Source organism: Lygodium microphyllum, chromosome 8 (genome assembly GCF_053477565.2).
Source record: "Lygodium microphyllum isolate KBCC chromosome 8, Lygodium_microphyllum_v1.1.10, whole genome shotgun sequence".
Taxonomy (NCBI): domain Eukaryota; kingdom Viridiplantae; phylum Streptophyta; class Polypodiopsida; order Schizaeales; family Lygodiaceae; genus Lygodium; species Lygodium microphyllum.
Genome location: NC_141142.1, coordinates 114749607 through 114821695, shown reverse-complemented (window position 1 = coordinate 114821695; position 72089 = coordinate 114749607). Strand labels below are relative to the sequence as shown.

Below are 72089 nucleotides of genomic sequence, written 5' to 3'. Positions count from 1 at the left end.
TCTTGTAAAGTAATAAACCATTTTCACAATCTAAGTTCTTCTGCCTTCGTATAAAATACTACATTTTCATAGAGAATATAGTGCCTGAACTTTTTGGTCACAAACACCATCCCAAGGCACTATTTCTCCATCTAGGCGTAATTAAATTCAGATATCCCCAATTTATGACTAGCAAATTGTTGAGAGAGATAGAGAGAAGAGTTGGAGCAATAGAGAGGAGCAGTATACTCTCATCTCATTTTCTTCATTATTTCATATCACGCATAATTGAAGTGAATAAAACACTCTAAGGTCTACAGACCATTCACTTGCAGCCTAAAGTCACCTACTTATTTAATGTCCCACACTTGCTAATACAGCTGGAGAGAGACAGAGTGTTGGCTACACACATACTAAAGATAAAAGAGCTTGAAGTCTTAACACCCCCCCTCAAGCTCAAGACAGCCTCTGTATACCAAATAGCTGTCAGAAAACATTGAACTTATCTTTACCCAAAGACTTGATAAAGATATCCGACAGTTTTTTGCAATTAAATGTTTGCGGTAATCACATGTGGGAGCTTTTGCTCAATCGCCAAGACCCATGGACTGCTTATTGCTTCAAGAGTTCCAAGCCGAGCACTAATGGCTACCTCTCACAAAGCCGATGCGCCATCCATATCTATAGGTGTAGTGAGCTTACCTCCATGCCGATTGAGTTACCTCCTCTCCTGCGCACTCCGGTAGCTCCATGATCCAAGTGCAAGCTTCAAACAAGCTCCATCCTCAAGCTCCACGCTCCAAGCTCCATAGCCGTGAGCAAGAGAAGAGAAGAGAAGATAAGAGAAGAGAAGAGAAGAGAAGAGAAGAGAAGAAGAGAGGAGAAGATGGAGAGCTTCTCCTCCCTAGTCCCTCACCCTCACACACTCACTCCCTCACATTCTCACACTCCCTCTCTCAAGCACAAGCTCAAGCAAGCAAGCAAGAAGAAGAAGAAGAAGAAGAAGAAGAAGAAGAAGAAGAAGAAGAAGAAGAAGAGAGCCACTTTTGGCCACACACAAGAATGAGCTTCTCATTTCAACTTTATATACAAAACCCTAAATCCCTTTTGGGTGGTCATCCCCTTATCCCCTTTTTTACATGGCAGACTGTGGCCTAGGCCCTTTTTCTCATTGTCCTCTTATTTTCCTAGCTTCCTTTATACTGCCCGTCTACATTTATAAATTGCATGGTCGAGAGCCCGACACTCCTTAAATTAAATCATGATACGTTTGCACTCTTTTACAAAAGTATCGACTTGCACTTTTCCTTGTGCGCCTTTTTCCCTTATTTAGGACTTTTCTGCAGTTCTTGTGTTTCCAGATTTTTCTTAGCGCGCCTTCGTCTTCCGTTCCACTTTGCTTTGGCCTTTGTCTTCTGATTTAGCTTTTCCAGATTTTCTACCTTGTTCGTCTGATGGTTAATGGTTAACATTACTCCCCTCCTAGACGAGTGCCAGTCCCATGACACTCACCGTCGTAGGTAGCAGGCTTTGGCATGCACTAAAGATGTGGGTGGAAGGGACATCGATGGTTGCCGTGGAGGAGTGTTGGTGGTGATGTGGAGGAAGGTCGTTGGGGGAACATTGGTGGCCTAGGTGGCTGGTGGTAGGGTTGTTGGAGTTAGTGGTAGGGCTGTTCTTTGTTGGGGATTGCACTGATGGCCAGCACAAGTGTTGGTTTGTTGGGGATTCTGCACATGATGATTCTTGGCGGGCTTGCAGGATGATAAAGGATAATAATTCAGAGTTGGGTGTCGATGAAGAGCGAACGACACTTTTATTGGAGTCTTCAATACCTGCAATTGAAAACCTCTAATAGGTGGTCTCTCCCTAGGGGTAGTGCTAGTCTTCTCTATCGTGCACAAGACATAGTTCAATTAGTTTGGGAGACAGGTCGAACTCTAAGCAAGCTGAGAGTATTGTCCTGCACTTGAGGACCCAAACTGTGTATATATTTTGGTGCATATATTATTTGAGTGCTCGTGCATACTTAGATATTACGTAGTTAGAAGACCGCGGGCTGGTTTCTCGTAACAATGTGTGGATGAAGCAAAATTGTCCATGTTGAGAAGAAGTACACGTGAAGGTGTATGAGACATCCTTTGCATTGTGATTGCACGACGTAGCATAATTGAACATAGGGACACCGCACTTTTGGTAGCTGGGAGCTATGGGACTTGCTTGATGAGGACGGTGTACTTTTCATGGCCATTCGTGCGGTGCTTACCACAATTGATTGCAATGGTATTAAGGCAGAGTGCAAGAGGGAATCATGCGAATGAGTTAGGGTGGCAGCTTTAACCATAGGTGAGACAAGCTCCCTAGGTATGTCCTGCCCCTGATGTGCCGTGAACAATTGTGGGTGACACTAAAGGGCTAGGGGACTACGGACGGAGCCAGCCGACCAAGGTCACTGGATGTACCTAATTTGAGGACCCCTAGGTGCTGTGCTGTGATCGTGGATGCTTCGTATCTTTTCATTTTTTTTCCTTTCTTTTCTTTTATTTTTCCATTTTCCGTTTTCTTTTTTGTTTCCTTTTCTTGTTCTTTTTTCTTTCTTTCTTCCCTTTTTTTTTGGACTTGCCTGCGTACAACCATTGCAATATGTTGAGGCTATCAACCTTTCAATGGGTTGGGAAATATCAAGCTTTGAAGGCTCAGGAAATGGATATTACAGTGATGAGTGTGCCCTAGCCTCGTTGTTAGAGAAGCAGTCATTGAGATGGGGAGATACGCTTGAGATATTGCAACCCTCCTTGGAACGTGCGATGTTGGTACAATTGGGGTAACAGTACTGTGAGTGCCCGACACAGAGTGTAACCCAGAAAGAGGAAGTGGTTAAGATCATGCTTTGGGCCATGCGACATGGGCACTCACACGGGTGATTTTTGCTTTCGGCAGCGTGGCTTTGTCGCGGCTCTTTGTGGGGTCGGTGGTCTTGCAGTGACTTGGGCATTGAACACTTTCACACAAAGACCTGCGTCATCCTGCATCCACTTGTCACTTCATGAGAGTACATGGATGGCATATGCCGCAACTATAATAAACCAGTGCAACACAAGGAGACATCACTTATCTAAATTCCATGGTGTTGGCTTAGATACTTATCACCTGCGCTTGATTAGCTTTTTCTTTTGCTAAAGACGTGAAATATATTAAACACAAATATGAAAAGTTTGTACAATTGGGGAACATCAGCAGTTAACTATTTAAAGACAAAAATTCATGGCCAGGTAGCATTCGATAAGCCTTTTATACAACATGGGGCTACTCTATTTGTATGAGACGGGGCGAGTCTAGGTGGTCGGGCGACTGAGGCTGTGCTGGTGAGGGGCTCCTGAGAGGCCGGGCGAGGAAAATGTCGGTCGGGACCTGAATGGTGTAGTCCCTGGCCGCAACTGTTTCCAAAATGCTTTTGAACAATGCATCAAATTCTTGCTTGTCTCGAGTTGCCCTCTCCTCTTTTGAGCACCTGGTGCCCGAGCGTCTGGTGGGGGCCCGCACGACTGGTGTTGCTACTCCCCATGTGCTCCCTTGAGCTTCTATTCCCCTAGCCTGGGGATTTTTCGGCCTACATTCGGGGCGGTGTTGCTTGGGGCCTCGTTTTTTTGCATATCTTTTAAGGGTAGGTACATAGCGTTCCGATGGAGGAGCTTGTGCTGCATGCTCCCTTCGATGGCAAATAACGTCCTTGCAAGCCAGTTGCACTGGGTGCTCCATGTCGGCTACTGTAGGGGGACTTGCAAAATGCAAACCAAGGATTAGGCCTTGAGGCAAGATAAAATTATTCGCATGGAAGGGATTATACAGTGGGCTATCAAGCGCATATGATGAGGAGGGGAGAGGTGAGGCATGCAATGTTTGTTGTAGAGGGATGGCCCTCATGATGATGTTCGTTTTACCTCCAACCATTAGCAGATCTTGGCTTATGCTAAGTTGCGTGGAGTGGTTGTCATGGAGTGGAGTAGGGCTCATCCATGGAAGGATAGACCGAAAAAGGGAAAAGGTGTATAGAAAGGGATGGTGCCCCATATACACCATCATAGAGATGTTGGTCAGAGCTTCGTATGGTGATAATGAGGGTTGTATGCCCTCCTCCTGAAGGCGGGAATGGTCACACGACTTCTAAATGCATGGTGAGAGGAGGACTTGAGGAGCTCAATTTGTCAAACCCAAATCGTCTCCCTACGCTTGACTATCATTTCTTGTGTGTGTTGATCTTATCTATACATGGTCACAAAAGTCATTGTTTATTTATATACATATTTACCAATCCATGTCAATTCACGAGGATAAAAACCAATTGTAGAACTCGGGATTGTACTGGAGTGTGGCACATGCATCCAATACTTGTGGTAGCCTTCTTAATAACATCAGGTATTTTGCAATGTCAAGTATCATGGTACCTTGTCCGAGCCTACTTGCAACATGTAGCTCCTCCTCAGTGAGAACCTTATCAGCCAAAGAGTCCTCTTGGCTAGTTCTAGCTAAGTCCGTACCCCGAATGGCAGTTAGCACTCGAAAGGAAGTTGGCGCCACATAGGTTGGGTCTCTTTGAGACCGCCATTTGGCCAATCGTGCTTCTGAGACTGTCATGATTTGGGCTCCTAGTTCAGCCATTGCAACACGGTTTTCAAACCAACATTTCTCAAATTGACTTTGACCCTCCGATTGTCGCTTTAGTTGCTCTATCTCTAAGAGATTTGGTTGGTAGAGCACATAATTGAATGTTACAGTTAAGCGTAGTTTGTCAGCTTCCTCATCAGAGACAAATCACATGCATTCATGCAGGAGCCTATCATAGTGCTCGTTAAGATGCTCTTGCTCTTCCTAGGATAGGAAAAATGGCAAGTATTCTCCAAGTTGCTCCTTAGGGAATGCGCCTATGTCCGTAAGGACATAGACACATGCGAACACCTTGAGCTTAAATGCAAAGTTCTAGGAGTTTGCCTAGGCTTTAGCATAGTTGGGGGCTCAGGCCTAGATGAGCAGGATTGGTCAACGCTAGGATTGCTTATGCTCTCGGGGATTGTGCATTTTTCATGAGGTTTTGCTGCTATTTTGTCATGGTTCTCCTCGGATGTGGCTGGTATAGATTTGTCTCCCTGTTGTGACTGTGTTATATCCACTCTTGATTGGTCAATGTGAGTTCTGTTGTCGGTGGATTGAGTGTTGCAAGCAACCGTTGATGGTAATGGCTGCTTTGATTTTTCAGAACACACAGATGTGTCTGAGGTTTCACCACTATTAGGAGAGACATCAATGGGTTCATTGGTGGATGGTTTGGATGCTTTATTCCTTAGCTCTCCAGCGCTCTTGGTCTCAATGTTCTTGGGGTCCACAGTCACCTGTAACTACTATTGTTTTCGTTGTTTTCTCCTCTCTTTCTTGGTCAGTGAAGGTGCATAACTTAATGACTCAGAACCCTGAACTAGGTCAGCCGTTGATGTGCTTGGTTGGGCCTCAAATTTCCCCTTCTCTGGTGTGTTCTCATGATGGGACATAGCTACACCCTGCTGGACAGCCTTGCTAGGTTGATTGGTCAGATGCGCCATCTCCTTGGCCACATCTTTGAGAAGTTTCTCCTCAAGCCTAAGATTTAGGTGCTTTGGAAGTGCTAGAGTTGTCAAGGATGCTGGTTGCGGCACCTCCTCCCCAAGGGGACTACTAAGGACATGTTCCACAAGGGGCGTTGTCATGTCCAAGGGCTGTGACTGCTGTGATCCCTGGTTGGAAGTAGTAGTGGCTAGTCTAGTGTGTTGGTTACTCTTGGTGGATTGCGGTGTCAAGTCCCTAGGGTGATCAGAAGTGGTCGTGTCTTTTGTTGCCCTTTGAGCATTCACCTGTGTAGATCGAGCATGAGTTGAGCTAGTCACATTAGGTTGCACAGGCATATCCTTGGGCCGAGAGCATGAGTTGAGCTAGGCACATTAGGTTGCACAGGCATATCATTGGGCCGAGAGCTACGGATGGTGTCATGTCCCACCTCTTGGAAATTTGGAAGCTTAGATGGAGATAGAGATTGGGATTGAGCAGCCGCCCTTGATGACTGCTGTTGTGCTTCCTGTTTTTGTTTGGGAAAAGAGGGAATTTTGGGAATTTTCCATCAATATGGGAAAGCCAAATCAAAATGGATTTCATGAATTTTGGGAATTTCATTAATTTGGAACTTGGTGCAATTAAATATATTATTGCTTATGGTTGTTTCCAAGAGATTGAAAAAAACTGAAAAAGTTGGTGTTAATAAACACCTTAGTTTTAATATCCTTGAAATATTCAAGGAAAATCTTCAGTCGATGGATTCTTGTAGACTTTCTTTAGCCTTCAATACAACCTTTGGGGGAATTTTAAAATTTTTGGGAGAATTTCTACATTTCTTCATCCAAGTGAAGACAATGCTATCTATTGTTTCCCATCATTCAGGATCTTTTTTGTTGCACATCCAATATTTATCCCAACAATTAAAATACACCTTTGCATCTATAGCATTTTGACGACTACAAACTGGTGCCCAATATTGTATACGTACCTTGTTGAAGTTTTTGGAATGTCTATTTGTATCGACCTCACTTTGTGCAACACCAAGCCATATTGGATATACTAGATCTGAAGGTCTAACAAGCACAAAGTCATCTTTCTTAACATCAAGCATTGGTTCAAATGCATGTTTGGGTCATTTGCTCAGAGGACCACAATAGTGATCATTCAACTCTTCCAATCCAATGAAGTCATCTGCATTATCTATATCTATATTGGCTACATCACTTTGTGTTCTTGGCCAAAAATCTATGAAAAATAAATATTCTTGGACATTTGGAGTTTGAAGAACGTAGATCATATGTTTCCAATAATCAATCACTAGTGTTATAAACTTTGTGAACTCTGCTTCAGGTCCTTGTACATTTGACCATCTTTCCCAATACTTCAAATAATCTTTAACTCCACTTACTACTTCTTGATGATCCTTAACGTACTCAAACATGGGCAGTAACATTGGAACACCCTTTGGAAGAGTAGGCTTTCCTGCAAGGTCTCTCTTCCATAATTCAATGCCACCTTCTCTTGGTAACCAGTATGGGGACTTTGGATGCATCTTGTATTGCATGACAGGTGTATCTCCTTGCATATAAAACCAAAATTGAAGAGGTTTTGAGTGACTAACAAGTGCATCTTTCGAATCACACAAGTATCCCTCAATGTGTCTCTTAAAGTCAGGCACATATGTCAATAAGAAGGGTGTAGGACTAGTCATCTGGCATGATTGAAAATGTTGCATAAGATGAGGAAAAGTGAAGGTCATGCTCATCCTTAGCTTCTCTGAAAATTTGCTGAACATTGCATCGATGTCTTCATGTGTATGATCCACCATGAGAAACCCAAGCTGGATCATCTTGAATGTTCCTCGTGCAACGAGAAATGATAGATATGCAAAGAGATAGCGATTTTTGTTTTCTGACCCACAATTATCAAGTTGAAGAAGTAAGCTCTCTAGCAATCGTTTGAAATGATGATGGTCATCCTATGGTGTATTATCTTCCATGCATGATTTATTTTGTGCAACACCTTGATGGTGGTCTAGTGCTTTTTTTGAGTTGAGGGCATTTAGTAGCACAGAGGCTGATCTTAGCATTCCATCTACTTGTAGATCACCATTTGCATGCATGTGTAGTCGCTCCAAGTTCCTAAAGCACAATGACAATGAGGCAATTGTGAAGTTAGGATCATGAGGCCATAGATCGAGTGAGAAATGTCCATATCTACCTTCTCCATGTCCATGTGTAATCATGCTTGTTAAAGAAACTGGTAGTTGAGTAGATCTTTCAGTTTCTTTTGATCAAAGCCTTAACATGGGGATAACTGTCTTTTGCTGGTCCATTTTATCATGTATGATGCACAAGTTTTTACCTGGATCTAATGCTGAGGCCAAGCGCCAATTGTAGTATATGTTCCGACAACTTTGTTGATGTAGCATGTGATATTGACACTTCTTTAGAAGCACATTTCGCTCTTGAAGACACTTTGTTGCTGCAAGTTGCTCTTTGATCTCTGAGCAAATACTACATTTGGAGAACTCACTTGTCTTTGCTAAGGTTACATGCTTGAATTTCGTGTTCCAAATATGATCGAAGGTGGACAAGGACATTTGCTTACATCCAATACCACTCAATGTTGTATTTACTTCTACCCATATATCTACTTGCTTGTAAAAATCTGGGATGACCAATTGTCTCCCTTGATCCATCTTGCATTGTTCTACTCTTGTGTGGCATTTGCTCTGCATTCTTCTTAACAAAGTCTCTAAGGATGGCTCTTCCCATCTCTGTGTGATCCCAAGCTGCTCTTATTACCCCCTTGTTTCCATGCATTGCCCTCCTCACGCCATGCTCAAATTGTGTTTTGTACCTGTAAAAAGATGTATTTGGGATTCCATGAATCTCATACCATGCCCTTCCACACACCACTTGTCCATTGAAGATAAAGCTGTACTTCCTTGTTCCCAAGTAATCAATCTTGCATGATGATTCAAACTTGTCATAAACATAGTTTGTGCAATCTTCAAATTGCAATCCCCAAAAGTATTTACGTAATTGTTGCATTGTTTCTCTATCAGCAAATTGACAAGGCAACAATCAATCATGGAAACCTATGAAATGGAGTCCATAGAAGTCCTCAAGTTTGCACCTTTAGGGGCAATAATTCGAGGCTTTCTATTGACCATACAATATGATCTCTTCTGAACAAAAATTGATTTTTTTGCAGAAACATAATCTTCATTGGTATCTTCCATGTTTTTGGCACCAGCATTTATAGAGACAAATTGCATGTATGATTGTTGCTGTAGTAGTGATGTTCCATTATCAAAGGTGACTTGTTTAATAGGCCATCTTTCCAAAGTGACACAGTGGAGGTTGTCATCTATGTATGTTCTTGTGGTTTGATCAAGGGCTTTATCTACCACCACACCAACATCCTCTTCTCCTAGCAATTCAAAGTTTATCACATCATATGGAAAAGCCAATAATATAACCCTTGTCCCAACACACATAGTGTTGCCTTCTGTCCATAGCATCACTCTACGTTCTCTCCAACTTTCACGAATGCTAAGCACATCAATATCCTTAGAAGGTAAGACATGGACTGATTCGTAATCATCTCCTCTGTCATGAATTGTTATTGAGTTTGAAACAACCACCACATCTTTCTTTCCCCATTTTGCAAAACCACCTACAGCTTCATGAACCTTCATTGCATCAATTGTTGGGAATGGCAAATACGCTGCTACATTTAAACATTTATTAATAGCCACTCAAATATATCCATCTTCAAGTGTTTCTCCATGGCATGTCTCATTTGGATGTATTGCATGCACTCTACCAAGTGCAACAATCTCATGATCAACTAGCAAATTCACAGTTTCTCCAAAATAAAATTCGTTATTCATGATACCTGTACAAGTGAGAAAATGGAGATTTTATCATTTGTATGTTGTCACCTCTCAGAAAGAAGAAAATAGTGATGAAATTGCTAAATAAAATGAAGTATCAAATTTCATTGAAACAAAAAAAGTACTTAAACATTAGATAGAATGAGTCCAACTTCCATAATAGAAAGTATTAATGGAAACATCGTACAGAAAGAAGGGTATTTGACCATATGGCCAAAAACAAACTTTCTCATGAATTGTGCCACCCTAAAGTAAATAAGAAAAGTTTCTTCTATTATTTTTAGTTGCCTTGATTTTACTTTATTTTATTAGCTACTCTTTGAGTAAGCAAAAACTTCCTTGTGTGTTCTCATTGGGAAAAGATATAGCAGATGTTCAAAACTTGTACTATATCTATTCAACACGAGAACAATGATTAAAATTATTTATAATGTGTATAGGAAAAGATTTAGCCACCTGGTCAAAAATCTATTGCATGTATTCCATACCATAGCAAATATAAAAATTATTTGTGATCCCCATAGGGGAAAACATAGTCAAATGATTGAAACCTTTGTTGTATGTATTTCACATGACAAAAAGGATAAAAGCTCATTGTGGTCTCCATAGAAAAATATTTTGCCAAATGGTCAAAACTCAAGCCAAATACATATAACAAGGATAAAAGTTCATTGTGATCTTTATGGAAAAAGATTTAGCTAGATGGTCAAAACCTCTATTGCAACTATTTTACACAAGACTTAGGATTAAAATTCTTTGTGATATCCACAAGAAAAGATTTAGCCATATGGTCAAAACATATATTTAACCTAGATGATAGTAAGAATAATAATTTTTTGTGATGTCCATAGAACAAGATTTAGCCAAATGTTCAAAGCCTTTATTGTACGTCAACAAGAATAAATAATTTCTGTGATCTCCATTGGAAAATATTTGATCAAATGATCAAAACCTTTATTTCATGTATTCCACATGACAACAAGGATAAATATATTTTTGAGAAACTTTGACCTTGTGCTTAAATGTTGAAATCACAATGACCTCTAAAGAATAGGAGATTTAATTCACTATGACACAAAGTTATAAATATTGAGAAAATTTTAGCATCAATTAGAAGCTATTTGAGAAGGAAAGATAATTTTTATCATGGTTAAATATTTATAAATCTTATATTACCTACTTGTTGATAATAGTAAAACATATCATATCACATTTTATTTTTAAGCTATACTATTTTAGTCTAGATCATGTTATATTAGTATATCGTTCTATGTGCATATTATGGAATATATTATCAAAATATATTTTAAAAATATATATTAAATTAATTTATCAATAATTAATGAATATAATTCAAATATATTAAATCATATTTTGTTAGATTATGTATATTAAATGTATCTAATATGTAATGTGTAATATCATTGAGGATTTTGAACCCACCTTAGTGATAGTTCGAGAGTAGAATCTCTAGTAGGGTAGGATAGAGAGTATGTAGGAAAAATCGCTAGATGTGGAAATAGGGGCAATATCCCAATGGTGGGTTCTTAAGGAGGGGCGAGGGGGAAGGAGCTGGTCTAGGAGAAATGCCCCTAGTAAGAGTTTGAGGGGAATGTCTTCCTCGGTGGAGGTTTGGAAGCAATGCCCCCAGTTGGGGTTTCAAGATAGCGCTCATTGTAGGGATTTGGGGGCAAAGCTCCCAATGGGGGGTTTAAGTGGTAGGGCCCTTGGTGGGGGTATGCGGGCAACACCCCTAGTAGGGGGTTGGGGTAATGTCCCTGATGGGGGTTTGGGGGACAATGCCTCTAGTGGGGGTCCGAGGGGAGCGCCCCCGGTGTGGGGGTTTGGGGGCAACGTCCCCAACGAGGAGGGAGGGGTCCTGGGGGTAGTGCCCCCTTGTGGGGGTCTGGGGGCAACACCCCCAGCGGGGGTTTGGGGGCAGCACCCCCGGTGGGGGTTTAGGGGCAACATTCCCAGTGGGGGTTTGGGGGCAACGCCCCCAATGGGGGGTCTGGGGGGCAACGCCCCCCTGTGGGGTTCAGGGGCTGCCGGTAGACCGCGACGGGCCGACGGTATAGCCATTACGTGATTTTTGAAAAAATCGCGACTTGAAATCTTTAATAAAATTAAAAAATGGACACAAATATAAGATCTAAATCTACTCGTATTCCGTAACAAGTTATGGTTATTCGAATAGCTTGATACATTAAATGATTCGTTTCATGAGTCGGTCTTTACAACTAATCATGATATTTTTCAAAATGAGTTTCTCTTCCCCTCCCTCTCTCTTCCATGCAACTCTCTAACCTAAGCATTTTCTCTGTTGCGTTTTTATAGTTGCAGGTTTCGCATCTCTGATCCTCTGCATTTTTATCTCTGCTCTTGTCGCCCGTCTCTCACTACAGGCGTTGCAGCCCTAATCTTTGGTGGTTCTATCCCCCTCCTCTTCTTTGACTACTCTCCACTGTTTCATTTTCTCAAACCAAAACAGATTGTGCAATGTAATTTCTGGTTCGAATCAGGATATTATGACCAAAACTATGTGCATCTTCAAATCACAAATCTTGCTCCAAGGCTTCAGCAATTCAACAAGGTAGTGAATGATCGCCAGTCCACACCGTGCTTGCTTCTACTTCACAGGTGATTTCTGTTATGTTGGCACACATTACTGACCTACTAATTACAACTGGTTTTCAACTTTTCCCTACTTCATTTCCGATTTTGAGTTAAACTACATTGATTATGACCATTTCAATCCATACAATTACTACAAATCACACTACTACTCTTTTGTATGATTAGTATTGAATAATATTAAGATCAAACACCAAAAGCATTTTCTAAATAAGAATCATGTATGAAAAATAAATGCAATATGTATTTCTGTAGCAATGAGATTAGGCACTCACTCTTGAGAATTCAATGTCTTCTTCTTCTTCTCGATTGCTTGATTGATCTCTTGGAGCGCTTGTGTTTTTTATTGTCCAACCACTACCTTGGAAGTGATAGCTTCACTCTACGCCAATATTGAAAACATGACTTTTTGCACTGTTGAAAATACTCTTTTTGTTATGAATATGAATTATATGATTTGTGTAATGTTGAAAAAAGTCTCTTAGATGTGAATATGGAATAAATGGTTTGTGCAATGCTTTTATCAATGATGAGTGCTTTCAAAATACTAGCCTTTCTTTCTATTCTGTGATGCTATATACCTCAAGATTTTGCCTCAAGGCTAAACCTAGCCTCATATTTGTTGTATCATTCCGTAATATTAGATCATTTTATCAAGTTCTTATACATTGTATTATACTTTACTATATAGAACTTTCCATTATACTGTATTTTCATAGTAAAAGCATTACCATCAGATTTTATGGTTACACTCTTTATAATTTTGCAATAAGCATATGGCTATACAATACTTACAAATACTCAATATGATTTTGCCATAGGATGTAATTTGATTTTCTAACAACACATATCATGATCTTTCATCAATTTAGATTAGACCATATGGTCAAAAAATTTCTTGCAATATAAGAAGTAATTTTTGTTATTTTATTCAATACAATTTGAGATTTGGCCATGAGGTTAAATATTTTCTTATAATCTAAGAAGTAATTTATGTTCTTTTTTGCAATATACTGTGAGGTTTTGCCGTGTGGCCAAATCTTCTCCTTAAGCTATCTCTTGGCCAAACTAAGGACTCTTGTAGTATCACAATATCTTGCAACCAATCAAGCACTTTGTTCATTTTACTACAAGAATGACATTTTGCCATTTGGTCAAATGCTTTCTTATATTATCAACCCTTGCTTACTTCCAAAAGGAAAGGCTAGTTTCTACTTAGAATTCCTTACTTTCTATAATTTGGCCATGTGGTCAAATCTTGTCTTGCAACAAACAAACCACTTTTTTGGAATTTGATCCTAAAAAATTAAGACTAAATCTATGGTGGGTTCAATCACACAAATTTTGGGTATGCTAGATTTGGTTGTATGAAAAAATGTTCTAAGAAAAACATCTTCTATATTATCTCCAAAAAAGGAAGACCATGTTCTACTTGGAACTCCTTGATTACCTACGTACTATATTTATAGGAAGTCTCGCCATGTGATCAAAACTTGTTGTGCAACAAACAAACCACTTTGTTTCCATAAACCATTTCTTTCATTTCAATTTTTCATAACTTCCTATAAATATCATATCATTTTGCCACAAATTAGCCACTTTTTCCATTCCACTACAAAATAAAAATTGGCCATATGGTCAAATCTTTCATTTTGTTATCAATGATAGCATCCAAGAATCCCCCATTCTTGTTTTGTTCAGCCATATGATCAAATCTAATCTCATAAGTCTTGCAAACCATGAGACCACTTTTTCATTCCATTATAAAACAATATTTGGCTATATAGTCAAATCCAATTTCACAACATGTTACAACAAATGAATCACTTTCTTCATATGGTTATGAAACTGGATTTGGCCATATGGTTAAAATCAGTTTTATAGAAATCGTCTTATCTTGTAGGTTTTGCCATGAGGTCAAATCTCCACCTTTCAAGTGTTTTTCACTTTATCTTATATTGATATCTATGGGATTTGCTACATAGCTATATTTGTTTATATGTGAATCTCATATCACAATAAACTGCATCCTCTCTTTAACTAGCCTTTAAGAACCCTATGGTAAAAAACCATGGCAAAGTTTCTAATTTGATAGATAAGTCTTATGACTAAATATGATTTGACCACATGGCTAAAACCAATGACAATGTTTCTACAATATAGCTCATTTCAAGGGAAACTTACATGTGCAGTAATTAAAATGTTAACTTTGGGCCAAATGGAATTGTGAGATTGCTACATAACCACATTGATATATAGGTGGATCTGATATTGGACTAAATCTCATTCTTTGATTAAATAGGATTTGACCACATGGCCAAAAATCTTAGCAAAGTTCCTAGAGTATGATCCTTGCATAGGAAACTTACATGGAGATGAAATCCAATATTAACTTAGGGACAAAATCATCCATGACATTTTCTACATAACCACAATGATTTTTCACTATATCTCATACCACACTCACACTCAACATTTCATTATCACTTGACCATTTGGTTAAGCCCATGGTCAAGTCTCACTATTAATAGAATTTGATATTCTCACCGAAGTCCATGGCAAAGTTTTTACTATATGATTCTTGCAAGAGAAACATAATTATGCTAACTTAGGGCCATGATAATCCATGAGATTTGATACATAAGCACACATATTTATGGTTGGATCTCATACCACACTTAATCTCAAATTTTAATATTTCATTTTATGGAAGAGTCCCTTTGGAGTACATTTTTCTTGTATTTCGTAAAATCTTGTGTTGTTGTGTTTTCAATTTTCAACTTAGAAATCTTATACATTTATTTGGGTTTTGTGAATTTTGAATATTTTTAAATCCACTTTTGTCTAACAACTTTTTCTCTTTGTAGAACTATTCAATGGCAAAGAAAGATAGCACATCCAAAAAGGAGACCCAAACCATTGATGGAGTTAGTGGTGGTTTTGTGTATCCATGGTATGTGGATGTTTATGATAGTCAAGGAAAAAGGGCTGACAATGTTCTCTTATTCACTTTGAAGAGTGATATTGCATTTTTTCAACAAGATGGTGTCATAGAGAAGATAACAGATGGATGTGCTGGGAAAGAGGGAATACCATGTAATCTTGTTAAGATCAAGGGGAAAAATGTAGTATACAAACTTGATCCTTTGTCATTTCACTTTGCCCGGATTAAAGAGGATGAAAAATACTCTTTGAAAACAATGGGATGGACCTTATTTGAGGAGGTAAAGGGCATAGAAGACATTATATAAGCATTCCAAGTTGTTCAAAATAGTGAGCTACTTTCCCTATCAAGAAAATGTGATCGCCCCAACAAAAGAATGAAGCTCCAAGATAAACAAATAGACTTGAGATCTTCACCTTCTCCTCAAGAAGGAAATAATTCATGGAATCCCACAAGCTCAAAGTCAAAATCACCTCAACAAAGTTCCTTGTCACAAGCTCTTATTGTTAGTATGGTTGCTAACACTACTAAGAATGATGCCACTTTACCTTCCATGTTAGAAGTTACACCTGCAAAGCCAATAATTTCTCTTGAGGTCAAGGGAGTAGAAAGAACATTCGATTTTTCTGAAATAGTTAAGAATAAGGGAAAAAACGAAGAATAAGGATTTCACATGTTTGAAAAACACCATTTGGTCCAACAACACAATTTCCTATTCTCGTTGATAGGTGTTATGAGGCACCTCCTTTGTATGCTTATAGGTCACTATGTTGGGATTATGTAGAGAAGCTAACCACATCTTTCATAAAGACTCCCATGAACCCAGCAACAACAGCATATCTTATGCCTTTTGTACAAGACAACAATCAAAAGAGACCCATGCATCGTGATGAGGTGGATGCTAATAAGTTGGACACTTATAGTTATTGGATTATATCAGGGCTTCACTCAATTCATGTAGAAAAGATATATATTCAGAGTAATACTACATGTTGTCTAGCAACCAAGCATTTATACACCACAAGAAATGCTAGAATATTAGTTGATTGTCCTGCGGAAATGTGCATTGAGCTTTCATGAATGACAAATATGGAATCACATAATGTTATGAAGAATGCCCCTTATGTTGAGCAACTTCAACAATTAAGAGATCAGTGGCTAGCATTTGGTTCTCCACCAAAACCCCAACAAGTGCTTTCTAAGACACGCTCTCAAAGAGTACCATGGTAGGTAATCACATATAAGCTTACCTTCTGTTTTTGTGAAGATTAGTGTGATGCTCTTTCTTTTGTTCTATGCTCACTATTTTGATCTTTTTTTTGCAGAGATTTGTGGCATACATTGGAGAAAATTGTGCATCTAGAGATTGCCATATGATTGTTAGCTCCCAAGAAATATTTGATAGTTGGATCAAAATCACGAAGAGATACTCTAGAGGTGAACTTATATCCCAAGAGGAGAGTTCGAGAAAAAAGGGAAGGCAACCTTCTCCTGCTGCATTTCGTTGCCTTATGGGTTTAAAGGATGGAGACATCCTTACACTACAAGAGGAGATCAATGAAGGTCATATCCTTTTTCTTAGAAACAAATGGGATAAGGAAGATATGATTGACATGGAAACAAGGGCTAAGAAAATCAAGCAAGATAGGGTCCTAAAGGAGGAATTAGTCACTCTTTTCAATGCTTCAGTTCCAGAAAGTAGCGCTGTGATGAAGACTTGGGAAGAGATTGTTGATGATTATGATATCAATGATGAAGTCTACACAAAGATTTTAGGCATTTGCAATGATTGGGTATCAAAGAAGCTCACACGTGGAGCTGGTGCAGGGTCCCTACCAAATGCAGTAAAAGATATTGTGAGCTTCCTAATTGGGAAAAAGTAAAATCCTCTTCAATCCTCCACTACTTCCCCTTGGCGTGTATATGTTGTCGGATGCAATCTAGAAACCTTTGATCTTATACATAATGTTTATAGAGATCCAATTACCATTGGGGTTGTTGTTCTAGATGCAGCACATGGGGTTGAGGGAATGAAATGGGACTCTATAAATTTTAGAAAGGTTGTATCCACTCTACTACAAATGACATGTGAACCTAAAAAATTCATGTTGTTATCATTTCTTGATCGAAAGAAAATGGCAGCTTTGGAAAATGCTCTTGAAAGCATTTCTTGCAAGTATCGCATGCTAGTTGGTAGTGTTGACTTCCTATCAATGGATAGAACGTTTGCTTTTGGATCTATAGATTCTTTTGTGGTTTTGACATTAGTGACCATGGAGAAAAGCTTCATCAATTTTGAGCGATATATAAACAATGTCAACAAGCCTTCCATTTTGGACTTTGAAGGCTTGGACAAGGAGTGAAATGATGAATATCTTGAAGAAGAACAAAGGATTGCAAAGGACATTTTGAGAAAGAAAATGAAAGTTATGGAAACTACAATCAAAGCATTCAATGATGCTCATGAGGTTGTATTTGATGTATATGCAAGTGGACTTGCATCTAAGGTGGCATTGATAAATCATATGAAGACTATTGCAGTGGTTTGCAACATTCAAGAGCAAAGAGAGGTTGAAGCACAATTGTGGAGGGTCCATGAGAGTGCCAAACAAAATTCAAACTCCTAAGAGGTTACTTCTACTAAAGTCCAAGTTCTTGAAGTACCACCCGAGGGCATAGAAGAATCAAGCCAAGATATAGCAAGTCTAATTATGAAAGAGAAATTAAGGGCTACTCCAGGTGTTTAAACTCCGTTCCTTCTCCTTTCATCAAGAAAGACACATTGATGTAATTTTGATTTTTTTCTTGAGAAGTTACTTCCATTAGCATTTGCAATATTTTCTTTCTTTGATGATATTAATTAAAGAAACTATGTCTTTGGTTTTTAAATTTTTTATAAAAGGTACCAAGTATGTTTGGTTTAAAAAATGTATTTAAGTAAATATTTTACCAAATCAGTATTAAAGAGCTCATTAAAATTTATCATCCTTTGCAAGGATAACTATTTAATTGTAATCTAGTGTGTAAGAATACTTATCATAATGAAAAGTTTGAGCTAGCTATGCAAAATTTACTTAAGTCTATTTTAGATCTTATTTCAATTAAACTCTTATATGTGTTGTGTTATGATCTTGTCATGTTAATTTTGGTTAGATTTGTCCACATGGTCAAATCTCTTATCTCTTATAGCCTCTTTCACTACATCACTAGTGTATGTCTATGCATGTACCTTAGGATAAGAAAGCCAACAATATATTGCACACCCCAAAAAAGATCCATTGCACCTCCCAAAGGAGTTTTACCTCAGTAATAAATATTGCAACAAATAAATCTCTCCAATGTATCTTTTGAGATGTGTATATGGAATATTAAGGTAAAATCCTTGTTACAATTCGTGAGTTTAAATATCTATGGGATATAACTAGTTCAAAAATAGAATGGTTAGTCCTTAAGAAGAAACTATGAAAACTTATTCAAATAGAGTATAACTTATCTCAATTAAATTGTCATGTGTCACTTATATGTGACATAGTTTTGGTCACATGGTCAAAAGTATCATGTTTAAATTTTCTTTTAATAATTAGGACTAATAAACATCTTCTTTGTACATTCCATTTTGAAGGTCTTTTTAAAAACTGAGTATGTTAAATATTATAATGATAATATAATTTGTGCAACTAATTACAAGAATCTCAAGTATACTTATAACTAGCGATAAAAAGTAGGTATGGAAAAATAACTTTATTAGAATAGATTTTGCTTCAAAAAAATCGTCATATATATTTTTTTCACCTCATGATATTACTTTTGATTAGATTTGGCCACATGGTCAAATGTCTCTTTTCTTAAGACATCATTTTTTAAGTAGTACCTATTTATGTATTTATCAATGTGAAGTTAAATTGCTTTAGTGTTCTATGCCAGTTTATAGCTCAAACATTAGGTAGAATGATGAGGAAGTAAATTAATCTAATGTGCTTCTTTTTCTTCTTTGTAACTTCAACTAAGAAATCTATGGTTGGATATCTAACAGATTCAACAATAGTAGAGCACGATGATGTGATTGATGTTTTCTTGATAAGAAATGCAACACAATTATGCGTAATACTTGATATCAATGGTCTTCTTTTACAACGATGCTTTGCTAAGTCTAAAAGGTTTCAAAGCTTTCAAATGGGAAAGCAATGGCTTGTTCTTCGACCAGGATGTATGGAGTTTCTTGAAGCCTTATTGGCAAGATTCCAAGTGGGAGTTTGGTCAACAGCTTTACATAAGAATGTCATGGCAGTTATTAAGTGCTTGGAGATCCATGCAAAAAGGAAGTATCCTTTCTTCATGATTTGGGGCCAAGAACAATGTCATACACATCGACTCAAATTCATATATAGGCCAAATAAGATGGGAGTAGAAGCAATGTTCAAGCCTTTGAAGTATGTATGGGATCAATATGGAGATGTTTGTTCCAGCTTGCATTATGGCGAGTTCATCCACTGATCATGCTATTTTCAACATCACTAAGCTTGATGGTACGAATTACTCTTACTGGAAGAGCCAGATTTGGCAGGTGTTGGTGCTGAAATCGCAGATCAAACCATTGAAGTTCAGCGGGCATTTGCTGCAACTATGCCAGATGAGGAATGGTTTGAACTTGATGAGTTATGCAAGTCCACTATTGTATTATCTCTCACAAAACATGTTCATTACAATGTATTTGAGGAAGAATAGAGTGCATGGAAGTTGTGGGATAAAATCAAGAATATCTATGACAAGAAAAGTCCAGCGAGTCAGATGTATTGGCTGAAGCAGCTTATGGATCTGTACATGAAGGAGAATGCGACTATGTCTACTCACTTGAGCCAGTTCCATGCTATACTCAAGAAATTGACTTCGCAGGACATCACTTTTGCAGAGGATGTCATTCCTCTTTTCTTGCTTGGTACTCTTAATGAGTCATGGGATGTATTCTGCACTGCATTATGTGCCTCTGTTGCTACCTTGAAATTATCTGATGTTGAGAGTGCTCTTTTGTAGGAAGAGGTTAACCATAAGAATTTGGATGCCTCTCGTGTGTTACATGCTATGACAGTTAGAGGCAGGAATGATGGATATAGAAAGCATGGCAGTGGCAGTGGCCGTGGACGGGATTCTCAAAAATCTCAGTCCAAGTCTCGTGGAGTCACGTAGCAAATCCCGTGGCAGGAATGCAAATGTTACTTGTCACCATTGTGGGAAAAAGGGCCATATTAGGCCACAATGCCATGAATTGTACAATGAAAGGCACAAAGATAAGGGGAAAGACAAAGTGCAGGATAAGTCTTCTAATCGCAGCATAGTGCCTGTAAAGTCCAGTGCTAAAATTGAAGAGATCAATGTTATGCAGCCTAAGGATGTTGATGATGATTATATCCTTGCAGGTTCTTCTAGTACTTCGCAGATGACAAAGATACACTCTATGTATGCACAGTGTTGGCTCTTGGACTCAGGTGCATCCTTTCATGTGATACCTTGCTGAGAGTGGTTTCATTCATACCGTACTGTTTCGGGCTTTGTGCGCTTGGGTGATGATAGATCTCTTGATATTGTGGGCGTTGGTGATGTTAGGCTGGAATTTCCTTCTGGCAGCAGTTTTGTTATGCAGGATGTACATCATGTACATGCTTTGACATGTAGTCTCATATCAGCTGGACAGCTTGATGACGCAGGTTATCATGTATCTTTTGGAGACTTTGCATGGAAGATCACTCGAGGCAGACTTGTGATTGCGAGAGGTGCCAAGGCTGGTAGCCTCTATCCCTTGATTGTATCCGCTTCTTTCCTTGATCATGTTTTGTTTGTGGGTTCTATCCCACATGTATCTCTTTGGCATGCCCGTTTGGGCCATATGTCTTTGAAGGAAATGAAAATGCTTTTTGGTTTGCAGTACTTACTACCCCTTGATTATGCATGTTTTGATTCATGTGAGCATTGTCTTTATGGCAAGCAGACTAGGTCTACGCATAAGAAGTCAGGTAGGTCATGCATGAGTGAGCCCTTGGCATTGGTACATTCGGATGTTTGTGGGCATGCCTTGTCAATCTATGGGTGGTGCAAAGTATGTTGCTACTTTCATAGATGATTTTTCACGGAAATTTTGGGCTTATCCCATTAAGCTAAAATTCAATGTCTTGGCTGCGTTTTAGAGATGGCTTGCACTGGTTGAAAACCAGTCTAGGTATAGGCTAAAATGCCTAAGGACAGATAATGGGGGTGAGTATGTCTCACGTGCTTTTGAGCAGTTATGTGATGAGAGGGGTATTAAGCGTCAATTGACTGCCCCCTACACCCCCCCAGAATTGTTTGGCTAAGCGGATGAATAGAACCATCCATGAGTGTGTATGCAGTATGCTTAGTCATGCAGGCCTACCATAGAGCTTTTGGACTGAAGCAATTAGTACAGCTGTGCATAACATAAATAGATCACCTTCTAGTGGTTTGGATTTCCAGGTTGCAGAGGAGGTATGGACTGGAAAACCTTCCTCTTATGCGCATCTCCGTGTCTTTGGATGTGAGGCATTTTGCCATGTGCCCAGGGACAAGAGAAGTAAGCTGGATCCTAAGAGTGCCAAATGCATTTTCCTTGGTTATGGGGATGCATGCGAGATGGGTTATCATCTTTGGGATCCGCAGGTGTGGAAAGTCATCCGCAGTCATGATGTAGTCTTCCATGAAGACAAGATGCATCGGCAGCCTGAGGGAGTTGTTGAGATCCATAGGGTCATATTTCAAGAGGAGCTGAGAGCTCCCGCACAGCCAGTTGGACAACCTACAACTGTAGTAGATGCTCATGGCAAGGGTGTTGAATAGGCAGCTGGGCAGGCAGCAGAGCCTGCCATGTGACAGTCTGCTAGAGACAAACATCCACCTGATAGATTTCAACCCTCGATGCATTATGTCTTGGTTACAGATGCACGAGAGCCTTTCACTTATGATGAGGCTATGCGCAGGGGTGACAGTCACTCCTGGGGGAGGGCTATGTAGTTTGAGATAGACTCTTTGCATAAGAATGAGACTTGGGATTTGGTTTCCTTGCCTAAGGGCAAGAAGGCTTTGCCATGCAAGTGGGTGTACAAGCTGAAAAGTACCCCTGGACACCCCAAGACGGTATACAAGGCTAGATTGGTAGCAAAGGGTTTCAAGCAGGAGCATGGTGTGGACTTTGATGAGGTCTTTTCTCCTTTGGTTAAGATGACCACCCTATGCTTAGTATTGGCTTTGGTTGCTCAGCTTAACTCCAGATTTCTTATATGGGGACTTGCATGATGAGATTTATATGGAGTAGCCTAAGGTCTTTGCAGAACTTGGAAGGGAGCATCTAGTGTGCAAATTGAAGAAAAGTATTTATGGCTTGAAGCAGGGCTTGAAGCAAGCACCTAGGGAGCGATATCATAAGTTTGATGCCTTTATGCAGTCACAGGGCTACAGCAGGAGTGCTATGGATTCGTGTCTTTACACGAAGAAAGCCCGTGATGGTTCTTTATTAATTTTGGTACTCTATGCGGATGATATGTTGATAGTAGGGAAAGCTCATGGGTGATGAGCTAGATGCTCTTAAGGCTTAGCTCAAGAAGAGCTTTGAGATGAAAGATTTGGGATAGGCCTCTCCCATACTCGGTATGCGCATTAGATGCGACATGCATCAGGGACTCCTCTACTTGTCACAGAGGGAGTACATTCATAAAGTCGAGCGCTTCCGCATGCAGGACGTAAAGCCTATTGGCTGTCCATTGCCTTCTTATGTGAAGGTATCATAGGCTGATTGTTCGTAGACAGATGAGCAGAGGGCCGAGATGGCCAAGCTTTCCTATGCATCCGTAGTGGGTAGTCTTATGTATGCCATGATAGCCACTTGTCCATATATTGCCTTTGTAGTTGGTGTTGTGGCACGCTATATGGCTACACCTGGCAAGAAGCATTGGGATGCCGTGAAGGGTATCATGAGGTACCTGAAGGGCACTCCAGATATGTGCATATGCTATGGCAACCAAGATACAGGAGTCGTGGGGTACACTGACTCTGATTATGCAGGACATGCAGATAGTAGGAAGTCCACTTCTGGCTATATATTCAGTTATGCTGGAGGTGCTATTTCTTGGATGTCTAGGGTGCAAAAATGCACAACCCTTTCTACTATAGAGACTGAGTATGTTGCAGCTACCACTGAGGCTTGCAAGGAGGACATTTGGTTGGGTCGTTTGGTTGCTGACCTTGGTGTTGATGCTATCCCTACACTGCATTCGGATTCTATGAGTGCTATTCAATTAGCCAAGAATCCGGTCTTCCATGCGAAGACGAAACACATTGAGGTGAGGTATCACTTCATACATGGGGTTGTTGAGGACAAGTCTGTTGACCTTGTCAAGATCTCAACTAACCAGAATCCTACAGATCTGCTCATGAAAAGCCTCTCTACAGAGCACTTTGCCTTTCTCATGAGGTTGATGGGTGTGGGATGAGATGATGTCTTTTCTCATCCTGTTGTACATGTTGTACTGTCTTTTTTCTTTTTTCTTTTCACTCCTCACTAGGGCAGATTCACCTTTAAGTGGGAGGTTGTTGGGGGTAAAGGTGCCTCTGCCTAGCTGCTCGTGCATTACTACACTGACAGTCACCGCCATTGCACACTACAGGTGGCGGGCGCCCATCACCGTCACTTTATTCTTTATTCTTTTAGTGACATTTTGAATAAAGGAAGGCCCGTTCACACATTGTGACTGTTGGAGTTCCCATTTCTTGCCTCTCTCTTTTTTTTGCTCTTGCTTTCCCGCCATAGCTCTCGTGTGCAAGCTTCGATCCTTCTCACCTTTCACTCCTCTCTTCTAGACTGAGCATAGCCCTTAATTTAATAGGTCATGGATCATTCAATGTTCTAAGATTGAGTTTAATCACATCTGTGTCTCTTATTCTATCTTGAGCTTCAATTGGTTCATTTTGAGTCACCTGCTGGTATACATCCTCTCTGTAGTGGACCTCTCTTTTGTTTCATCACTTGATGAAGTCTCACTACTGTCGGATGGTTTCTCTAATGCATCTAATTTTGACAAGGATAAAGGAGCTCTCTCACTTTGAGGAGACTCAGGATATGCACCTACTAGCACACGACTGGCACCTTTGCCAAAAATCAAACGACTAGCAAGTATATCCACTTGACAGTCGAATCACAAGATCCATGCATATCCATTCCAAAGAAAATCGATTAATGTTGCACATTTTTAAAAAAATTATGAAATTGGCTCTACTTATGAAGAGAATTATTATTATTAACGAGGTACTATATGCCAGTTCATGGAAGAGAGACTTAGGAAACCCTCCCAAGACTAGCTTATTAAAACTATGTTTCTAGTATAGAACAACAAAAAGAACTAGCCTAGTGGATAGTCATTGGCACTTAAGTGCACTTGGGTGATAACACTATCGCGATTGGTAACCTCCTGAGAAGATTTTCCTACAAGCTAGTGGGAGCTTCGTACACGCAGCCAATGGCACCAATGAAGCCTTCGTAGCCCATTGCCAAGTATGCCAAGGCCAAGATGCCAAGGTCTATGCCTTGGTCGTTGGCTTAGTTGCGCGCCTTGGAGTGATGGCCACGCGATGCGCAGTTCGTCTGTCACACAGTGCGTCCTCGCCCATGTATTCGTCAATTTTTATCTTCATGCTACAAAAATCGGGCCCCTCCTTGGTGTCATCAATGACTCTTAAAAAATGCTAAAAGAAAGTGTTCTCTCTTTGTTGTCGATGACATCATAAAAAATGCCAAAAAGTAGGCACCTTCTCTTTTACCCCCCCACCCATTACTTTATAAATAGGGGTAGAGCGTCACGTCAAAGAGACAACGATCTATGCAAAAGTCTCTCTACTGCTATTAATGCAATGAAGCTCTCTCGCAATTAGCCAAGCCTCTCTTTCTCTCTCTCTCTCTCCACTCTTACACGGAAGCGCTGTCCGAACCCATCAAGCTTCTTCCATGGCTCCCAAGAGATGTCGAGATGCTGGGCCAGATCATGCTCAGAGAGCTCCCCAACGCAAGGAAGTCGTTGCTGCTGCTGAGGAAACTCAACACAATGTTGAAGCACAAGTGGATGTTAACTCTGAACCCATTCAAACCAAAGAACCATCCATCCCACAACAAATCAAGGTTGTGGCCATAATGCGTAATCACGATGGATGACTGAATGAAGATAATTAGGTTTAGTGCATTGAAAAAAGGATTACTTTTCAAGCTATTAATTCTACAATTTTCTAATGGGGGATAAGTTAGTTTGTTACATAGATTATGATAAGTTAGAATGTACTTAAACTTACAAAAACATGTTAGTATTATCAATTGCTTTTTAGGAAGGAACACAAAAATTGATGAAGGGGATAGATTCTATGCATCGCATTGACAAATGTGTTAAAAATGTTTTATGGTTATGACTGCTTTTGGATTTGTGAATGATGAGTTATGGCTCTTATGATTACGGGCTTGCATAGCTAGATGAGTTGTGGATTGTGGTGGTTTGGGACATTGGGATTCCCAGCCCAATGCTCCCTGACCCTCTATGGAGTGTGGAAAAACTCACCTGTGGTGGGTGGGGGTCCTACACTCCCCAAGGAGGTAGGTATTTTTGGTTTTTGATCACTCGAGCTCTTGAGAGGGCAAAGGGTTGAGTGGTAAGTGCCCTGTTATGTAGGACGGCTTTGGAGGTTGAGGGAAGCTTAGAGGAGCTCTGCGCCAGTAAATTCCTTGTTGACCACGAATGGAGTGCGATCACATACTGCCCAATCCCGAGGGATTGGAAGGTCCTATCCTAGGCTGGACGGTGTCTTTCTACGGAAATACGGTCTTGTATCACTCTACAGAGTGATGGTGAAATAAAGTATCTAATTTTTGAATTGTTTGTTATGTGCCAAAGATCAAGTTTAACAGACCCACTTTAATGGAGTAATAAAAGGAAGTTGATTTTATATGTCCAAACAGTGTGGTAGTATGATTTGCTAATTAGAAAACTAAGCAAACCCCATTGAGGAAAGTGGGATGCTTCGATCTTGACAATTGGACGCCTATGGTTGGGTGGACGTGATAAGTCACGTAACTTTTCAACATTAGATAGAGCTGATTAAATCATGACCCTCCCAATATCAATAGGATTAGTTACTAGGTTTAATATTGTTTTAGGGGGTCGGAGCTGAGATTTTACCTTATGAGTAGGGGGATCAAGTTACACTCTCCCCCTTTTCTCACTCTCTTTGAACCAAGCACGGTGTTAACCTCACTTTTGCCTTTTATTGATTACAAAGTGGTCTTTCTTAAGTGGGCATTAGATTGTTATTAGGAGTGAATTGTCCACGCTTCCCCTGTGAAGTAGAACTAAGATTCCCATGTTCAACTAAGTTCAAGGTCTCCCATGGGGAGATAGGATGGTGATGTGCATGGATATGAATTTCAGTCGACTACTAAAGGACTCCTCCAGGTTTGTTGGAGGAGGCATCTAACGACCGGCTGACACAAATAGTACGTATGTCTCAAACTCCACTCTTGTTTTCAAACGTTCCAGGAGAGAGATATATATATTCTGCACTAAATAGTCCCCAAGGAAACCAATAATCTAAACTTATAGCTTAGCATGAATACAATTGCAATGCATCTAATAATGACACCATGAGCTACGTGCAATGCAATTGTGTACGAACCATAGTGATCAATCATTTTGTCATTAGAAATCAGCATTGTGAGGTGCAAAGACATTTCTTTTAATGATTTTAATCTACATGTAATGCTGCATTCCTGCTGAGGGGGGTCAGCACCGAGCATTATTGTGCCGCTAGAAACTTAAGCCATAAACATTCTATATGCTATGCATAAGAAAAAGATCAGAATTTAGAATCTTACCAGCAATTAGCCACCCTAAAAGCCTCTCCTTCGCCCTATTGCTTAGGTTATGCACGTGTTGATAGGTGTAGGAAGCATTTTTTATGTGTTTTGCTTCATAAAAGCAATAAAGACTCCACTTGAACACAAATATAATGCTCATCCCTCATTCTCTAGCCATGTCACAAATCCACACACATAAATCTTATTTTTTGAATACAAAAGCTTATTTTTTATTTTTCTTATTTATTTATGCATAAAATATGATATTTTTTGATTTGAAATTATCGTGTACTGAGAATTAATTTATATCATTTTTTATTCCACACGAACCTCATAAACACCACAAAAACTTGAAAATTGACAATTTTTCTTAAAGCCACGTAATCACAGCTTTATGTATAAATCATTATGTAATTGAATTTTCTTATTTTCTTTAGCATCTTTGATAGATTACACCTTTAACAACCAAAGATCACCATTTTCAAACAAATTCAACCAAAATCTATAATAAAAAAACATGCTTTTTGAGACTCGTATTTCAAGGTTGGGAGGTCATTAACGCTCTTTCTTGGCTGTTGTTGACGCTCTTCCATAGCCCGATCTATGATCCTTTGCGCTCCAACACTATCACTCCATCAGTATCTTTCATCAAATCCCACCCCCTTTTCTCATAGAATCAAGCATATGAACGGGCAATAAGAGGGGATAGGAGAGAGAAGAGAGAATTTAGAATTTCATTTCCTTGATCATATTTCACATGCTTACAGTCAAAATCTTGCTCTTGGCATGTATATCATGCTTCTCTCTCTCTCTCTCTCTCTCTCTCTCTCTCTCTCTCTCTCTCTCTCTCTCTCTCTCTCTCTCTCGATCAGGGTGTATTGAAGAGACACAAATCCATCCAAAAATGGGGCACAAAATAAAAATGCCCCTCCCGTCGGGCAATAATTTGCATGTTTTTTTTTTCATTTTATGTAATTTATTAAATGTCCACTTTGAAAAAACCACTTTCACACTACTTCGTGAGGGTTTTCAACCTGTTTGGAGGGGCAAACAAACTTAGAATTGCAATCCGATTGGATGAATGGCTCTGTGATGTCGAAATCTATAAACCTTGACCTCGTCGTGCACTTTTTGCCTCCCGACTCACATAGTTGCTTTAGAGTGCTAAACCTTTTGAGGATTAAATGGGGGGGTCAAACGGCTTCCGATCAACAAACGAAGACTTGCATTGGATTCCTGGCATCAAAATCCACTTAGGAAAACTCTAGCTTGACCATCCACCAGCATTCAATTTTGCATGAAAATTTGGTCCTTGATGCCTCATGGCCACTTTTCCGCTCCAAGAATGGATTCAAACACTTCAAAAACAAGTCCCAAAATCCAGTTCTGAAGGGCTAAAGTGCTTTTGAAGGCTTAGAGAGGATATTTACAAGGATTTATTTATTTCTATTGATGTGTCTTATCTACAGTGGTGCCACTTATCATGTTCCATCTCGGTAGATTGATGTATGCATGAGATTTTGAGGTGTTACCTACAAGTTTTGGATTATATTGAGTAGAGATTGTTCATATATTAGTGTGCATACTAAGCCATAGTCTCATGGTTTGTGTTGGGCTATCATTCCAAGTGTATACATGTGTCTTTCTCTTGGGCATATTTATAAGATCTATTAGATATATTGCAAATTGACTGCTCTATTGAATTGTATGAAATGAAGTCACTCGATTTCATCTCTATTGATCACCATTAAATCTTTCAAATTTTAAACTCTCTTTTTTTAAAATTTTCCATCTCTCAATCTCCCTACACTTCTATCTCTCACCCCTATAATAGACCTTCAATCCTACACGCTCTAACATTAGAGTATCTTATCAAAAGTTATAGTCAAAATAGTGTCAATAGGTCTAGTGGGATTGCACTCTAAAAATGGTAGGGAATAAGGGTAAAGGCAAAGCTAATGATGATTTACAATAGCAAATCAAATATTATAGGTATGCTAATGCTAAAGATATGTTAGATATGATTAATGCCCCACCCTCATTAGGTGCTACCAATGATCCATGGTGCTCAAAGTTGTAAGGCCCCCGATGGTAAAGGGAATATTCCTTGGAATATTCCCTGACCGACTAGTGGAGGCTCATATGGTAGGTCGGTCAGGCCGACCTTACAGCCTTCGAGGGCTATAAAAGCTAAACCCCTTCACAGCCATCTATCACTCATCTTTCACCTAGTCAGAGTTGTTGTTCCAGCTAGCCTTAAGCTCTTCACCTATCTTCTGTCTAGATCGCCATCTAAGCTTCACACAGTGGAAGCGCATGGGTGGACAGAGCCATCTTTGTATCAGTTGTTTGGAGTTAAAGAATTTACTGATTCTCCTCTTATCTGTTGTGCACTCTCTATCTCTTTCTCAGATTCTGTTTGCTGCGCCGTGTAATATTTTACAAGATATTCATTATTGGGACAATTATGAAGAGGATTCATATAAAATGGGAGCCTATAATAGCTTCAACAATATCTTACATAAGCATGAAACAAGACATTCAATTAGACATGGCGAATTATTGGATATTATGAATAAGTTTGAGAATCAAACTTAGTCTTCTCTTCATAAGCTCACTCCTCAAATCACAAGATAAATGGACTTCCAAATGCAAGAGAAGGAGAAAGAGTAGTAAGAGAAAGAGAAAGAGAAGGACTATGCTCAACAAACCCAATTCTCTACTATTAAAAAACTTGATGCTCAAATTATCAAATGGATGGAATTCCAAATAAAAGAAAAGAAGAAGGAAAAGGGGCCACACATTATTGTAGATATGCTCAATATCCCACCCTTGTAAGGTTCCATTGATGATCCATGGTGATCTAAGCTGTAAGGCCCGAATTAGGGGGAGAAGCCATGTGTGAGTATAGATAGACATTGGTTGGGACTTGACTTGTAGACCCGGGGAAGTTAGTCATACATGTATGTATCACATGGGTTCAACATAAGGGATTTTTAAAATGCCATTTGTATACATTTTTTACATATAGAAGGATTCTATATAAAAGGGTTACTTACAGATTTGAATAGAAAAGGGTTATGCTTTATTAAGGGAAAATTCTTAGATAATGATATTTATAAATAGACCTTGAATGCTTGTGATATAGAGAATATACATATAGTGAATTTTCTTGGGCTTGTATATTAGATGAGGTCTATGTGATTGAATGGAAAAAAGATGCCCTTTGTGGATCTAGCCTTTGGATTAGATAGAGTAGTTATGCTAATAGCAACTTGAGGCACAATACATGGACTTGTGGGATGTGAGAAAATGAATATTCCCTATAATATTCCTTGGTCGACTAGGGAATGCTCATAATATAGTCAAATAGGCCGACTAGACTACCTTCTTGGGCTATTAAAAGAAAGATCTCTCTCAAGCTATTGACAATTTATATTTTACCTAGTTAGAGTTCTTCTAGTTAGCCTTAAGCTCTTTGCCTATCATCTATTTGGATCACCATCCAAGCTTCACTGTGGAAGCGTATGGATGGACATAGCTATCTTTATACCGGTTCATTTGAAATTTAAAGTAGTTTCTATTCTTCTAATATTTGTTGTGTATTGTCTACTCTTTACTCAGATCTTGTTCACTGCACTATGTAATTTCTTCGTGGTTTTAGAGCTTAGGGGCTTTGAGGGGTAAAGATTATGCAAGAGGTAAGGGCTTCAACAGTGAAGAGGAGAAATGTCATTTGCTACACTAATTAGGTGGTAGTGCATTAGGTGGTGGTGGTGTTGTATTGACAATTCAAATATTGAGAATTCATCCACCAATCTTTAGCAAAGGAAAGTCATATGGCACAAAACTACACTTTGTGGAAGTTTAAAGTTGTAACTATCCTTGATTATCTTGTGAGCTTTTGGAGACATTGTTGGAAATAGACCCAAAACTAAGACCCAAAACTACAACCCATCCATGACCTATCAAATTTGATTGTTATAATTCCTCCAAATGCAAATCTTCTACGAGCTTGGAGACAAAGGAATGTAGATGCATTGGGTGCCTTAGTTACAAGCTATTCTGACAAATTTTTGACCTTGATTCAGTATACAACCAAGGTATCAAAGGCTTGGAATGTTCTAAGGAGTAAGTACAAAGCACAAAATCAAACAAGGATTCAGAACTTGGAGAATCAACCAGTAGCAGATAAGTTTGCTAAAGGAGAGAAAACTGAAGCATTCATCACTCGGAGGATCAAGAATCTACAAATTTGTCCACCAAAAGACTAGTGGTGTTGGGAAGCAAAAGACTAGTGAGGAGCTAGCTTAGAGGTGTTTTCAAATTTGTCCACCAAATTTTGATCGACTATTAACTTCCCTAAATACTCAAGTGAGATCCAAGCTTTGACATTTGAGGAATTTTGTGCCCTCTTAATGGAGAAGAAGTCACGGCTTAAAGCTAGAGAAGGTAGCAACTTTGTGGAGATGTAATGCAAAAGACAAAGATGGTTCTTCTACCAATGGTGATAAAAAGTAGAAGGGTGTAATAAAAAGTTTCAAGGATAGTGCTTCTGCTATAAGAAAAAAGGATATGCAATTATAGATTGTTGTGTCAAGAAGGTAGGAAAAGAATGGCACCGCCAAGACTAAAGGGAAGGAGATAGTCAATACAGCTAAGGTAGACTTGGAGTTATCCATGGTGATCATTGAGGAAGTATGTTTCTTGGTGTAAGAAATATCTACTATTGACTCATGGGTATTGGATAGTGGCACCCCCTATTACATGGCTAACAAGAAGGTCTATATAGTTCTATGAGGCCTTTGCAAGAATCCATCATTGTGATGATTGGAAATGATGCAAAATTCTTTGTTGAGGGCACACGTACTATTTCCCTTGTTTCTGCAAATGGTTAAATATTTCAATTGTGTTGTATGTTCTAGAGATTTAGAGAAATTCATTATCAATTAGTTCTATACCTGATCTTGGCCATGAGGTGAGGTTCACTAAGACAAGCATAAACTTTATTGATAGTATTGGAAAAGCTGTCAGTAAAGGAGAAAGGTGGAATGACATATATGAGCTAAACACTTTTACAACCCTACTGCTGGTGTGGGCATAAGTAAAGTTTGGCATGAAATATTTGGTCACATTACTTTTGTAGTGTTAAAGGAGATGCATAAGCAAGGAATGGTTGCCCATCTACTTACAATTACTAAAATGAAAAAACCATGTGAAGGTTGTATGATGGGCAAGAAATAGAGAAAGGCATTTTTATAAGAAAGAAAGAACATAGAAAAGGCTCCTTTAGAGTTAGTGCATGCTAACTTGTGCAATAAAATACCTACACAAACCTTGGGGGAATCTTCTTATTTGATTTGGCTAAAACTTGTTGAGAATGAAACATAGTAAAATGTGAAGAAATTCAGAATAGATGGAGGTGGTGAGTTCAACTCAAAGGAGTATAAAGAATTTTGGAAGAGCAAAGGGATTAAGCATCAATTGATGATGCCTAATACAACTCATTAGAATGGTGTTGTTGAATGTTGAAATCACACCATTGTGAAAATGGCAAGGTGTATGGGCAAGGGATTGCCTAACTATTTTTTGATAGAAGCTATTAATTCTATAGTTTATATTCTCAATCAGAGTTAGATAAAGACCCTTAAGGGTAAAAATTTTCATGAGGCCTATTTTGCTAAGAAACTATCAGTCTCACACTTTATGTGAGGTGCCCGCCCATCGGCTTTCTAGGCACTCTTTTAGCGGTCTATCGAGAAACAATCTAAGCATCGCTGCCCGGCACTCCCAGGGAATGTTCCGAGTTTTGTCGCCTAGGGTTTCCCGAATCCACCTCGCAACGGAACGTTCACGACTGAACCCACTAGGATCGACCTGAAGTTCGGGTTCCTAGTTGTCAAGGTCTCCTATTAGCATTCTAGCGTCGGGTTTTGGACATCCTACTTTACGCAGAGATACCCAATCCGAAGCAGACCCATGCCGCATTTGGTTCAAAGAGAATGGGAAACGAGAGGGATGCGCTGCTCGACCTCTCTGCCCATAGGGCATAGTACCATTCCGATCCCCTAAAACGGCATGAATCGGGTTCTAACCTAACAATACCTAAAGGTCAAATGACGATAAAACTTGTGAGAAGCCTCCCAGTTCTTTGGGACCACCCTGCCATAGGACGGACCCGTTGGGGGTTTCGCCCACCCGCTTCCCTTAATAGCTTTAGTTTTCTAATTAGGTCCTACCACATTTATGTGTGACACTTAAAGTCACCTTCATTAATTAAGCCTTTTAGGGAACAGGGTTCATTCGCATAACTTATAGCACAAACACGAAAACATAGCAAAGCAATCTATTGACAAACAAGTTCAAACAAGTTCCTTAACTTATCTTCAAGTTAATCTTTGTCTCCCGTCCATACAGGAGAAATTATGTATTGCTTCTGTCCAACAGAAGTATCCATTGTGCCCTGCAGAAGTAATTGGTCCAATTCACATGGCACCACAAACTCAATCCTTTATCTAGAATAAGATCTCCCAACATGCCCAGATGTTGCGGGCCACGGAGGTCTTCAACTCCATTCTAGACCTAGCAAGGGGTGTCCAGAGCTCCAATTGACCCGCAAGCTGTCTAGGAGCGAAACATCATTCCCGTGGTTGGCCTTTTCACCACTCGACCTTCAGCCCATGAATCGAGCAATGCCCTCTCGGGTTAATACGCGGTGCGACCATGGAGGTGGTCCACCCATGCAATATAGCCTTCCTTAATTAAATCCTTTAAGAATCAAGCACAAACAAGGCATTCAGCCCTAATATCATTTTCCAAGAAAACATTCCTTTATTCCCATGGTGACTTGTCATCACAGATCCTCGCCATGCATTTACCATAAATCACAAGCACTTGGAATAATCATCCAAACAACAACTAACAACCCGTTGAATGTAAAAGCATTTAGGATATTGTTCGATCAACCAACAAAACCAATTGCATTCTTTCCAACCAATGCAAGAATAGACGATATAACATTTCCATCGCATATTTGCTCTCCCCCTTGGGATCTAAGAGCAATACTATGCAAACATGTTCTTAACACTTCCTTCCTTCGGCTAGGGCGTATGTTAAGGGTTCAAACACTATTCATGATGTAAGTTCTATAGGTCACTTACCTTGATTGGTAACCCAACCCTAGATTTGGATTGGCAAAAGTCATCCTTATCCAATGGATCTCAAGACATCCTAGTTTTAATCCTTATGATCAATTTCTTGTACTAACTCTTAGTCAAGTCATGAGGCAACTAGAAAATTATCCTCATATATCAAACACGTTATAGGCATAATGTGTGAATACTTAATAAGATAAGTGCGAGATGATCTCAAGTAACTAGATTCCAATAGGCCTTGCATTGAGCTAGAATCTAGTTTTTCTTAATATTTGAGCTCTTAGGCTAAGTACTTTTGAAGTATCTAAACTTTAAACTAGTACTTTCTATTCATGATTCTCAATGTCAAATTCTTTTAGTAATTATGCCATTTGTAACCCTTGACTATACTTTAATCTAGCACTTATATGCCCAATCTTTTAATGTCGTTCTTTTGATGACTATGCCATTCATAACTCTTGACTAATTATTCCTTGTAATTTCTCTATTAGTAAATAAGTCATATGTAACTAGGTGCAATTATCTTCCCTTGATATATGCAATTCACAAACTCCATCTTCCGAGTAGGTGAAATGAAATTGATCCTTTCCCATGACCTATACTCGTGCATCATAGTATGGGGCCTAACGTATCTCATATGAGAATCAAAGCAAGCATTTATCAATTTGAAAATACATTACTTACGACCAGAACCGCAGTTGGATTGACAGTGATGCCTTTGCCCGAATCCTTGTTACTAGTTGCAAGACTGTCATCCGCATGTGACATTCTTCGCTTGGAAGCTATCATCCGCAAGTAGACTCAAGAGATTAAGAAGGTAGAATAGATTCAAGATGGGAGAGCGTAAGAGAAGATGGTTAAGTCGAGGATCGAGATAGAGGGAATTGAGCTAATTCTCTTCCTTGCAGCCTCTCGGGGTGACTCTTCTCTCTCTCTCTCTCTCTCTCTCTCTCAAGCTCTCACTCACAATCTCTTGGAGGGGTATACTCTCTCTCTCCCTCTCTCTTGCAGCCTTTCAGGGTCTCCTTATGCTTTTTAATGCCTCTCCCATGCCTCATATTTATAGTGAATTAGAGAAGAGGGCTTGTGGTTGAGAAGTGGAGCTCTTTGTGGAGGGGGATCTTGGAAAGATCAGTGATCTGATGCTTAGATCATAAATCTGATGGTTCCATTGGCTCCGAAAGGGGGTAAAACTCCAAGACACTTGCTTAGAAAACTCTTAGTTCACTCCTTCTTTTCTCTGTTCAAAGTGCTGTCCACTGCTTCTGTACTGCGATCGCGGCGCGCGCGATTTTGCAAATCCTCTCTTTATTTTTTTCTTTTTATAAAATCTCCAAACTAACTAAAATATCACTTGTCTTTTTCTTTTAAATGACATCCAGTTCTAAAAATCTCCATATATTTTTAAGGATAATATCTAAAGTATCTAAAATATACTAGTTTTGCCCAAAATCTAATATTTTTGGACCATCCCAAACTATACACATTAACCTAGTGATTAATATAACTCATAAGTCTCGTTCACGTTGTAATTTACGTGAAGGGTGGCTACGGTCCTTGCCAATCCGAGAAAGATATCGAATTTACGACTCTTGATTTTTCTAAATAAAATATTTTAAATTAAATAAAAATGATTAATAATTAATGTTAGTTAGTTTTTACCTTAGTTAGTCTTTAGTTAGTAATCTTACTAACTTATTAATTGACTAACTAAATTTTAAACTAACCAATTAACTTTTATTGTGTGGAGATATTTCACTTTAGAACTTTGGATGTGAATGTTATGTACATATTCCAAAGGATAATAGAAACAATTTAAAATAAAAAAGCACAAAAAATGTATATTCTTATGTTATAGTGATAAGCAAAAGGCTTACAAATTGTATAATCAAGAGGCAAATAAGATCATGATGAGTAGTGATGTGGTGTTCAAGGAGTAGCCAAATATAGTGGAGGAGGAGAATATGAGTTCTTCCACTTTATCATTCTATGAAGAAGTAGTCCACTATGAACCTATCCCAAGATCTGTCCCTACCCTCAATGAGGAGGAAGCATTATCTTTGAATGATGATGAAAAATTTCACTAACCTACTATTATGCCATCGGAAAAGCCATTGCCACAATGGGTGAAGCAACTCTATGATTGTAGTAATCCTATGCCTAACACTCTTGAGAAAAAGGTAGATGGACCAAGGAGATTGTTGAGAATAGAGGACTGAAGAAATGCTTTTGCTCAAATAGTCAGTATAGCCTTGATGGGGTTTAGATTATGAGAGAAGTAAGGGGACCAGTAGACTTGGAAAAAGCCCTTGCTGATCTAGCATGGAGAGTAGCTATGCAAGAGGAGTATGATAGTATAATGAAGAATGATACTTGGGAGTTAGTGGATCAGCCAAAAAAGAGAAAGACTATTGGCACAAAGTAGGTCTAGAAGGTAAAGTACAAGGCTAATGGAAGCTTAGAAAGTACAAAGCCAGATTACATGCATAGGGAATTTCACAAGTTGAAGGATTTGATTTCAAGAATCATTTGCTTTAACTTTTAGAATAACTACTATTCACACAATACTTGCAGTGGCCGCTCATAAGAATCATTTAATCCAACTTCTATAATAATTACCACTCACACAGTACTTGCAGTGGTTGCTCATTATAAGAAGTGGCAAGTTTACCAAATGGATGTTAAATCAGTGTTCTTGAATGGTGACCTCAAGGAGGAGGTGTATGTGGCTTAGCCACCAAGGTTTGAGGCTCCCCTTTGCAAGAACCATTTTTGTAAGCTAAAGAAGCCGTTCATGCACCTCAGATGTTAAATTTCATGTTTACAAGGATGGTGAAAGTCTAAAGTAATCGTCTTATATGTGGACGACCTTCTTATTACAAGTGACTATGAAGATATGATCCATCAAACTTGAAAGGCTTTGAGCTTTGAGTTTGAAATAATAGACTTGGGCTTGTTGCACTATAATTTGGGGTAGCCAAATCTTCATCTCTCAAAAGAAGTATGCATGGGAGATCTTAAAAGAATTTGGCATGACCAAGTGTAAGGAGATAGTTACATCTATGGAGCTCAATGTGAATTATCCATTGAGGATCCAACATCACTAGCAAAAATTGGAACATATAAGAGTTTGGTTCATAGTCTCATCTACTTGTGCAACACTAGGCTAGATATCAATTTTGATGTTGATGTTTTGAGTAGGTTCTAAAATAAATCATGAAAAAGTCATTGGAAAGTTGGGATGTGGGTGCTTGGATACTTGAACGGAACTCTTGACTATGGTGTCACATACAGTTCTAGAAGTGCTCTTGTAGGGAATTGTGACTCAGATTAGGTAGGTAACAATGATTTTAGGAAATCAATTTCTGGATATTATTTCTCTTTAGGTTTAGGAATCTTCTCTTGGATTAGTAAGAAGCAACCAACTATGGCATTGTCTTCTATTGAAGCATAGTACAAGGAATCTTGTTTTGCTATATGTAACATGCTTCTTTCCAAGCACGTTTTAACGGTCCATCGAGAAATGAATGTAAGAGTTGCTGCTCGGCACTCCCATGGAATGTTATGGGGTTGTTGCCTCAGGTTTCCTGAGTCCACCTCGCAATGGAACGTTCGTAGCCAAACCCACTAGGTCCACAACCTGAAATCTGGGTTCCTAGTGGGCAAGGTCTCCTGACAACATTTTGGCATCGGGTCTTGTAACACCTACTTTACGTAGAGATACCCAAGCTGAAGAAGATCCATGCCGCACTTGGTTCAACGAGAATGGGAAATGAGAGGGATGTACCACTCAACCTCTCTACCCGTAGGGCATAGTCCCATTCGGGTCCCCTAAAACGACATGAATCGGGTTCTAACTTAACAATACCTAAAGTCGAATGGTGATAAAACCTTGTGAGAAGCCTCTCAGTTCTCTAGGACCACCCTACCATAGGACAGACCTATCGGGGGTTCCTCCCATCCACTTCCCTTGATAGCTTTAGGTCCTATCACAGTTATGTGTGACAATCAAAATCAGCTTATTTAATTAGGCCTTTTAGGGAATGAGGTTCATTTGCGTAATTTATGGCACAGACAAAATACAAAGCAAGCAATCCTTTGAAAAACAAGTTCAAACAAATTCATCAATTTATCTTCACGTTAATCTTTATCTCTTGCCCATATAGGAGAAATGATGTATTCTTTATGTCCAAATGAACTGCCTGGTCCAAATCACATGGCACCATAATTTCCATCCTTTATCTAGAATATGATCTTCCAACGCCCTAGACATTGGCCTCACGGCAGCCTACAACTCCGTTCTGGTCTAGGCAAGGGGTGTCCAAAGCTCCACTGACCCCAAGTGACCTAGGAGTGAGATACAACTTCTGTGGTTGGCCTTTTCACCACTCGACCTTTGGCCCATGAATCGAGCAGTGCCCTCTCGAGGTAATCCGCGGTGCGATCTTGTAGATGATCCACTCATGCAAAATATCCTTCCTTAATTAATCCAATTAAGAATTAGCATAATCAAGGCAACGAGCCCTAATATATATTCTAGGAAAAACATTTCTTTATTCCCATAGCAACTTGTCATTATAGACCCTTGCCATGCATTTATCATCAAACACAAGCACTTGAAATAATCATCCAAACCACAATCCAACAATTATTTGATTGTAAAAGCATTTAGCATGTTGTTCGATTAACCAACAAAACAATGGTATTCTTTTCTAAGCATTGCGAGAAAAGCTGCAATAGTATTTCCATTGCACATTTGCTCCCCCCCTTGGGACCAAAGAGTAAAATTTACTTAATATTCCCTTCTTTCGGCTAAGGCATATGCTAAGGGTTTAAATACTGTACAGGATATAAGTCCTATAATTTCAATGCGAGTTAATCAATCTAGCAAGAGCATTTATGCCTCTTCTCTAAGTGACTTATCTTTTAACCTTTCCCTACTATGTAGCATTTTATCTTGACTTTATCTTCCTTTCTTCTAAGGCAACAAGTCGTGTGTCATTGATGTTAAGTTCACATAATCTCTCCCATGTATGTACAGTCTATGTGCATCTACAAACCTTAAATAGTATTGTCCTAGATAAAGATTAATCAAAGACTCATCGATATTTAATAATTTAGAGTCCCATATGTTGCTTATACTATGCATGGATTCATTGCATATCAACTAGGTGCAATTAACTTCCCTTGACACAAGCACTTCGCAACTTCATCTTTGAATATTTGGTATGTGATTTATCATTTTCAATGACCTATTTTATCATGGAAAATATGGAGCCTAACGTATCTCATGTGAGAATCAAAGCAAGCATCTATCAATTTGTAAAAATATATTACTTACGATCGGTACCATAGTTGGATTGACAGTGATGCCTTTGCCCAAAGCTTCGTTGTTGGTTGTACGATTGCCATCTGCACGTGGCATTCTTCACTTGGGGGCCATCCTCCGCAAGTAGATTCAAGAGATAATGAAGGAATGGATTCTGAGATGGAAGAGTGTAAAAGAAGATGGCGTATATTTATAGTGAATTATAGAAGAGGGGTTATGGCTGAGAAAAAGAGCTCTTGGTGGAGAGGATCTTGGAAAAATTAGGGATTTGATGCTTAAATCATAAATCTAATGGTTCCATTGGCTCCAAATGGGGGTTAAAACCCCCAGACACTTGAGTAGAAATCTTTTAGATCACTCCTTCTTTCTCTCCGTGTTTGAAGTATTGTTATTGCCTGCAAACTGCGATTGCGGCGCGCACGATTTTGAAAATCCCTCTTTTTTGTAGTAAATCCCCAAAACTAGCTAGAAAATCACTTGTTTTTTTTCATGACATACTGTTCTTAAAATTTTCATATCTTTTTAGGATATTTACAATAAATAATATCTAAAATATGCTAGTTTTGCCCAAAAATCTAATATTTTTGGACCATCCATACTATACACATGAACACTAGTGATTAATATGACTCATAACTCTTGTTCACGTTGTAACTTCCGTGAAGGGTGGCTATAGTCCTTGTTAATCCAAGAAAAAAAAATGGATTTACGGCTCTCGATTTGGTTAAAAATATATATTTTTAACTACATAAAAATTGGTAATTCTTAACCATTAGTTAGTTTTTACTTTAGTTAGTAATCTTACTAACTTATTAATTGACTATTTTGAACTAACTAACTAATTTTAAATTGTGTGAAAATATTACATCCTTCTCCCCTTAGAAAAATCGAGATGTCCTCATCTCTAGAGAAACTGGGGGTTTCATTCTGGAACCTGTGGGATAAGACCCATCGTGCATTCGTTGCGACACTCTGACCACTCATAAGCATGAGGTCTTTTAAAACAACAACTTATTGTATTTGATATATCCGAGTCTGGATTACAAGAGAAAAGTTTATTATAGTTACATCTCATAAATATCTTCTAGGTTTTTCTTAAGTATATGGTATATTTTGGATCACTAGAGCTTGTACAATTTCATTCTTTGTAAGTTCAAGTTCTCTTCAATTCTTATTGGGACAAATGACGTGGGTATGTTCAATGTTGTGAAACTTGGAGCATTGGTGTTTAGGGTTCTTTGGACATTCCCTTTTGAAATGACCTAACTCCTTGTAATAAAAACAATGCAGAGATTTATCACCTGCGGTCACAAGATTCCTGGTCGTCCTTGGTAGAATTTTCTTCATTAGACCAAAATTCCTTAGGATTCTTTTAGCGGATCAACGTGGTTCTTTATTTCAAAAAATTTGCTCCCAGATTGTCCTTTCCTTAGTTCAGCATTGAGCTCCATGGACAATTGACTTTGCTTGTAATACTAAAGAGTAGTTCCGAGCTTCAACATTCTGGTAAGACCCAATCTATATTAGTTGAAAAGAAATGACTTAAGAGAAATTCATTGCAAGTTCTAGGCTAAAAATAGATGCAACTCATGTTAGTCAGGTTAATTGTAGTTACAAGAGTAAAGTTTATTCTAATACAAGTTGTATTTCATGTTGACACAATTTCTAGGATTTCTAATCATCCTGAAGAGGTGTTGTAGGTTCTAGGTCTTCATCTACATGTGATTGCTCTATATATCCGAAGACTGCACTTGTGTAGCTTCATTTCCTTGGAGGCTCCATATCTTTTGGACTTAAGTTAGGGTAGTCTACTTGGACGTGCCCTAGCTCATTGCAGTGGAAACATCGCTGATTGGGACATTTCCTATGGATGTGCCCTAACTCTCCACACAAGTGGCATCTCTTGTCATGATCTTAAGAATCATCTTTGCTACAATTGCCTGATTTAAGTTATTGGATGATTGGATTCACTCCGAAGTAATGCATCTTGCAAGTCTATTGGACGCATTGCTTCAAGACGGTGGTTCAGAGGAGTGTTCAAGCCATGAGAAAACTTGGATACTTGCTGCACAATATCCATAGGTGGTGTGTATTTTAGTAGGGTTACAAACTTTGAATAGCAGGCTTCCAAGGTTAATTCCAGTTGCTTGAGCTTGAAGAATTCATTCATATTCAAAGTCTGGTTATCATTCACGTACATCATCTTTCAGCGTAGCCCAAGTGACAGCGGCTTCGAAAACACCTTAATCTTTGCACCATTCACCATATCTGAGCTTGGCCAACTAACTTTAGTTTGCCTATCATTGCTTGATTGGAGAAAGTGGTTCTTGAAACATAGAAATAATCATCTATTGAGTCAATCCATATCTCCACCTCTGTTGCGACATCTATCCTTTCTCCATCAAACTCGGGTGCCTTAATTTGCTTGAGAAGAAATTTCATCTCTTGCATGTCATCATTCGTGGGTGCAAAAGGCGCCTGACAATCGAGCCATACCATTTAGGTTATTCTGTTTAGGATATGCCTATGAACCATATATTAATCAATCTCATATCATTACAAAGTTTCACTTTGATACCTACTGTAACATGCCTGTTCAAGCATGTTTTAGTGGTCCATTGAGAAACGAATCTAAGCGTCGTTGCCCGGCACTCCCATGGAATGTTACGGAGTTTGTCGCTTAGGGTTTTTCAAGTCCGTCTCGCAATGGACATTCTAGCGTCAGGTCCTGGACATCCTACTTTACACATAGATACCCATGCTAAAGAAGATCCATGCCACACTTGGTTCAAAGAGAATGGGAAATGAGACGGATGCGCCTCTCAACCTCTCTGCCTGTAGGGCATAGTCCCATTCTAGTCCCCTAAAATGGCATGAATCGGGTTCTAGCTTATCAATACCTAAATTTGAATGGCAATAAACCTTGGAAGAAGCCTCCTAGTTCTCTGGGACCACCCTGTCGTAGGATAGACCCGTCAAGGGTTCCGCTCACCCGCTTCCCTTGATAGCTTTTCTAGTTAGATCCTATCACATTTATGTGTGACAATCAAAATCAGCTTCTTTAATTAGGCCTTTTAGGGAACGGGGTTTGTTTGTGTAATGTATGGCATAGATACGCATACAAAGCAAGTAATACTTTGACAAACAAGTTCAAACTTAACTTATCTTCACGGTAATCTTTGTCTCCTGCCCATATAGGGGAAATTATGTATCGGTTTTGTCAAATAGAAGCACCTGGACCAAATCACATAGCACCATAATTTCCATCCTTTATCCATAATAGGATCTTCCAACGCCCTAGATGTTGGCCTCACAGAAATCTACAACTCTATTCTGGTCTAGGAAAGGGGTATCCAAAGCTCCACTGACCCCAAGTGACCTAGGAGTGAGACACAACTTCTGTGGTTGGCCTTTTCACCACTCGACCTTCGGCCTGTGAATCGAGCAGTGCCCTCTTAGGGTAATTTGCAATGTGATCTTGGAGATGATCCACCCGTGTAAAATATCCTTTGTTAATTAATCCAATCAGGAATCAAGCATAATCAAGGCAATTATTCCTAATATCATCTCCAGAAAAAACATTCCTTTATTTCCATGGCAAATTTTCATTACACACCCATGCCATGCATTTACCATCAAACACAAGCACTTGAAATAATCATCTAAACCACAATCCAATGATTGTAAAAGCATTTATAATGTTGTTCGATTAACCAACAAAACAATGGTATTCTTTTCTAAGCATTGCAAGAATAGCTGCGATAACATTTCCATTGCACATTTGGTCTCCCCCTTGGGACCAAAGAGTAAAATTTACTTAACATTCCCTTCTTTTGGCTAAGGCATATGCTAAGGGTTCAAATATTGTACACGACGTAAGTCCTATCATTTCAATGTGAGTTAATCAATCTAGCAAGAGGATTTATGCCTCTTTTCTAAGTTACATTTATCTTTTAGCCTTTCCCTACTATGTAGCATTTTGTCTTGACTTTATCTTCCTTTTTCCTAAGGCAAGGAGTCGTGTGTCATTGATATAAGGTTCACATAATCTCTCCCATGTATGTACCATCTATGTGTGTTTGCAAAACTTAAATAGTATTGTCCTAAGTAAAGATTAATCGAAGACTCATTGATGTTTAATACTTTAGAGTCCTATATGGTGCCTATGATATGCATGGATTCTCCACATAGCAACTATGTGCAATTAACTTCCCTTGATACAAGCACTTCATAACTTCATCTTTGAATATTTGGGATGCGATTTATCCTTTTCAATGACCTATTCTAGCACTGAAACATATGGAGCCTAATGTATCTCATGTGATAATCAAAGCAAGCATCTATCAATTTGGAAATACATTACTTACGACTGGTACCGCAATTGGATTGACAGTGATGTCTTCGCCCGAAGCTTTGTTACTGGTTGTAGGATTGCCATTTGAACATGTCATTCTTTTCTTGGGGGCCATCGTCTGCAAGTGGATTTGAGAGATAAGGAAGGAATGGATTTTGAGATGGAAGAGCGTCAGAGAAGATGGCGCATATTTATAGTGAATTAGAGAAGAGGGGCTGTGTGGCTGAGAAAAAGAGCTCTTGGTGGAGGGCATTTATGTCTCTTCTCTAAGTGACATTTATCTTTTAGCATTTCTGTACTATGCAGTATTTTATATTGACTTTATCTTCCTTTCTCCTAAGGCAAGGCATCGTGTGTCATTGACGTAAAATTCACATAATCTCTCCCATGTATGTACCGTCTATGTGCATATATGAGCCTTAAACACTATTGTCCTAGGTAAAGATTAATCGAAGACTCACCGATGTTTAATACTTCAGAGTCCCGAATCTTGCTTATGGTATGCATGGATTCATCGCATAGCAAGTAGGTGCAATTAACTTCCCTTGATACAAGCACTTCACAACTTCATCTTTGAATATTTGGGATGCGATTTATCCTTTTCAATGACCTATTCTAGCATGGAAAAGTACGGAGCCTAACGTATCTCATGCGAGAATCAAAGCAAGCATCTATCAAGTTGGAAATACATTACTTATGACCGGTACCACAATTGGATTGATAGTGATGCCTTCGCTTGAAGCTTCGTTGCTGGTTTGTAAGATTGCCATCTACACACAACATTCTTTGCTTGGGGGCCATTGTCCGCAAGTAGATTTGAGAGATAAGGAAGGAATGGATTCTAAGATGGAAGAGCGTAAGAGAAGATTGCGCATATTTATACTGAATTAGAGAAGAGGGGTTGTGGTTGAGAAAAAGAGCTCTTCGTGGAGGGGATCTTGAAAAAATCCCTGATCTGATGCTCAAATCATGAATATGATGGTTCCATTGGATCTAAAAGTGGGGTAAAACCACAAGACACTTGATTGGAAATGTTTTAGATCACTCCTTCTTTCTCTCCATGTTTGAAGTGTTGTTTACTACTTGCAAACTGCGATCGTGGCATGCGCGATTTCGCAAATGCCTCTTTTTTGGTATGAAATCTCCAAAACTAGCTAGAAAATCACTTGCTTTTTTTCATGACATCCTGTTCTAGAAATTTCCATATCTTTTTAGGATATTTACAATAAGTAATATCTAAAATATGCTAGTTTTGCCCAAAAATCTAATATTTTTAGACCATGCATACTATACACATGAACACTAGTGATTAGTATGGTTCTTAACTCTCGTTCACGTTGTAACTTTCATGAAGGGTGGCTATGGTCCTTGTCAATCTAAGAAAATATCAGATTTATGACTCTTGGTTTTTTTAAAGACATATATTTTTAATTACATAAAAATTGTTAATTCTTAACGTTAGGTATTTTTTACTTTAGTTAGTAATCTTACTAACTAACTTTTGAACTAATCAACTAATTTTTAAATGTGTGGAAATATTACACCCTCCTCCCTTTAGAAAATTTGAGATGTCCTCATCTTGAGAGAAATTAGGGATTTCATTCTAGAACATGCGGGGTAAGACGCATCACGCATTTGTTGCGACACTCTGACCACTCATAAGCATGCGGTCTTTCAAAACAACAACTTATTGTATTTGATATATCCGAGTCTCGATTACAAGAGAAAAGTTTATTGTAGTTACATCTCATGAATATCTTCTAGGCTTTTCCTAAGTATTTGGTATATTATGGATCACTAGAGCTTATACAATTTCATTATTTGTAAGTTCAAGTTCTCTTTGAGTCCTATTGGGACAATTGACGTGGGTATGTCCAATGTTGTGGCACTCGGAGCATCGGTGTTTAGGATGCTTTGGACATTCCCTTTTGAAATGACCTAACTCCCTGCAATAAAAATAGCGTAGAGCTTTATTACTTGTTGTCACAAGATTCCAAGTCGTCCTTGGTAGAATTTTCTTCATTAGATCAAATTGCCTTAGGCATGTCCTTTCCTTAGTTCGGGATTGAGCTCCATGGACAATCGACTTTGCTTGTAATACTAAAGAGTACTTCCAAGCTTCAACATTATGGTAAGACCCAATCTATATTAATTGAAAAGAAATGGCTTAAGAGAAATTCATTGCAAGTTCTAGGCTCAAAATAGATGCACCTCATATTAATCAGGTTAACTATAGTTACAAGAGTAAAGTTTATTCCAATACAAGTTGTATTTCATGTCGACACAATTTCCAAGATTTCTAATCATCCTGAAGAAGTGTTGTAGGTTTTAGGTCTTTGTCTACATGTGATTCCTCTATATATCTGAACACTAAACTCGTGTAACTTTGTTTCCTTGGAGGCTCCATATCTTCTAGACTTAAGTCTAGCAGTCTACTTGGACGTGCCCTAGCTCATTGCAGTGGAAACATCGACGATTGGGACATCTCCTATGGATGTGCCCTAACTCTCCACACAAGTGGCATCTCTTGTCATGATCTCGAGAATCATCTTTGCTACAATTGCCCAATTTAAGTTCTTGGATGATTGGATTCACTCGAAGTAATGCATCTTCCAAGTCTGTTGGATGCATTGCTTCAAGATGGTGGTTCAGAGGAGTGTTCAAGCCATGGCAAGAGTTGGATACTTGATGTGCAATATCCATAGGTGGTGCGTATTTTAGTAGGGTTACAAACTTTGAATTGTAGGCTTCCAAGGTTAATTCCAACTGCTTGTTGAGCTTGAAAAATTCATTCATCTTCAAAGACTAGTAGTTTGGTAGAAGGTATCATTCGTGTACATCATCTTTCAACGGAGCCCAAGTGGCAGTGGCTTTGGAAATACCTTGATCTTTGCACCATTGATTCCACCATATCTGAGCCTCTGGCCAACTAAATTCAGTTTGCCTATCATTGCTTGATTGGAGAAAGCGGTTCTTGAAGTAGAGAAATAATAATCCATTGACTCAATCCATATCTCCAACTCTACTGCGACGTCTATCTATTCTCCATCAAATTCAGGTGCCTTAATTTGCTTGAGAAGAAAGTTCTCTTGCATGTCAACATTTGTGGGTGCAGAATGTCCGTGACAATCAAGGCATACCATTTAGGTTATTTTGTATAGGATATGCCTATGAAGAATACATTAATCAATCTCATATCATTACAAATTTTTGCTTTGATACCAATTGTAACGTGCCCACCTATCCGATTTCCAAGCACATTTTCGTGGTCCATTGAGAAACGAATCTAAGCATCATTGCATGGCACTCCCATGGAATGTTACAGAGTTTGTTGCTTAGGGTTTCTCAAGTCCGCTTTGCAATGGAACGTTCGCGGCCAAGCCCACTAGGATCAACCTGAAATCCGGGTTCTTGGTGGTCAAGGTCTCTTGACAGCATTCTAGCATCAGGTCCTGGACATCCTACTTTACATAGAGATACCCAAGCTAAAACAGATCCATGCCACACTTGGTTGAAAGAGAATGGGAAAGGAGAGGGATGCACCGCTCAATCTCTTTGCCCGTAGGGCATAGTCCCATTCCGGTCCCCTTTTTTATTAATCTTTACTTAGGACAATACTGTTTAAGGTTCACATACGCACATAGACGGTACATACATGGGAGAGATTATGTGAACTTTACATCAATGGCATGCGAATCCTTGCCTTAGAAGAAAGGAAGATAAAGTCAAGATAAAATGCTACATAGTGGGGAAAAGCTAAAAGATAAATGACATTTAGAGAAGAGGCATAAATGCTCTTGCTAGATTGATTAACTAGTATTAAAATGATAGGACTTACGTCGTGTACAATATTTGAACCCTTAGCATATTCCTTAGCTGAAAGAAGGGAATGTTAAGTAAATTTTACTCTTTGGTCCCAAGGGGGAGAGAAAATGTGCAATGGAAATGTTATCGCGGCGAATTTTAATACTTTAGAGTCCCATATGTTGCTTATGATATGCATGGATTCATTGCATAGCAACTAGGTGCAATTAACTTCCCTTGATACAAGCACTTCACAACATCATCTTTGAATATTTGGGATGCAATTTATCCTTTTCAATGACCTATTCTAGCATGGCAAAGTATGGAGCCTAACGTATCTCATGTGAGAATCAAAGCAAGCATCTATCAATTTGGAAATATATTACTTACGACCGGTACCGCAGTTGGATTGACAGTGATGCCTTCGCCCGAAGCTTCATTGTTGGTTGTAGGATTGCAATCCACATGTGGCATTCTTCGCTTGGGGGCTATTCTCTGCAAGTAGATTCAAGAGATAAGGAAGGAATTAATTCCGAGATGGAAGAGCGTAAGAGGAGATGACGCATATTTATAGTGAATTAGAGAAGAGGGGATGTGGCTGAGAAAAAGAGCTCTTGGTGGAGGGGATCTTGGAAAAATCAATGATATGATGCTCAAATAAAAAATCTGATGGTTCCATTGGCTCCAAAAGGGGGGTTTTGGAAATTTTTGAGATTACTCTTTTCTCTACCTATTTGAAGTGTTGTTTACTACTTGCAAACTGCGATAGCGGCGCGTACGATTTCATAAATCCCTCTTTTTTTGTATTAAATCTCCAAAACTAGCTAGAAAATCACTTGCTTTTTTTCATGACATCATGTTCTAGAAATTTCCATATCTTTTTAGGATATTTACAATAAGTAATATCTAAAATATGCTAGTTTTGCCCAAAAATCTAATATTTTTGGACCATGTATACTATACACATGAACACTAGTGATTAGGATGGCTCATAACTCTTGTTCATGTGGTAACTTCCGTGAAGGGTGGCTATGGTCCTTGTCAATTCGAGAAAATTATTAGATTTACAACTCTTGGTTTTTTTCAAAACATATATTTTTAATTACATAAGAATCATTAATTCTTAACATTAGGTAGTTTTTACTTTAGTTTGTAATCTTACTAACTTATTAATTGAATAACTAACTTTCAAACTAACCAAGTAATTTTTAATTGTGTGGAAATATTACATCCTCCTCCCCTTAGAAAAATCGAGATGTCCTCATCTCGAGAGAAATTGGAGGTTTCATTCTGGAACGTGTGATGTAAGACCCATCATGCATTTGTTATGACACTCTGACCACTCATAAGCATGCGGTCTTTTAAAACAAAAACTTATTGAATTTGATATATCCGATTCAGGATTACAAGAGAAAAGTTTATTGTAGTTACATCTCATGAATATCTCCTAGGTTTTTCCTAAGTATCTGGTATATTATGGATCACTAGAGCTTGTACAATTTCATTATTTATAAGTTCAAGTTCTCTTTTGAGTCCTATTGGGACAATTGACATGGGTATGTCCAATGTTGTGGAACTTGGAGCATCAGTGTTTAGGGTGCCTTGGACATTCCCTTTTGAAATGACCCAACTTCCTGCAATAAAATAGCACAGAGCTTTATTACTTGTGGTGACAAGATATGTGGTCACCCCTTGCAGAATTTTCTTCAGTAGATCAAATTGCCTTAGGATCCTTTTAGCTGATCAAAGTGGTCCTTTATTTTGGAAAATCTGTATCCAGATTGTCCTTTCCTTAGTTCTGGACTGAGCTCCATGGACAATCGGCTTTGCTTGTAATACTAAAGAGTAGTTCCAAGCTTCTACATTATGGTAAGACCCAATCTATATTAGTTGAAAATACATGGCTTTAGAGAAATTCATTGCAAGTTCTAGGCTCAAAATAGATGCAACTCATATTACTCAGGTTAACTGTAATTACAAGAGTAAAGTTTATTCCAATATAAGTTGTATCTCACGTCGACACAATTTCTAGGATTTCTAATCTTCCTAAAGAGGTGTTGTAGGTTCGAGGTCTTTGTCTTCATGTGATTCCTATATATATCCGAAGATTGCACTTGTGTAGCTTCGTTTTCTTGGAGGCTCCATATCTTCTAGACTTAAGTTAGGGAAGTCTACTTGGACATGCCCTAGCTCATTGCAGTGGAAACATCGGTGATTGGGACATCTCCTATGGATATGCCCTAACTCTCCGCACAAGTGGCATCTCTTACATTGATATCGAGAATCATCTTTGCTAGAATTTCCCGATTTAAGTTCTTGGATGATTGGATTCACTCGAAGTAATGTATCTTGCAAGTCTATTGGACGCATTGCTTCAAGGTGGTGGTTCAAAGGAGTGTTCAAGCCATGGCAAGCCTTGGATACTTGATGTGCAATATCCATAGGTGGTGCATATTTTAGTAGGGTTAGAAACTTTGAATAGTAGGCTTCCAAGGTTAATTCCAATTGCTTGTTGATCTTGAAGAATTCATTCATCTTCAAAGTTTGGTAGTTCGGCGGAAGGTATCGTTCACGTACATCATCTTTCAACGGAGCCCAAGTGATAGCGGCTTTGGAAATACCTTGATCTTTGCACCATTTATTCCACCATATTCGAGCATGGCCAACTAACTTCAATTTTCCTATCATTACTTGATTGGAGAAAGCGGTTCTTGAAGCAGAGAAATAATCATCCATTGACTCAATCCATATCTTCGCCTGTACTGCGACGTCTATGTCTTCTCCATCAAATTAGGGTGCCTTAATTTGCTTGAGACAAAAATTCTTCTCTTGCATGTTAGCATTTGTGGGTGCAAAAGGTGCCTGATAATCAAGCCATACCATTTAGGTTATTTTGTTAAGGGTATGCCTATGAACCATACATCAATCAATCTCATATCATTATGGATTTTTGCTTTGATAACACTTGTAACATGCTTGCCTATGGGCTGTCCAAGCAAGTTTTAGGGGTCCATCGAGAAACAAATCTAAGTGTCATTGCCCGGAACTCCCATGGAATGTTACAGGGTTTGTTACCTAGAGTTCGCCGAACGCTCGCGGCCCAACCCACTAGGATTGACCTAAAATTTGGGTTCTTGGTGGTCAAGGTCTCTTGACAGCATTCTAGTGTCAGGTCGTGGATATCCTAATTTACACAGAGATACTTAAACCGAAGCAGATCCATGCTGCACTTGGTTCAAAGAGAATGGGAAATGAGAGGGATGCACTGCTCAACCTCTCTGCCCGTAGAGCATAGTCCCATTCCGGTCCCCTAAAATAGCATGAATCGGGTTCTAACTTGACAATACCTAAAGTCGAATGGCGATAAAACCTTGTAAGAAGCCTCCCAGTTCTCCGGGACCAACCCTGCTGTAGGACAGACCTGTCGGGGGTTCTGCCCACCCACTTCCCTTGATAGCTTTAGTTTTCTAATTAGGTCTTATCATATTTATGTGTGACAATCAAAATCAACTTCTATAATTAGTCCTTTTACAAAACGAGGTTCATTTGCATAATTTATGGCACAGACACGAATATAAAGCAAGCAATCCTCTGACAAACAAGTTCAAACAAATTTCTTAACTTATCTTCACGTTAATCTTTGTCTCCTACCCATACAAGATAAATTCTGTATCCCTTCTGTCCAACAAAAATACATGGACCAAATCACATGGCACCATAATTTTCATCCTTTATCTAGAATAGGATCTTCCAACACCCTAGATGTTGGGCTCACGGTAGCCTACAACTCTGTTCCGGTCTAGGCAAGGGGTGTACAGAGCTCCACTGACCCCAAGCGACCTAGGAGTAAGACACAAGTTCCGTGGTTGGCCTTTTTAGCTCTCAATCTTTGGCCCATAAATCGAGCAATGCCCTCTCGAGGTAATTCGCGATGCAATCTTGGAGATGATCCACCCATGCAAAATATCATTCCTTAATTAATCCAATTAAGAGTCAAGCATAATGAAGACAATCAACCCTAATATCATCTTCCAGAAAAAACATTTCTTTATTCCCATGGCAACTTGTCATTACAGATTCATGCCTTGCATTTTCCATCAAGCACAAGCACTTGGAATAATATTGTAAAAGCATTTAGCATGTTGTTCGATTAACCAACAAAACAATGGTATTCTTTTCTAAGCATTGCGAGAATAGCTACAATAGTATTTCCATTGCACATTTGCTCCCCCCCTTGGGACCAAAGAGTAAAATTTACTTAACATTCCCTTCTTTCGACTAAGGCACATGCTAAGGGTTCAAATACTGTACACGATATAAGTCCTATAATTTCAATGAAAGTTAATCAATCTAGTAAGAGCATTTATGCCTCTTCTCTAAGTGACTTATCTTTTAGCCTTTCCCTACTATGTAGCATTTTATCTTGACTTTATCTTCCTTTCTTCTAAGGCAACGAGTCGTGTGTCATTGATGTTAAGTTCACATAATCTCTCCCATGTATGTACAGTCTATGTGCATCTACAAACCTTAAATAGTATTGTCCTAGATAAAGATTAATCAAAGACTCATTGATATTTAATACTTTAGAGTCCCATATGTTGCTTATACTATTCATGGATTCATCGCATAGCAACTAGGTGCAATTAACTTCCCTTGATACAAGCACTTCACAACTTCATCTTTGAATATTTGGTATGTGGTTTATCCTTTTCAATGACCTATTCTAGCATGTAAAAGTATGGAGCCTAACATATCTCATGCAAGAATCAAAGCAAGCATCTATCAATTTGGAAATACATTACTTACGACCGGTACCACAGTTGGATTGACAGTGATGTCTTCGCCCGAAGCTTCGTTGCTGGTTGTAGGATTGCCATATGCACATGTCATTCTTTTTTGGGGGGGCCATCATCTCCAAGTGGATTTGAGAGATAAGGAAGGAATGGATTTTGAGATGGAAGAGTGTAAGAGAAGATGGCGCATATTTATAGTGAATTAGAGAAGAGGGGCTGTGGCTGAGAAAAAGAGCTCTTGGTGGAAGGGATCTTGGAAAAATCAGTGATCTGATGCTCAAATCATAAATCTAATGGTTTGATTGGCTTCAAAAGGGGGGTAAAATCCCAATACATTTGTTTATAAATGTTTCAAATCACTCCTTTCTCTTCTTGTTTGAAGTGCTATTTACTATGCCTGCAAACTGCGATCGCGGTGTGCACAATTTTGAAAATCCCTCTTTTTTTGTATTAAATCTCCAAAACTAGCTAGAAAATCACTTGTTTTTTTTCATGACATCATGTTCTAGAAATTTCCATATATTTTTAGGATATTTACAATAAGCAATATCTAGAATATGCTAGTTTTGTCCAAAAATCTAATATTATTGGACCATCCATACTATACACATTAGCACTAGTGATTAATATGGGTCATAATTCTCATTCACATTGTAACTTCTGTGAAGGATGGCTATGGTCCTTGCCAATCTAAGAAAAATACCAGATTTATGACTCTTGGTTTTTTTAAAAAACACATATTTTGAATTACATAAAAATAGTTAATTTTTAATATTAGTTAGTTTTTACTTTAGTTAGTAATCTTACTAAATTATTGATTGACTAACTAACTTTTGAACTAACCAACTAATTTTTAATTGTGTGGAAATATTACACTATATGTGAAGCAGTATGGTTAAATGAGAATCCTATGGTATATGGGAGTACAAGATGAAGATCCAACAATTCTACTAAGATGTAACAATTAGAGTTGCATTGCCATTGCCAAATATCTAGTTTTACATGCATGAACCAAATGCATTGAGATCTAGTATCACTATGTGTGTGTCTTGATCAATGATCAGATAGTAGAGCTTGTCTATTATCCACAATAGAGAAGAATGGAGCAAATATCTTCACCAAAGCTCTTACAAAGGATATACTTTAAGTTCATCTTCAAAGACTTGTAGCATCGAGCAGAGAATGTAGTTCACCTATATGGGTGGAAATTGAGGGGGGATATTAGATATGCTAAATGCTTCACCCTTGTAAGTTGCTCCCAATGATCCATCATGCTCTAAGTGATAAGGATCCCATTATGAGGAGAAGCCATGTGTAACCACAAATATTGGTTGGGTCTTGTCTTATATGTTAGATAAGGTGTGTGTGATGGAATGGCAAAAAGGTGACCTTTGTTGATCTAGCCTTTGGGTTAGGTAGAGTAGTTATGCTAGTATGCCAATTGGACTTCCTTTTCGGGTTATAAAAGGATGACCCCTCCAAAGTCATCATTAATCTATCTTTCATCTCGTTAGAGTTCTTCCAGCTAGCCTTAAGATATTCACCTATCATCTATTTGGACCGCCATCTAAGCTTCACAGTGGAAGCACACAATTGGGTAGAGCTATCTTTGTATCAGTTTATTTGAAATTCAAAGCACTTTTTGTTATTCTCATATTTGCTATGTATTCTCTACTCCTTGCTTAGATTTTTCCCACTGCATTGTGTAATTTCTACATAAAGTGCTAGGCCCATCAGCCAATGTAAATCCTAATCCTTTGGGCATCTTAGGAAAGATTCCCCATACCACTTATGGCATAAGTGAGGCTACACATAAAGGAAATGACCATTTGGGTAATGCAAGTGGAGATGGTTTCTTTGCCACTAGAGTATTTATTCTAGGTGCTAGAGGCCTAAACCCTGCTTTGGTAGGAATTATTCTAACAATGGTAGTTATGGTGGTACAAATAATGACTAGGGACAACCAAATCTTGGTGATAGAGAATTGAGGGATAAAATCACATTATTTAAGTATAATGAGAAATCATCTTCTCCATCAAACCTTGAAGAGTAGCTTTCGAAATTAGAAGATTAGTTCGATATATTTCCTAGGGGTGATGATTCATAAGATCCACTTTGCTACCATACATCGAGAGGGTTTTTCCCATAGAAAATCTATCAAATAGAAACTTGGAAATATTTTAAAGTATGCATGGTGCAAGTCCTTGTTTCTCCTATGGGAAAAAAAAGCTTGCTAGATGTTGGTATGGCATAGAGTAGAGTGGTGTTTTTGTGAGAGAATATACAACATTTTATGACCTTATTATGTATGTGGAGTCTATCAGTAATGATGCTAAACTTCCCAAATACATATATGGTTTAAGACCCAATCTTTTAGTTGGTGCAATGGAAAAAATCCCATACAAGTTTGTTTAGAGTTATTGACTTGGCTAAAAGATGTCAAGAATCGCGTGGTGGGGGGATTTGCTCAAGATGTTGCACCGAACACACATAGAATGCACAAGGAGAAGCTCACTCAAGAGACAAGAAGAGAGATTGAGGCCAAAACGTTTTCTTGCTGATTTCTTCTTCTTCTTCCACACACTTTACAAGTACACAAAGTATAGATAAGATAAAACATAAATGAAAGTGGCCTACTAAGTCAAACAATGCATAACTGACTACACTAGTCGACTGGCGCTATAACTATGCCAGTTGTGAATAGGTGTAACAACCTGAATATAATAAGTAATGAGTCAGTGGCCATGTGAGAGTCATAATGACCACCGACGTGCTAAGTGTAGACGTGTGGACCCATCTAACCAGGTGGTCCATCATCAATGTTCGCATGTGTTGAGCTTGTCATCTCAACACTCCCCCTCAAGCTCAATTGCATCTCTGCAAGTCCAAGTAAGCTTTGAAACTTTTGAAGCTTCTCTATACCCAATGCATTCGTGAAGATGTCAGCTATCTGATCCTGTGTGTTGACTTACACTAAGTCAATCTCACTTGCTAGTATCTTCTCTCTCACAAAGTGGTAGTGTACCTCAATATGTTTTGTCATCGCATGGAGCACAGGGTTCCTAGCCAACTGTATACTGCTCATGTTGTCACAATAAATGACAACTGTACCTTCCACCTGCACATCTAAATCAGCTAATAACTTTTGCAGCCATACTACCTCACATGCTGCAACAACAGCACCTCTATACTCAGCCTTTGTACTCGACAAAGCAACTATAGATTGCTTTTTACTGCTCCAAGCAATTGCTGCACTACTAAGAGAGAACATGTATCCGCTGGTAGATCTTCTATCAGACATACTACTAGCCCAATCTGCATCTGTGTATCCAAACACCTGTACATCTGTACCTGCCTCATAGAAAAGTCCATAATGTAATGTGGACTTCACATATCTCAATATGTGTCTGACTGCATCCAAATGTGGCTTTCTAGGTACTTGCATAAACTGACTCACAAGACCAACAGCGTAGCTCAAGTCTGGCCTTATAATGGTCACGTAGATCAAACTCCCCACTATCCTCCTGAACATAGCAGGATCTTCTATCTCATCCCCAACATCAGTACTCAACTTTACATTCTTCTCCAATGGGACTGAAAGTGGTTTGCATACTATCATACCATACTTGGACAACATATCCAAGCCATACTGTCTTTGGGACAGCCATATACCATCATCACATCTGATCACCTCAATGCCAAGGAAGTACCTTAGCTCACCTAAATCCTTCATCTCAAACTTCTTCTTCAAAAAGTCATTGACTTTAGCAATCCCACTATCACTATCACCTGAAATAATCAAGTCATCCACATAGATGACTATGATGACCAAACCTGCATCTCCCTTTCTCACATAAAGCGAGTGATCAACATCAGAAACATAAAAGCCAATATTGACATGATACTCTCTGATCTTGTCAGACCATGATCTAGGTGCTTGCTTGAGCCCATAGAGTGCCTTCTTCAACCTACACACATACGTGGGATGCTTTAAATCCTCATAACCTATTGGCTGATCCATATATACTTCTTCCTACAAATCACCATGCAAGAAAGCATTCTTCACATCCATTTGCTGCAACCTCCAACCTTTGGCTGCTGCCAAAGCAATCACACATCTGATAGTTGCCATCCTAGCAACTAGACTGAAGGTTTCATCATAATCTATGCCATATGTCTGGGCATAGCCTTTTGCAACTAGCCTAGCTTTGTACCTGCTAATAGAACCATCTACATTGTGCTTAATCTTATAAACCCATTTACATCCAATCGCATACCTTATGAAATTCTGCAACTTTAAATGTAGGCAAACCTATAACCAACCCTTTGGACTGCATTAATTTCAGCCTTTGTACATTTGCATGTCCAATGCGTTTGTGCCAAATTTCAATGTCTGCAACAACACCTTTTCCTTTGGCATACATAACAGCATTCATAGTAGGAATTCCAGCATCCAGAGTAAACATACGTCCAACTCTACTTGCCTTTGCTACCAACCTGCACTTGTCATTGAAGTCTTCTACAAAGTAGCCCTTTGCATTAAATCCGACTTGCAGCCCTTGCTCTACCATCTAACCCACTGACACCAAGTTCTTTGTAATAGATGGCACATGTAATACATTTGAAAGACTCTTTGTCTTACCATCATGCAATGACAAGGGAACTTTTTCAATGTGTGAAATTGGGTGGCATGAATCATCACCTGTCTGCACATAACCTGCATTTTGCAAATCCTGCATCTCTCCAAACCATTCTGCATGGTTGGTCATATGATTGGATGCACCTAAATCAACATACCAAACATCATCATGTGTCCCCTTTCTTGTAACAGCATTTAGCATATGCTGCATAACAAACAGACGTTCATTTTTGTCTTCATTCTGTCATGAAGACAATGTATAGTTTCATTACTGCAACTTACCACTGCGGATATGATCTTTCTTAGCATAACATTGGGCTGCAGTATGACCTATTTTGCCATAGTAGTGACACACAATACCAGAGTTATTAGAACCTTTGTTCTACCATCCACCTCTTCCTCTAAAGCTCCCTCTGCCTCTAAAGTTACCACGACCTCCTGAAACCTGCATATCGCCAAATTGCTGATTCAATCTGTTTTGCTGGTTGTCACTACCACGTCCTGTACCACGACCTCTTGAGGAGAACCTGCCAGGTCCCCTTCCTGAACTGAAGTAGAAATCTTGGACCTGTTCACCACTTCTTTCAGATGTCTCACTTTGCATGTTGATCTCTTCAGTAATCATAAGGGAGACCAACTCATCGAAATCTAGACATATACGAAAGTTACAAAGGACTTCCAAGCCTTTTCATTGTTAAGTCCACCCAAGGTAGACGACACCAAATCATCATCATCGGGCATTGCATCAATCGCTGCTAAGGCATCTGCAATGCTCCTTACCTTTAGTGTATACTCATTGATAGACATCTTCCCTTTCTTCAATGTATTCAACTCTTGCTTGAGTTGAATCTTTCGTGCCTTTGTATTTACAGAAAACATACTTTCAAGTATGGTCCAAGCTGCATATGAATTCTCTGCATTTCTAATATGTCCCAGCATATTATTGTCAATTACTGCAGATAGCCAATACATGACCTTTTTATCTTTTTCATTCCATTCCTTCTCTGCCTTTGTCTCTTCTGCAGTTGGAGGATCACTCACCTCCGGCTCCTTTTCTTCAGCTGAAACAAACTCATAGAGGCCTTTTCCAATAAGGAAGTTCGTGACACGGAACTTCCATGAAGGGTAGTTGTTCTTGTCGAGCTTCTCAATGATGGGGCTTCCACTATTCTCTGCCATTATCACAAAATTAATACCAACAGCAACAAGCAAATTTTCTGCAACCCTCGACCTGTAGTGCACAGCAATACACCAGACAGCCTTTTTCACTATCTGCTCAACAATACATGTAATCTGCAACCTGTTTGCAGATAAACCTTATGTTTGCTTCCTGCAAATACCTCAAGAATTACAAATTCGCAATCTGTAACCTGCGCACCCACTTTCGGTCAAAACAGCCGAAATCGCAGTGTACCTTGAAACTACTGTCCGTAACCTTGCGGCTCTAAAACGGGACCTGAAACGGCCTTAGATGCCCAAAATAACTGCGGGAAAGCCCTAAAGGGCCAATTTACAGAATACACAACGCTCTTTGTGCACACCAAATCTCACTGCAATCTGAGATTTTTGCTCGACCCTACTTCTGGTGCCTCCATAGGCACTATCAAGAGAGAGAGTGGAAGAATGGGAGAGCTTCTTACTCGTGGCTTGCTTGCTCGAACCTTGCTTCTTCTCCTTCGCTTCAGCCTTCGAAACCAGCCTCTCTCAGTGGTGTGGCTTTGATACCATGTTAAGAATCGCGTGGTGGGGGGACTTGCTCAAGATGCTGCACTGAACACACACAGAATGCACAAGGAGAAGCTCACTCAAGAGACAAGAAGAGAGATGGAGGCCAAAACGTTTTCTTGCTAATTTCTTCTTCTTCTTCTTCTTCCACACACTTTACAATGTACACAAAGTATAGATAAGATACAACATAAAGGAAAGTGGCCTACTAAGTCAAACAATGCATAACTGACTACACTAGTCGACTGGCACTATAACTATGCCAGCTATAAATAGGTGTAACAACCTGAATATAATAAGTAATGAGTTAGTAGCCATGTGAGAGTCATAATGACCATTGACGTACTAAGTGTAGACGTATGGACCCATCTAACCAGGCGGTCCATCATCAATGTTTGCATGTGTTAAGCTTATCATCTCAACAAAAGATATTCCAGGAAATATAGAAGAGAGGCTCCTTTATAGTCATCTACTAGGTATCAAATAAATGCATTGAGACAAGGCTAGTTAGGGATAGGTTATGGAGGGAATAATATATCATCTACTAGCCCTAAAATACCTACTTATCTACCTTTTAATTCTTCAAGGAAATAAGGTAATTTTAGGCTAGCAAATAGTCCAAGGATAGATAATAAGCAAGGAGGCACCAAGACTAAAAGCACTTTAGCATTTGACAATCCAAAATCTATTTCCATTGACTTGTATAAGGAAAGAAAATAAAAAGGGCTTTGTTTTAAATGTGGTAAGAAATACATGACTAATCATGCAAAAATATATGCTTATAAGAATGTGAAAGCCAAGGTTCATAGTATGCTAGTACTTGAGGATTTAAAGGATGATAATGATGATGCAAATGCACTTATGACTGCCATTGAAAATGAGGATATTGATGAGGATGTTGGGTAGGAATAGTTTTATGAGACTATTGATACTTTTCCTTTTTGACCCTGGTAGTAGTATACTGCTTTTGAACTTGGTGGGGGAATGATGAGTCATGTGCTGCCATTGTTTGCTCTATTTCAATGGATGCATGGATAGGATTAAGAAGTCCAAACACACTTTGTATCCAAGGGGGCATGAATGGGAAAACTATATTCATTTTGGTTGACAATGGTAATAACCATAGTTTCATATAAATCTTCCATGGACATATTTAAGTGTTTCCCTACTACTGATTTACATCAACCTATCAAAGTGCAAATGGTAAATGGAGAAATCGGTAACTTGATGTGTCCTAAAGTGCATCTTTATCTAATTAAAAATTATGGGTAGAAAATGGACTTAATTTCTTTGGATATGGGATCCATTGATATTGTATTAGGCTGCAATTGGTCAATATGGTTGGGTAAGATTATTATGGATTTTTCTCAACTATACCTAGAGTTTATCAGTGGTAGGGACAACTCATATACTTGGAAGGAATCCATAGCAAAATAGATTTTCAGATGATTATAGCAAAGCTAGCAAAAAAGGAGCTCAAGAAACAATCCAAAATCGTTGTCTTGCATCTTAATAAAGAGGTATCAAATTAGCCTAAAGAATCAACCCAAAATTCAGTAATGAAAGCTCTTTTTGGAATAGTATGAGGATTTGCCAATCACTTGAGAAATAGTCTCATATGGTATCATGGCAGGATTGCCATTCCACATGCTTCCCTATTTATACAAAAAATGATAAAAGAGATGCATTCCTCACCTATAGCTAGTCATTTTGGTGTGTCCAAGACTTATGACAGTATTGCTAAAATTTTCCATTAGAAAGGCCTTTTGAAGGATGTCAAGACTTTTATCTCTAGTTGTATATCATGCAAGCAAAATAAGGACAACACATTGAAGTCGGGAGATGTATTGCAACCATTGCCTATCCTTGTAGGTAAGTGGATACATATTATTATGGATTTTATCACTTGCTTACCTGTATCCAAGAAAAGATAAAACAACAATTATGTGGTAGTGGATAGACTACCAAGGTTGCCCAATTTATTCCCCCAAAAGTTCAATAAACAGTGCCTCAAGTAGCTAGTTAGTTGTGGAGCATGTTTTCAAGTTACATGGATTACCACATGTTATAGTGTATGATAGAGATGCCAAGTTTATGGGTAACTTTTAGCAAGTAGTTTTAAGTTCCATGAGTACTAAATTAGGTCCTTTTACAACCTACCATCCTCAGACAAATGACTAGACAAAGAGGGTTAATAAGTGGTTGGAGACTTACTTAGGACATTTTTTCCATGATGTACAGAATGCATGGGATTCGTGGTTTACACTTGGCTAAGTTTATTTACAATAAATCCACCCATTACAACATAAGAGTCTCACATTTTGAGGCTTTGTATGGCTATAATGTACCCCTTCCTAGTGTTATTTTCAATGACAAGATAAACCCTCAAACCAAGGAAGAATTTGACCCATAGCACGCTCTCCTTCAACAATAAGTGAATGTAAAGAAATACCATTATCAAATGAAGTGTTATGCTAATTGAAAATGTAGAACTTAGAGTTTCAAGAAGGGGATTTAGTGCTTTTAAAAGTGGCCAAGTCTCATTATGCCTGTTAACCCCAGCTTGAGATGGAAGAAAAAGAAGTAAAATACGGAGGCAATGGAAGAAGCAGGACAGAGAACAAGCAAGGGTGCAAGGATGGCCTCTAGAATTAAGCTAAAGGCAAAAGCATATCTTTAAGTGAAAGGTACCCCAAATTTTTTGTAAAAGAGCACTAGGCTCCCTCCTATGCAAATTGTAAAAGGATGGACATGCATAAACTAAAGAAATAGGCCAAGCAAAAGGGAATGGAAAAAAGGACCTTGCCACAATGGCCGGTCATGTAAAAAAGGGGATGGGTGCCCATGGGATTTTAGGGCACGTATATAAAGTTAAAAAAGTGAATGAAAGCTCATACTTTGGTGTGTGGTAAAAAGAGACTCTTATTCTTCTCTTCTTCTCTTCTCTTGCTTGCTTGCTTGTGAGTACTAGGGGGAGGGAGTGTAAGTGAGTGAGTGAGGGAGTGAGTGTGTGAGGGTGAGGGATCTTGGAGAGGTGAAGTCCTCTACTATCTCCTCTCTTCTTATTCTCTTCTCTTCTCTTCTCTCACCTCATGTGTGGCTATGGAGGATGGATCTTGGAGGAAGAGGTTTGAGCTTGCATCACGAATCGTGGAGCTATCATAGTGCTTGAGAAAGGAGGCAACTCAATCGGGCATCAAGGTAAGCTCACTACACTCGTATAGAGGGATACTGTGTCGGCTATGTGAGAGGTAGCCATTAGTGCTCGCTTGAAACACTTGAAACAATAAGCGGTCTATGGGCCTTGGAGGTTGAGCATGAGCACCCAACAATGCCACTCTTAAATATGATTCTACCACTAACTTGGCTCATAGATGTTATGGACCCTACATGATTTTGAAGAGAGTATGTGACTTGCCATATGGGTTGGCACTTCCCTCATCCAGTATGATTTACAATATCTTCCATATGAGTTAGTTGAAGCTTTTTATTGGATCTACTATGGATTATGTAGAGGAGCTTCCACCCTCATGGATGAGAAGGGCATCATTCAATATGTGCCTAAGGAGGTCATTCGCTAGTAAGAAAAAAAGCTTCAATCAAGAATGATAAAAAAATATTTGATCAAATGGCATGGAGTTCTCTTACCTCAAGGAAGCAATCTAGGTTGGAGACTAGTCATTTATGGCCTTATTCCTCCCCTATTCTAGTTTAGGTAGATTGTAGATCACTCTTTGTTTTAAAGAAGTTTTTTTTTGGGGTATTATGGACAACAAGCAACAACATACATGCACTAAAAGTATTTGGAAAGAGCTTTGTTTTGATGACTAGCATGCCTCTCTCAAAGCCTTCTACCAATAGTTATTTTAGATTTACTATAGTAGGGTTTTGTCGTGGACAACATATGTTCCATATCTGTAGCTCTCTTTTGGCCAAAGATTCATGATCAAGTTTTGGATTTTCTCATTTCTCACTATACATTATACTCAAACATATCTCCTTTATTGATTTCAAATTCTTGTGATTCATCCCTTGTAATGTTTGAAATAGAGTACTACTTTGTTTTGCTCTATCCTATACATTGTAATAAGTTCCAATTTTGTTTTCGAGAAAAAAAACATTTCAGTAGGGATAGAATGTAAGAGTCTGGAAATAATAATGTGGAGGAAATATTAGCTACACTAGATGGTATATAAGGTGTAAGAGACATTTAATTTTCACCATTTAGTTAATACAAAGTCTCTTATTGTTGTCTCTTTGCTTCCATGGCTTCTCTCATCTCTTTTCAATATTTCTCTCTCCTTGTTCAGAATTTCTCTCTCCTCTACAACTCTTCCTTACTCTCTCTTGTAATCTTCTGTCTCCTTATTTTTTCTCTCCTAGCTTACTCCTTTACAAACTCAAATACTTCTTGCTTATGGCACACGGTTTTTAGCATTTAACGTCTTATAAAGGCAAATTTGGATACCTAAAAGCAAACCATTGTTTGGATGTGGCAAGATGGGGTGTTCAAAAATTAATATGTGCATTTTCATTGCAAACAAACATAGAGAAACATAAAAAATGAATAGTTTTGATGTATAATGAGCAAGATCACAAATGTATGCAAGGAAAGCAACATAGAATGGCTTAGTGGCTAGAGCCAAAAGCAATGACAATGTTATGTCTAGATTATGTTTCATCTTGCTTGTCTCATGCACAATTTTATTACATTGAAAATACAAGCTCCTTTGCCATAACTTACTCAAAATTCTTTTGTTCACCCAAAATGCATTGCTCAAAGAATAGTCAAACTCAAAAAAAGAGAAACTCTAAGTAAAGCAAGCAAAAAAGTAAAGCTTACTACAACATGATAGTTGAACAAAAAGAGTAACACTAACCACAACATGTAGAAAAGAAAATCTGATTACAACTAGACCAAGTAAAGCTAACTATATCATACTCATAAAGAAAATTATATGGTTGCCAAGATAACACTAACTCTGACATACTTATAGAGTAAATTACTTAATTGCTAGGTAACATGTACTTATATAGAAAATCATATTAACTAAAAAATTTAGAGAGTAACTACCTCATGATACTCAAGTAATGCTAGTTGCTAGTGACTAAAGCCATTATATTGAAAAATATGAGGATAAAACATCCCCAAAATGAGTATAAATATCACCCAACAATTAACGTTTATGATAAAAGGTGTAGCCATAAGTTAAGAAATTGTATTGTCACCATTACTTAGTCTATTTTAATGTGTGTATACATTCTAAAGAAAATAGATTTATGTTGCACATTTTTAAAAACTAACTCTAATTATAAAATTGACTCTCATTATGAAGATAATAATAATTATTAATGAGGTATTATATGCTAGTTCATGGAAGGAAGACTTTTGAGACCCTCCCAAGACTAGCTTATTAAGACAACGTTTCTAATATAAAACAACAAAAAGAACTACCCTAGTGGATAGTCACTTGGTAGTTACGTGCACTTGGGTGATGACATCGTTGGGATGGGTGACCTCTCAGGAAGATTTTCCTATAAGGCTAGTGGGAGCTTCTCACGTGCAGTCAATGGTACCAAGGAAGCCTTCGTAGTCCATTGCCAAGTATGCCAAGGCCAAGATGCCAAGGTCTATGCCTTGGTCACCACCTTCGTTGTGAGCCTTAGAGTGACAAGTAACGTGGCTCGATGATGAGACGTGCGGTGCTCACTCATATATTCGTTAAATTGGTATCCTCGTGCTACGGAAATGGAGCCCCTCCTTGACATCGTCAAAAACACTAAAAGAAAGTGTTCCCTCTTTATAATCGATGACGTCATCCAAAACACTAAAAATCAAATGTTCTCTTTTTACCCCCCTATTACTATATAAATAGGGGTAGAGAATCACGTAATGAACACACACAGATACAACAATGACCCGTGCAGAAGTCTCTCTGCTGATTGATGCGACGAAGCTTTGTTTCAACCAACAAACCTCTCTCTCTCTCTCTCTCCACACCTATGCGGGAGCATTGCTTGAATCCATCAGCTTCTTCTATGGCTCCCAAGAGACATCGAGATGTTGAGCGAGGTCATGCTCAGAGAATCTCTCCCTCTCTCTCCACACCTACATGGAAGAGTTGCTCAAATCCATCAGCTTCTTCTATGGCTCCCAAGAGACGTCGAGATGCTGAGCGAGGTCAGGCTCACAGAACTCACCAACGTGAAGAAGTAGTCACTACTGAAATGCAAGTGGAAGTTAACCTTGAATCCATTCAACTTGAAGGATGGGTTATTCCACAACAAACTGTTGCGGCCATAAATTATAATTACGATGGATGGCCGAACGGGGATAATCAGGTTAGTACATAAAAAAGGATCACGATTAGTTAGAACTTACTTAAATTTGTAAAAGCATGTTGGTATTATCAAATGCTTTTTAGGAAGGAACACGAAAATTGATAAAGGCGATAGATTCTATGTATTGCATATATTGACAACTGTGTTAAAAATATTTTATGGTTATGATTGCTTTTGCATTTCTGAATGGTGAGTTATGGCTCTTATGATTCCGAGCTTGCATAGCCGAAAATATTGTGAATTTTAGTGGTTCAGGACATTGGGATCTCCAACCCAATGCTCCCTAACACTCTGTGGAGTGTGGAAAAACTCACATGTGGGTGGGGGTCCTACATCCCCAAGGGAGGTAGGTGTTTTTTATTTTTTATCACTTGAGCATCTGACAGGGCAAAAGACCGAGTGGTAAGTGCCCCTTTTATGTAGGATGGCTCCAAAGGCTCAGGGAAGCTTAGAGGGGCTCTGAGCCAGTAAATTCTTGTTGATCGCGGATGGAGTGCGATCACGTACGGCCCAATCCTAAGGGATTGAAAGGTCCTATCCTAGGCTGGACGTTGTCTTTCTGCAGAAAGACGGTTTTGTACCACTCTATGGAGTGATGGTGAAATAAAGTATCTGATTTTTGAATTGTTTGTTATGAGAAAAAGATTGAGTTTAACAAACCTAGTTTAGTGAAGTACTAAAAGGAAGTTGATTTTATATGTCCAAACAGTGTGGTAGTATGCATTGCTAATTAGAAAACTAAGCAAACCCCATCAAGGAAAGTGGGAGGCTTTGATCCTGACAATTGGATGCCTATGGCTAGGTGGACCCGATAAGTCGACAGTAGATAGAGCTGATTAAATCATGACCCTCTCAATATTGGTAGGATTAGTTACCAAGTTTAACACCATTTTAGGGAGTCGGTTAGAGTTGAGATTTTTTCTTATGGGTAAGAGGATTGAGTTACTCTCTCCCTGTCTCTCACTCTCTTTGAACCAAGTGGGGTGTTAACCTTACTCGTGCCTTTGATTGATTACAAAGTGGTCTTTCTTAAGTAGGCATCAGATTGCTATTAGGGGTGACTTGTCCATACTTCTCCTGTGAAGTAGAATTGAGATTTCCATGTTCAACTAAGTCCAAGGTTTCCCATGGGGATACAGGATGGTGATGTGCATGGATATGAATTTTAGTCGACTAATAAGAGGACTTCTCCGGGTCTGTTGGAGGAGGCACCTCACATGTGGTAATGAGGTATTATATGCCACTTCATGGAAGGAAGACTTAGGAGACCCTCCCAAGACTAGTTTATTAAGACTATGCTTGTAGTATAGAACAACAAGAAGAACTAGCCTAGTGGATAGTCACTTGGCAGTTAAGTCTACTTAGGTGACGACACTACTCGGATGGGTGACCTCTCGGAAATATTTTCTTACAAGCTAGTGGGAACTTCTCGCGCGATGTCAATGGCGCCAACAAAGCCTTCGTAGCCTGTTGCCAAGTATGCCAAGGGCAAGATGCCAAGGTCTATGCCTTGGTCACTGCCTTGGTTATGAGCCTTGGAGTGATGAGTGATGCGGCTCGACGATGAGACATGCGGTGCTTGCCCATATATCCGTTAAATTGGTATCCTTGCACTAGGAAAATGGAGCCCCTCCCTGAGGTTGTCAAAAACACCACTAAAAGAAAGTGTTTCCTCTTTATCATTGATGATGTCATAAAAAACACTAAAAATTAAACGTCCTCTTTTTATCCCCCTTGTTACTAGATAAACAAGGTTAGATGCAATAAAGCTCTGCTGGTTGATGCGATAAAGCTCTGCTGCGACTAGCCAAACCTCTCTCTCTCTCCATACCTACGCGGGAGCGTTGCTGGAATCCATCAGCTTCTTCCATGGCTGACGTTGAGATGCTGAGTGAGGTCACGCTTAGAGAATCTTTCCCTCTCTCTCCACACCTACACGTAAGCACTACTAGAATCCATTAGCTTCTTTCATGGCTCCCAAGATACATTGAGATGCTAAGCGAGGTCATGCTCAAAGAAATCACCAATGTGAAGAAGTAGTCATTGCTGAAATGCAAGCGAAAGTTAACCTCAAATCCATTCAACTTGAAGGACAAGTTATTCCACAACAAACCGAGGTTGCAGCCATAAATCGTAATCAGAATGGATGGCCAAATGGAGATAATCAGGTTAGTCGTTAGAACTTAAATTTCTAAAAGCATGTTGGTATTCTCAAATGTTTTTTAGGAAGGAACATGGAAATTGATGAAGGGGATAGTTTCTATGCATCGCATGCATTGAAACTATGTTAAAAATGTTTTATGGTTATGACTGCTTTTGCATTTGTAAATGATGAGTTATTTATGATTCCGGGCTTGCACAGCCAGGCCAGTTGTGTATTGTGGTGGTTCGGGACATTGGGATCCCCAACCCAATGCTCCCTAACATTGCGGAGTGTGGAAAAACTCACATGCGGGTGGGGGTCGTACACTCCCAAGGGAGGTATGTGTTTTTGACTTTGGATCACTCGAGCACTTGAGAGGGCAAAAGGCCGAGCGATAAGTGCCCCTATTTTGTAGGATGGCTTTGGAGGCTCAAGGAAGGTTAGAGGGGCTCTGAGCCAGTAAGTTCCTGTTGACCATGGATGGAGTGCGATCACATATAGCCCAATCCCAAGGGATTGGAAGGTCCTATCCTAGGTTGGACGTTGTATTTCTATGGAAGGCCCTATCCTAGGCTAGACGATGTCTTTCTACGGAAAGATGGTTTTGTACCACTCTGCCGAGTGATAGTAAAATAAAGTATCTGATTTTTTAATTGTTTGTTATGAGCTAAAGATTGAGTTTAACGAACCCAATTTAATGGAGTAATAAAAGGAAGCTGAATTTATATGTCCAAATAGTGTGGTAGTATATCTATGCACATCACCATCCCATCTCCCCATGGGAAACCTTGTACTTAGTTGAACATGGGAATCTCAGTTCTACTTCAGAGGGGGAGAGTGGACAAGTCACCCAAGTGCACTTAACTATCGAGTGACTATCCACTAGGCTAGTTCTTTTTGTTGTTCTATACTACAAACATAGTCTTAATAAGCTAGTCTTGGGAGGGTCTCCCAAGTCTTCCTTCCATGAACTGGCATATAATACCTCATTAATAATAATAATTATCTTTATAATGAGAGTCAGTTTCATAATTGGAGTTAGTTTTTAAAAATGTGCAACATAAATTAATTTTCTTTGGAATGTATATGCACATTAAAATAAACTAATGGCCACAAGAAGCTCCTCCGCCAGCAAAGGCTCCCTCCAGTGACTTCATCAACCTGTATGATGCAATCACTAAAACAACAAACCATTAATTGTACCTACATCAAACAGACATAGGGCCCTCTTGGCCTAATGAAGTAGTACATTTGTACTGCAAGCTAACTGGCCCTCTTGGCCGAAAGAAATCAAACATTAAAACCTTAAAACAATTGGCCCTCTTGGCTAAAGAAATCAATCAAACCAACTCATATAGATCCCTCCTTGGAAGAAGGCAGATATACGAAAATAGGCTCTATTCCAAGGGAAAAAATAGAGCTCTTAGTCCTAAACTAAATGCATCAAGTTGTGACCCATACCTCCTGCATATATAGCAAGAGGCGTATGCATAGCATGTCATCTGACCAACCTATGGGTCCAGGATAATAGTGGTAGATGGGTCTAAGCCACCCTCTACATCACCCATATCAACCATTGCATACCATATAACACGTGGTCTAATAACATTCCCCACAAACGACCAGGTCCTGTCTCATTATCAAGAGCAACATCTGAACTAGGATCACAGTTGAAGAAGAGGTCCTCTTCATAAGTAAAATTGGCTAGTGAATCTGCAAACTAATTCCAAGAATGTGGAATCAGCTGAAGAGGAGAGATACGCTCTCAAATTCATGAAGTAGGGTTATAGCAGTTCGATGATACATACGAAGGATAGGATTCCAGACTGTACATGTCTCATTAAATTGATTTAAGAATAGCTGGGAATCCCCTTTTATTAACAACTACCGAATACCACATTTCTTGGCAATATTCAGTCCCATAATCAAGGCTTTATACTCCACCATGTTGTTAGTGAATCCTACCCTGAGATAAGCAGCTAATTTCATTGTAAATCTACGTCGGGGATCTCGAATAACTACTCCAACACTCCCTTTTTTATTAGGGCCTCTGAACACCCCATCAAAATATAATGTATACATCCACAATGGGTTTACAAAGCCAGCCATCTAGACCTCCCCTATTTGTAATTATGATAGTCAAAATTCAACATATTGAGGGGATGAATTGCCAGCTCCATCCCCCCTTCATCATTAAAGACTACAGGGACACTCGACAAAATCTACAAACAGTGATGACAGAAGACCTTAATCTCCCAAACGAATCGCCCATCGTCTTGCTCAGTCACTTTATAGCCTTTACTCCACCAGATGAGCTTTCCCTGATGATATTGCTGCTCTAAGTATGGGTGCTCCAAATAAGGGATCAATCGACCCATCAACCTCTATCGTTGTTTCCTTGTAGATGTCTTATCAATCGCGCATAGACCTGCAAGGCACTTATGTCATTAGCACAATCAGAAATAATAAGGTTTAATCTTATTAAGATTAACCTTATTCTTAAACTCCATACCCTCAAGTTCTACCAATAATGCTATGGATTTATTCTTCCCGATCCTGATAATCCTATAAGGATCGTCCCATTTGGGCTCCAATTTTCCTGGAAATAATTCTCTACGTGTATCATAGTACAACACTAGCCATCCTTTCTTAAAAGTGTATTTCTTTGCTTTTAGGTCATGAAGCTGCTTCATCCGATGCTTGGTCACCTCCTGATGTAGTAAGCTCTACAATTTAATATCATCGAGGTGTGCCAGAGTCATAAAGCGCTCTAAGAGGGCATCCCTGTCACCCAAAGAATGATTGATCGTGAATCTTATCGTCGGCAACTTGATCTCTAGAGGTAGGACACACTCCTCTCCATATACTAACTTGAATGGGGTGTGACCAATAGCTTGTTTGAACATCGCATTGTATGCCCACACTGCCACGTACAACTTTTTGTCCCGATCTCGTTTCTTTTCCAATATTACCTTAGACCAAATTCCCACAAGCTACTTGTTAGTACTCTCGACCTGCCCATTGGCTTATGGTTATAGGGGGTTGCTTTATTGTGCTTGATATGCCAAGCCTCAATCAGGCTTTTGGCGGACCAAATCCACATATTATTTGCTCTAATAGAAAACTGGTGGTTTCCTTTGCATCGTCTTTCTGTGTTGCACATGCTTCTAACCACTTAGTAAAATAATCAATCGCTACGATAGTATATCTTTTTTGTGTAGTGGACGACGGAGTAGTAGGGCCCACAAAGTTGATCCCCCACTTATCGAACGGAAGGATTGCCATAATAGGAGTGAGTGGTCGCTTCCTATTCTCTCAACTATTATGTTGTTAACAGATGTTGTATCTTTTAACGTACTCAAATGCATCCTAGAAGATGGCCGGCCACCAATATCCTGCCCTCAAGGCTTTTTGCATAGTTAGCCACCCAGCAAAATGACCTCTACAAGTAGAGTCATGGCACTCTTCTAAGATGAAAGGGACCTCGTCAGGCATTATGCATCGGCAGTAGATATTGTCTACCCCTTGCCGATACAATGTGCCTGCGATTATTGTGAATTTTAAAGGCTATTGCTTGATCTTTTACTTTTTTGACTTCTATAGACTAGCTCCAATCTCTCCTGTCGACAAATAATGTGTTATCACCGCATACTAGGAGGGAATAGATGCCTGTCAATCTTGAACAATGAGTCCCAGTCATTTCCTTTAGCCAGAGCTTCCTTTGTCTTCCCAAAGTCCACAAGGCACTCTACGATACCCTGCAACTTTGGTGGCTTGCTCTTAACCTCATAATCAAACTCCTGCAAAGTGATTAACCACTTTGCCAAACGGTCGGGCGGTTGTAGCTTATTCATCAATATTCGTAGCCCTTCCACCTTTGTATAAAGGACAACCTTCTCATAAAGGATGTAGTGCCTAAACTTTTTAGTCACAAAGATCATCACATGGCACAACATTTCCATATAAGTATAATTAATTTTGGATACACCCAACTTTCGACTGGCAAAAGTAATCGAGTGATACCACTTCTCTTCCCACATCTGCACTATACACCAACTAATGCTATGCATGGTAGCTGTTGAAAAGATATAAAAAATTTCACCCCTCTTTGGTGCTTTCAACACAGGTGCTCTTGCGAGTTCCTAATTTACATCCTCGAAAGCCACCATACAAGGGCCACTCCACATAAACAAACAGTTGAAGGATAACAAATTTGTCAATGGCAATGTTCTTTCTGCCAAAGCATTTATGAACCCTCCATAATATCCAACTGATGATAGAAAGCTGTGGACTTCTTTGGGGGTGCGTGGCAGACTCATGGCAACTATAGCTTTGATCTTTTTAGGATCTGTTGCAATCCCTCCCGAGCTAACTACATGGCCCAGCAAGAGCCCATAAGGTACGCCAAAAACACACTTCCTCGGATTGAGAGCTATGCAAAATCTTCTGCATCACTTAAAACATTTTTGTAAAATAATCAACTCCCTTTCTCTTACAGTGGCTACCCCTAAATCGTCAATAAATACCTTCAGCTCCTCAGGGGAAATGTCACCAAAGGTCTTATCGACAGTTTGTTGCTAAGAACCAGGCACATTGCATAGACCAAATGCCATCACATGATACACAAAGGTCCTAAAGACTGTTATGAACGTCATTTTGAGCTTATCCTCTTCTGCAATTGCCATCTGATTATAGCCTACAAATAGTCCATGAATGAATATATCTCCCTACCTGCCTACTAATCCAGAATCTGGTCGATAAAGGGCAATGGGTAGTAATCCTTAATTGTTTGCTTGTTCAACTCTTGAAAGTCCACACACAGCCGGATTTGATTATTTTTCTTCTTCTTGATCACAACTGCTGAACACCATTCAG

At 39.0% G+C, this 72089-nt stretch overlaps 1 pseudogene; it reads left to right on the top strand.

Moving 5' to 3' along the window:
* The first annotated feature begins 16489 nt into the window (after nucleotides 1-16489).
* LOC148032759 (uncharacterized) lies at nucleotides 16490-21917 on the top strand (annotated as a pseudogene).
* Nucleotides 21918-72089: the final 50172 nt, after the last annotated feature.